Source organism: Diadema antillarum, unplaced genomic scaffold (genome assembly GCF_040938485.1).
Source record: "Diadema antillarum isolate AM-2024a unplaced genomic scaffold, OU_Dant_1.0 seq00000182_RagTag, whole genome shotgun sequence".
NCBI classification, from domain to species: Eukaryota; Metazoa; Echinodermata; class Echinoidea; order Diadematoida; family Diadematidae; genus Diadema; species Diadema antillarum.
Window position 1 is genome coordinate 1,484,208 of NW_027271249.1, and position 61,773 is coordinate 1,545,980.

Genomic DNA, 61,773 nt, shown 5'->3' on the forward strand with positions numbered 1-61,773 from the left:
GCTGGCAATCATTTTCAAATTTTGCTTCACTAGATATCACTAAAATAATCAGAAGTGGAGAGAGCACTGTCGCCACTCAACGACAGTATCGGCGGCGAGCGTTTGACTTTACACAGATACTGCCATAGGCTGAATAAAGACTAGTTGTGATAGTGGAATTTCTCATGAATAAATAATGAAGCATTCAAACCCTGGCCATTGTTCAGGACCATTGTCAGGGTGTTAATCACACACTCCCATACACACCCATTGACCCCTGTGCAAAGTGAAAGTTTTGTACAGAGGGTTGAAAATAGAGCAAAATCTGAAACGTAACTGTGAAATTAATCATGGATTTCATGAAACTGATTTTTGCTTCCATATTTAAACCACCTTCAACAAAATTGTACACTATTCAGCTATCACTCATATCAATGACAGTGTTATCTGATATATAGTTTATGAATTATTAAGAATCAAAAGTGGGAAATGTTTTTTGAAACACCTAGTATAATAAACTGTGTTCAATGATATGTTCATCCCAACTGGATGAAAGACAAGTTAACACATGTACCGCTTTGTATCATGTATTTTTAATGGAAATGAAAAATAAACTATTGAATATTGAGTCACGCTTGTTCACAATGTCAGCAAATACTTTCATTACTCATGTAGGTCTAATTCTACGTCACGCCTTGATCATGCAATGGCACATCAAAGTTTTCAAAGCAAATAATAAGCAGAAATCAATACTAAAGGCCGTGTCACACCATAACGCGGGCTTGTGGCGAGGAGGTAGTTTCCAGCACGTAGAAGATTTTCAGCGGGCGAACAAGAATGTTTGCAATTTTCATTCATGCCTTGTCATACCGTACGGGGGAACTTCTGCGGCTTGACTTGCGGGGAAGCAAATTTACTCCAAGTAGCTCTCCGCAGTTGGTCCACACGTGACAGTATCTAGCGCGTAGTTGCCCGGAGGTGCTCACGCAAGTCCGATTTAACCGCAGCCAAGTTTTGAGCATGACCAAAACTTTTTCCGGGTGAGTCGCGGGAATGCCGTAGAGGTCCACGCAGAACGCCAGTAGGAGACCCTTAGCGGCAGTACTTCCCAGGCAATTCCCACGCAGGTAGAGTCCCGTATGCAGCCAAGATAATGGAATTCTGTGAGATTTCAGCCATTCCATTAGAGGAATTCCTTCACTAAGTTGTCAGCCCCCACGCGACTGGTACAAAGGTCACACAGTATACTCGCAAGTATAACGCGTCCAGCAAGTAAGACACATGCGCTGACTCGCACAAATCCTTTTCCGCCCTCAGGAATGTCCGGTATGCTAGAAAATCCCTACACGTAACAAGCCCGAATAGCTTGCCCGGAAAGGTGTGACAGGGCCTAAACACGGTTGCGGGTAAAAAAATATGCGTGCGCACCTCCGGGCGACTACTTTCGAGATACATGCTAGGTACTGTCATGTGCGGATATCTACGGGGACCTCCGGGTAGTCAAAATTGTTCTTTGCAAGTCGCACGCAAGGCTGGTGTGACACGGCCTTTACGGCCAATGCAGGCCAGTAGTACTTAAACACCCATGCAGTGAAATTCCAAATCATTTTCATGTTGATTGAGCAGTGAACATTTAAAAAGAAAGAATGGTCCTTCATCGAAATCGGATCTTACGACGGAAGATATGGAATTCGAAGTCTCGATCATCTCGGCATTTGTCACAAGCTGTTAATGATGTCCGGAAAACAGGGAGTACTCATAGATTAATACTCTCTTAGTCCTGATATAGGCCTAGAGTTACCGTCATAACCCATTGCTTTCGGCGTATGAACGTTTGCTGCAGATTTCTTTCACTGCGCAATACCTATCCTGTGGAGGCCCAGTGATTTCAACAGCGTGTTTGCCAGACACTGGCTCAATAGAATTGGGACACGCAACAACAGGCACTGTTCAAACTTATTTGTGGCTAATAAAGACCCACTTGTGTATGGAAGTCCATACCACGAGGCCATCCTTCAGTTTTCAAATCGCTAACCCATGGCCGGCTCGAGGTTTAAGCCAGCCATTATACACGCCGATTTTTTTTTTTTTTATCCTCTATAGGCGGAGTGTCCTTTAAACTTTGATACCTTTGTTACGACGCTGTGCTTTACTTTGCTGGTTTCCTATTTTGTTTAAATTGTAAGGATAATAATTTTGTCGTGCTTTCAAAGTTATTGGTCTTGTTGGTAAGCATACTATTACTCTATTCAGTTTTGTATTCTTCGTTGAAGTTTAGAGTTAATTGTCGTTCGATCATAGAGTTTATTACTGAATGCCAACAGGGTAAGTATAGATACTTTGCAGTAATTCGCTGCCGTGAGACATTTGCATGCTGCAGGTGATTACATGTACATTATTTCCATGTAACCACCCATCATTGTAATTTTGCCACACACCGTGACACCTAATAACCTACAATCATTAGTAGCAGTCAGGTCTTCTATCTGAAGAATATTATTTCTTATTATTTGCAAAGACTACAATAGTATGCCATCATGACTTTCTAGGCCTAACTATACGCTTTGTGATATTATAATATAAGATTGATATTGGCTTAGTGAAAAGAAAGTTACGATTCATCAATGTTATACTCATCCTGATCAATTCCAGCGCTATTGTATAATACACTGTACGTTATACATTCTATAAACATCATAAGTCTTAGAGATTGTCAGATTGACCCCCCCCCCCAAAAAAAAAAAAAAATGATCACGTGGGCACGATTGACCAATCTCTGACATCAGACTATACGATCTCACCCTCTTACACTAATGTTCGACACATATCGCAGTCACGCGCACACTTTATTCATCCTGGTGATGTTTGTAATAATTATTATTCCGAAGGTTCGTTAATCCGAAAGTGATACCGTGGTTAGTTAATGCAGACGGTTCGTTGTAAAGACATACAGTCATTCCGTATACATATACATGTTCGTTTATCCGAAAGTGAAATGGGGTTCGTTAATCCGAACTAGGAGTATTGATGATTTATCAATTCAACAGAAACAACATTCCAAATTTCTTGGTGTAGTTATTGATGAAAATTTAAGCTGGAATGCTCTATATACGTTATATTTTAAGTTCAATATCAAGAGGTATCGGAATTATCTCTAAACTGAAGCTTATTTTACCTTTAAGCACTATCTTGTTGTTATACCATGGTATTACCATATATATTTTTATTGTAATATTGTTTGGGCTAATTGCGGTGAAAGCAAAGTTAATCCTATATTATTATTACGAAAAAGAGCATTTGTACAGGATCATCTTATTTACGGATCCGTTGTTTTATAAATTGAAAATACTAAAAGTGGCTGTTCTTAATGCTCTTCAAGTCGCAGTATTTATGTTTTAGTATTTTGATAATCAACTTCCTTCATCTTTTGATATTTTTTTGCATTTAATAACAGTATTCATTCATATCCAACTCGTAATGCCAGAAATTTTCATCTTACGAATCCAAAATTGTTAGTAGCACATAAATCTACACGACATCATGGGCCTGACTTGTGGAATAGTCTTCCTAATAACACATTATCTTCTAGTCAATTTTCAGTCAAGGCAAATATGAAACAACATTTATCGTTGTATAATGCAGGGTGATCGTTGATTCTTTTTGTTACTCCATGACAATTAACCAAGTTTGACAGTCTCCTATTTTTTTCCATTGGATTGTTTTTTATTTTTTGACGCGTTATATCACATTGATTTGAAATGTATTCATAAATTAGTCCTGGATTGATATCAGCAACCTTTTGAAGGGTCTTATGTCTAATAAAACGGTGTGCGGACACAGTTATGATTGCTACGATATATTTTATTCTTTCCACCACAATGTTATATTACATGATTCGTGTCCATACATAATACGCACACATAAGATTAAGTATATCATTTTTCTATATGCAAATCTATCTACACAGATTTTTGTTTCATTCAAATACCATTAACAATGATAAAACAACAAATCTGCACACATGCACTTGCACCATAACTCACCATTGCACTGATTCATTTTGTAGTTACCCCATTTGGTTACACAATTTGATATGTATCAAATTATTTGTAAAGAAATATAAGCCATATGCTTTTCCTGAGGCAGCCATCAAACTCAAGCTTCAGCTTAAGATGCCGATTTCCTGCATGTTGTATGTATTAATTCGATTGAATAATCAATGATTTTCCATTTTTTTTTTTGTGTATATGATTATAATTCACCTATACAATATTTCATTATTGGTATATTATGACTGTATTTCTATTCATCTTGTGTTGCATGTAATATGTTATATCAGTACTGGAAAATTGTTTGTCTGTATGTTGTATATACTTTGTGAAAATTGCAGAAATAAATCAAATCAAATCAAATTTGATTTGATTTTTTCACAAAGTGTATACAATATAACAATTAAAGACCTGATATAAGAACAACCCAAGTCCAATTTTTGGCCAAATTCAGTTTGACATGGGAAATTGTAGCTTATGCATGGTCTCATCTTGCGTATAAAATGATAAACCCTAATTACCCCCGGAAGTGCCTAAAATGAAGGAGTGAAATCTTGTATGAATGTAAGAATGATTTTTTAGTTTCAGTTTCAGTTTCAGTAAGTTTTATTTCTCCACTTGTACATAACAGAACATAAGTATAACTATATCAAACACATTTTTCACAAGTCATGAAAATATAAACAAGATTTAACATTACAACTATGATATCGTGTGAAATAATACATGAATTTCATTATACAAATCTTTAAGTGTACAGGTGGGGGAGACCGTTATCAATAAGCAAATGGCTTGAATGGGACAACGGCCTCTGAACATAGATGCTTGTAGCATTTTTTTTTTTACTAAAGGAACGGAATACACACACATTAGAACAAATAACGTAAATCTTAAAGTATTTCAAATGTCATTTGACCAATAAGGACAACACAAGGTGGAATGTGTAAAGACGAAAAAAAAAAACGAGAATAAGGGACCCGAATAGGAAGAGTAGAGGGAAGAGAAAGCGATGAGATACAGTGTTCAGGAGTTGGGAGCTAACAAAAGCGCAATTTCTAATTCGAGTGGTAAATTGCGAGAAGAACATTTTCATAGGATGATTTAAAACGTTGTAAATAAGAACTGCGTTTAAGGTCATCATTTAATGAGTTCCATACATCTGGACCATGGGATTTTGAGCTATAATGAGTTTATTTTCCAAAATTAATGATATTCTGTTGCATGACGGATATAGGATATGAATAAGATTTAAAATATACATATCTTTAAACAATTCAGGGAGCTGATTGTAAGTATATTTATACATAAACAACTGTTTGTCATGTATGTATAGCAGAAATTCTAAGAGTCTTTAAATCATAAACAAAGTTTCAGTGTGTGCTAAGTAGTGTGAACCGGTAATAAGTCTTTCAGCACGTTTTTGTAATAACAATATCGACTTTATTTTGTTAACACCACAATTTCCCCACACAATATTACAGTAGGTGATATGGGGTAATAGTAGAGCAGATAAGCCGAAAAATTGTGCAAAATTTGACTAAAGCATGAAACTTTCACCAGTGTTAGTACATGTTATAAAATTTATTTTAAGATCGGGAGGTAAGTCTGAATTGACTTCTGATGACCTCCAAAGGTCAATGACCTCAAAATTTGATAAAAATCGATATTTTGCGTCATTGATGAATGTTAAAATGGTAGGTCCTAATGATGTACTAAAAACTCATTTTTTTTTGTTACAGTGGAATTGTCTTTATGTTTCATAGAACCCTGACAGGTTTCTACCCTTGTCCTCTGATGACCTCCAGAGGTCAATGACCTCAAAATATCAGAATATTGACATTTTGTCATTGATTAATGATAGACACGGCAATGATGTACTAAAACCATGTTTGTTTGTTTGTTTTTTGCAGTGGAATTGCCTCAATGTTCCACCGATCCTTGACAGGTTTCTACCTTTGACCTCTACGACCTCCAGAGGTCAATGACCTCAAATTATCAGAATTTTGATATTTGGTGCAATTGGTTGATGATAAACATAATAACGATGTCTTAAAAATTTTGTGTTACAACTGAATCGCTTTCCTATTCCTCAGTTCAAGGGAAATTATTTACATGTCTAGCTGCCTTTGACCTCCGAGGACTGTGACAGGTCAATGACCTCAAAATATCAGAATATTGATATTTGACGTATATTCAATGGTTAACTGTATACCTGGTGTGCAATCACGCATTATGTACTAGTATTAGCATTTACGCTACAATAGAAGTGTCTCCTCATTCCACAGAACATTGGTCATTACCCTGTGTATATCCAACGTTGACATCTAAGGACAATGTGAGGTCAGACTTTTAGAATATCAAAATTTGTGTAGGATTACAAGTATTTGTGTTTGGCTTCTTTGGTTTAATCCTAAAAGTTTAATCATTTACAAATCACGCCTTGACGTTATAATCAAAGCATGTATGCATATTCCACAGAGTACTGGTTCATAGTAAAATGTTTCAGGAATGTGAGCGGTCAATTACTTCAGAAATGAAGCTTACGTGTCTTCACTGATGGCAGTGACCTCAAATACCGTATGTCCTCCCCCCCCCCCCCAAAAAAAAAAAGTACAACGGGACCCTCCGCAATGATATCTTTAAAAATATCAAATCAATCTAAATACAAATTCAGAGTATGAAACTGTACCTCATTGCCCACATCTTACAGGAAACCCCATTCGATTTGCTTCAGTGGTCAAAGAGAAATAAGGAATTTTATAGAAGATGTCAAGAATTTCTTCCCTCCAAGTTCTGTCTATTGTATTCACACACAGGATCATCGAAGTACTAAACTTGGAAGAATCAAACTCATGACATGCTTTAAAACAATCCACATTTTTCTCTGTGACCTCTTAACCAAATCGAATGGGGTTTACTGCAAAATAGAGCTAAAATTTTATATTTTAAGACCCTGGAGTAGCATTTAGACAATTTAATCATATTGTGTGTTATCAATGCGAAAATCTAATTGTATTTCTTTTCTTTTCTTTTTTTTTGGGGGGGGGGGGGGAGGGGGGGACATACTGCATAATATTTATGTTTGGGTTAGTTATGCAGCCTAGCTTGCATGAAATTATGTGCAACATTGCACAGGACAAAATTTGTACGCTTAAACATGGAAAGTGGGGAGAGGAGTACCATATTTTGGGTTGATGCTTAATAGTATGTGAACAGGCATATGGCAAAGTCCCTTGAACTGGATGAAAGGGTGAAAGATACTAACCAGAAAACAACAGGCCCACCTCATCAGGTGTACGTCACAAGTCAAACAACTCAAGAGTCGTACAGCCCATGAGTTACGCAGCTCACCAGTCATACATCCTGTGACCTAAACACTAGATGAACAAGGTCCATGAGCTCTACATCAAATATAATAGGCCTACAAGCTGTGCGGTCCGCGAGCTCGACACGCGAGGAAAACTTGCCACACGGTACGAGATTAATATAATGTATTTCAAATAGCTTAATGTATTCAGTGTATAGGTCTTGTGGACCTCCCCCCCCCCCCCCCCCCCCGGCATGTGTCGGACTCTTATGGACCTGGTTTGCCTAAACTATAGTGTCAAGCTCATGGGCAATGCTACCTAGTTTCGAGCTCGTGGGCATGGTTCCGATGAATGACTCATGGTCCTGAAGCATACAGTGACGTCATGGACCATCTGGAAAACGACATACTGTGAGGCCTAACATGCACTCCACATGAAGTAATCCTGTGTCTTGCTATTGTCATCCACTTAAGTTTAGGTCATTAAGTCAGGCAACTTGGGGCATTTTTTTTAATGACATCTTTAGGTACCTCACTTCCAAATAGGAGTGGAACTACTATTTGCTCTTATTGTCTCCTTTATACTCGATACTCCTTAACAATTGGGCCTGGCCAAGAGTTGTGTCCCCCATATGCCCAAATATTGCTTGTTTCCAATATGGCCGCCATCCGGTTTGCATCCAGTGTGTGAATCAGGGTAGTAAGGCAGCGGGTAATATCATCCGGTTAAAAACTCTCTACCAGCAAGTGATGATTCCGTGTAACCTCCTGCTGAAATAGATGTATACCCTCGATCTCTTTCAAGACAGGGCAGCATGTGCGTCTTCAGAGAAGCACGCGATTGAGCTTGTACATTGCACGGATCGGCACACAGATCTCCACCACGACTAATCTGGACATCCTGAGGTCAGACCAGCGTTTTTCCACGTGCACAGCCACTGTATGCGATCATCAGAGTCTTCCATTGGCAATATCTAAACAATTTGGGTGAAGGCAAGCTTGTCTCTATGGGTGCGTTTATCAACTCCTTTTCTCGACAGAAACAGGTTATCCAAACAGCTCTCAAGGAATTTTACGAGTTGATAAACGCAAAGCTGTTTGAAAGCCCTTTAGGAAAGCCTTTACGAAAGGGTGCGTTTATCAACTCTCCTTTCTCGGCAGAAACAGGTTATCCAAACAGCTTTCAAGGAATTTTTACGAGTTGATAAACGCAAAGCTGTTTGAAAGCCCTTTAGGAAAGCCTTTTCGAAAGCCCCAAATTTCAGAAACCTGTTTGTAAAAGCCTTTTGGAAGTTGATAAACGCAAAGCTGTTTTGAAACGGCTTTGTAGTCTTGTACTTCACTACCTATACTTCTCCTCGGGTCGAATAGCGCAATGCAGCTGGCATGTGCAGTGACAGGCCAGTTAAAAAATCGTGTTCGCGAAGAGAGTTGATAAACGCAACTATTTTGAAAGCCGTTTCTAAAGGGCTTTGGAAAGAGCTATCGAAAGCCGTATAACAGGGGAAAGTTAATATTCGACCCGAGGAGAAGTACAAGTACTGAAGTTTACAGGATTTAGAGTAAAGACCCTATCACTGTTTATTTTATAGCAATCCTAGAAACCTACATCTCTTTTTATTTTTATTTAGGCCTAGTTTGTTTTTGTTTTTTTCAGAAGACTGTCTGAGCAGAACTGTTTGGTCCTCAAAAACTTGTGATGTCGCTGGTTCTAAACTAACTAGTTTTCTACATTTTATCATTGTCATTTTCTAACTAAGTTAGATTCTAACGTTAGTCTATTATCTACTGCAGTGTTAAGACTATAAAGAGCACTCCAAATCCAAGCTCCAGACCATGCATGCAATACTATAGTCATAGATTCCTAGATCTAAACAAAATGTATAGATTCACCAGCCTAACGAAACGTACCACTCTTGCACTCGTATGGAGTTCTCGGTTCTCTCACTGAAAAAGGTCTTTCAAATGCTGGAACAGGAGAATCCCTAGTCGTCCTGTTGGGCACAAACAACTGGCAAGGGAGGCAGGCGACGCTCCAGTTGTAGGCGTTGTGGTGTAGAGCGGGATCTGAACATCTCTCATGAAGCGAGACTTCTCTTTTCTTTTCTTTTCTTTTCTTTTCGCCACTAACAATGTGAAACAAAGTATTGTTTCTCTTCAAAAGATAGCGTGCCAATTAATATGTACTTAGGTTGATGCTCTAAACAAGACATTCCAACCCACCTCCAGCTTAGATATCCGTAGGCATTGTGGTGTAGACATGGTAGAGCGCGACATCGGAATTTTCACGTACACATGTGTACGTGAAAATTCCGATGTTCAAAGCATGCGATGGAAAATGTAAACAGTACGTGCGAATGCTTCTATGTTTCCTGCTAAACTAAGTTGTTATTGGGAAAAGAAAAGTCGCGCTCTACCATGTATTCCCTGGAATTTTGCCAAGAACTTTTCAACACAATACATGTTCAAAAGAAACCATTTGTTTCATACATAATTTGATTAAAGGGGCCTACTTGCGGAATATCACCGTCCACGTACCCTCGAACAGTTTTCGCTATTAAAGATATAAGTATGTTTACAAGACTGCAAACAGTAGAATGATTTGCCTCTTAACAAATAAGACTACAGCTCTTGAAATGTCTTCAAACGTAAATTAAAGTCATTCCTCTTGAACGATTTCTCTCTTATATATACACACATACTGAAGAGTTTGTTCTCAAAAACCGATAAGTCCATATTTGCCAAATGGAGATATTTGCGATTAAAGGTTAAGACAAACAAAGAGAACAATAAGAAAAGTTTTGCTTCTTTTGACCATAACTTCAAAAATGTACCTTCATATGTAGTGACCAATATATCATTTAAAAGGTATTATTTTGTACTTTATGACAGAGACCGTACTTCAAAATCTTCAAACATGGACTTGTCGGTTTTTGCGAACACATTCTTCATATGAAGACAACGTCATTATTGTGTAAGTTCCCAAAAGTTCCTTACGACTTTCTCTGAGCCGGCGACCATATTATTGTACAGATACATAGATACTGGATTTGTCATCACATTTACAGCTTGCCACTCTAACTGATTTCTCGGCTCAAACATGTTTTTTTTTTCATTTTTTTATAAGTAATTTGCTAACAAACTTCCTTTCCCTAAAGCATTTCATTGGCTCAATCTTATATTGGGATGTGGTGTTCACTAGAAATGAATTCTTTATTGGTGGGGCTAAGACCCCCACCTCCCCTTAGCCCCACCGTCGGTACGGGACCAAGCAAAAATTTGCAAGTGTAAAAAGCCCTTTAGAGGGATAAATTCTGGCAGGAGGGCGACCTTCCAGCTCAGAAGTTCATTTATGTTTGGGGATCAGAGGGTAAGAACACGCCATCATGCCATTCCCCGTAATTTGGTGTGGGACTTCGGGGATGAAGAGCCATTGGAACTGACCACTAGCGGGGAAAGTAGCCAATGTCTAACTTATAAATTCCTATGACCATAGACTTTTCTTGGGAGAGGTGGTTTCGACAAAAAATAGCTAAGGAAGATAAAAGGTTTCATAAACTCCAAGAAGGGGAAAATACTGAGCATATTGACGTCACAGGGTGACTAGGAAAACGAATGCAGTGTTCTGTTTTCTTTTACTCTCTATCCTATCATATTCTATTCTATTCTGTTCTATTCTATTCTTTATTTTATGTGCTAGCAGCCATCTGGGCTACTTTGTAAAACAGATATGTTTGTGTTGTACATCCTCTAAAGATCACCAGAGGTCAAAGGTAGAGCCCTGTCTGTGCTCTTTGGAATATGAAGACAATTTCATTGTAAAACAGATATGCATGTTTTGCACATCTTAACCATGTTTATCATTAATAACATCACAGATCAATATTGTGGTATTTTGAGGTCATTGACCTCTAAAGGTCATCAGAGGTCAAAGGTAGAAACCTGTCAATGCCCTGTGGAAACGGAAGATTTGTAGTACAAATGCATTATTTAGTGCAGCGTAACCAAGATCATTCACAAATGCCTCCAAACATCAATATTCTGATATTTAAAGTTCATTGACCTCTGGAGGTCATCAGAGGTTAAATCAGACTTACCTCCCTATCTTAAGATGAATCTTATGGTATGTACTAACACTGGAGAAAGTTTCATGCTTTAGTCAAATTTTGCACAGTTGTCATGATTTTGAGGGCTTAACTGCTCTACTATAATATGAGTGCATTATAAAGAATTTGCAGGGCATGTTTGGTAAGATATTCTCTTACTTTCCAGGGGATCCCGATATTCTTTTGATATTGTTGAATGAACTCGGTGTATATGATCGGACCATGTTTGGTGTGAATCGATAGTTAACCCCACAAATTTTACTCAAGACTTTTGATCCAATAACATTTTCCAATACTATTCACATTATATCCAACACAAAATGAATCTACCAATAGTAGAATATAGGTGAATCATAATCTGTTGATTACAAGAACAACTGGAAAATCATTTATTATTTAATGGAATTAATACATACAAAATGCAGGAAACCGTCATCTTAAGCTGAAGCTTGATGAGTTTGATGGCGGCCTCTTGAAAAGCATATGGCTTATTATTTCTTTACAAATCATTACTTTTTCAATACACATCAAATTGTGAAACCGAATAGGGAAGCTACAAAATGCAGCAGTGCAAAGGTGAGTTAGGGTGCAAGTGCATTATATTATGTGCAGTTTTGTTGTGGTATTATTGTCAATTGGATTAACGAACCTTCAGAATAGCAATCATTTGCCGTTATTACACAACAATGGCTAGGCTTTTTTAAACTGAAGTTTGAATAGCTCTCATGATCATGTACATCGATATCTTCTGAATTGCACATCATTCACATTGTATCCTAAATTGCATCAATTATGTCTTTAATCTTAAGACAGACCTTCAGAGAAAATGACAAATAATGAAGTTTGAACGTGTTCATGTAAATAATTGACAACACTTCATGGACTCACATTTATCTACAGAAGAATGAACAACATTTATCTGAATTTTAAACTCTCATCACTGTGACAGCAAATCGTCACCAAGGCTACCACCTTGCACACACTGTACGTTCGATTTGTAATCCTTTTACCTGATATTGAGAATAATGATATGTTGTTACAATAGCAACGCATTTTCCACTGCTGTTGAAAATTATATCTTCCACAACTTTACCTTGAACTCAACATAGTGCCAAATTTCATAGATATCGCTTGAAAACTGGAACAGTACTTCGATCTGCAATTGATATTAAACCTGACTTTGAGGCTATAATTCTCTGTTACCATGGCAACGCACTCTGCTGCTGTTGCAAACTTATTTTGTACAGCTTTACATTGAGTTGTGTGCACATTAAGCATGTTCCCACACTCCACCCCCGGGTCAGTCAAGAATGGGTCATATTATGTAATGCTGTTTTCTGATTGGTCAGTGGGGAAGGGGTTGTCCTACAGACTGGATTTAGCACGTTTTGGAAACAAACAGAAATTAATTAAGCACGGTTTGGAAACAAAGCCATTCTAATGTCTTAAATGTTTCATGTTTCTAAATTGAAATTCATTGAATTGGAAGTGTCAGATTGTGGGCATGGTGATAAAGCATAGATTACCAAAAAGTGAAAATGATTAAAAATGGATTTAGCAGGTTTTGGAAACGAACTCTTCAATTTTGATACTGAGTAGTAAATTGATCCCACGCAATTCAATGAATCTCGAAAGAGTAGCATCCAGCTTACGTTAATTTAAAGGGGCTGTACTGTGCTGGTTGAGGTGGGGATTCATGGTTTTAACATTCCTAAGTGAGATAATGAAAAACCTCTTATGAAATGTGAAAGAGCATGTAATTTTAAGAAGGATTCAACGTTTATTTGATGAAAATTGGTCTTCAAATGGCTGAGATATCCAAAAAAGTGATAATAATAAAAGACTACATGCCCCAACTTTATTAGGATCTCTTTGTGTCACCTTGTTTTTGGATATCTCGGCCACTGCTTCAAAACCGATTTTTCATCAAATAAACTTTTGATACCCCTTAGAATTGCATGCTCTGTGACATCTCATAGAGTGGTTTCTGAATATCTCGCAAAAAGTTAAAAGCTAAATCCTCACCTCGACCAGAACTGTACACACCCTTTAAACTTACATGGCTACGTTGTTTACAGATCAATTCAGTTGATACTATGAGTATGTAAGCAGATAAAATCACAACACTCACGCAGATCAAAAAACAGGCTGTCGGATCAAAGAGGGCTATCTCATGGTAATTGCGATCTTCTTGTAAGGGCGCCCTCTATGCTTAGATGCACAGATTAAATGCGGCGACTTTAAAATCCTTGCTGGCTCCATATCCACAGCGGTCTGGTCAGGCTAGCGTCATGGCAGAGTAGAGAACCCTCGTAAGTTCTGTTTAGTTCATGTTATGCATTTGATATTTTGTAACCTAAGTGCCACTTATTTTATGCATTTTACTTCTTGTTCCTACCGTAACAAACCGATTGTTGGTGTTATTGGCAAGCTGCTCGCGAGCGAGTGAACGCCTGCGCCTGCTACTTCTAACGTAACCGCAGCAGCGACCCCATACGGACAAATACGTACCGTAAAGGGGTCGCACAGCAAGGCCTATCCTGTCACGGAGGCACCTGATATGGCTTAGCATTTACGTGACCAGAGACCAAAATACAGGGTTTTATACTGAAATTAGTAGCCTTACTCTTAGATAAGATACTTACAATCACAGCAGGCGAAGTCGATTTACAATATGATCTGTTTTGAGAGCCCTGTGAAAGAGTTTATCCGAGGGTTTTAAAGTCCTACCGCATTTCGTATTGTGGTACGACTTACACAGCGCATGCGCGAATATGGATAAAACGTAGCACATACTATAATACGCAATGTATGCGTGTGGAAAATAACCCGGACGGCTCGCTGAGATCTGAAATGAATATTCATGAGATGTAACAAAAAAGAACGCATGCTGGGCGCTGATTTACTATCGGGCCTACCGGCACTTATTAATTTCGTTTTTAAAGCACATTTTGAATGTGTGGTTCATTATTTATTTGCAATAAAGGAAGTGCACACATAATGAACATCTGGAGATATGACGGATTAAGAAAATAACAGGTGATTTTCATGATAGAGGGTATGTTTGTTTCTTTGTTTGTTTCTTTATTTGTTTGTTTTTTAACAGTCTGCAGGGGCAATGTCCCAGATGTCTCATCTATAAATCAAGTTTCCTTTCACACTGTAAAATGTTGTACATTCACAATGGGCTCCACTCACAAGCTCTGCTTCTTGGGGACTCATATTCATTTTTGCTTCATGTTTATTATCTGCTGTGATTTGATTTGAATACACTTCTGTTACATACATGTCTTGTCTATTTTCAATGTTTCAGGATTGTTTGATTATTTATTAAAGAGACCTTTCTTTTTTCAAAGAATTCCACCGTATGGGAATCCTTTCCTGTCTTTTTCTTTCGGGCATGTCACTTGCTGTTTGATTGTGTGTGTGTGTCTGCACGCATGTGTGTTTAATGATTATTTGTGTGTAACAAGTTGGATGAACTGGAAGCTAAATTTCTATGTACTGTATATACAGATCAATAAAGTTGACTCTGAGTAGTCCTTCATTTTCTTCATTCATTCATTCATTCATTCATAGCAATGGGACAAGAAGTGTCTTCCGAAATTTTTATATCAGAATGTCATTATTTCCTTTTTTTTAAAATCTGATTTTATCATTTTTGCAGTGTTCTCCTGGATTTTTTTTTTCATTCTCATGAAATATAGATAAAGTTTTAGACTGGCTTTCATCTTAAAGGTATGATGGATTGGTTAATGAAAAACTAGAAAGTAACCCTTTCAGATCCATCCATATGGTCATGGGGATTGTATTCCACTGCTCCCTATGTCATTTTCAAAACATTTAGTGTCTTTTTTTTTGCACTATTATCGACACTATATCTAATAACACTATACACTCAATTATAGCTTCATATTGATATTGTTATTTATACATACGAGTGTGTGATACACCTTTTATGTATTGGTGATGGTAATGTACAAGCATATTCATACACTTATTCTCTTCCTTCTCATTCGCATTAGGAATAAAATAAGCACTAAATTATTATGTCATGTCCCTAGTACTCATTCTCATGATCGTGATACTATATACCTGGGGAGGGAAGGTGACAATAATGCAAGCCTTTCTATTCGTGTTCAATCAATAATCATTTTTCCTTATCTCATAACCATGCTTGCTTTAATTGATCGATATTTTAATATTATTAATATGTCATCAGAACCTGCCTTGCTTGATAAATTATATAAGATTATGATAGTGATATAATGATTATCATTATCATGATTTGAAATATCTAATCATAACTAGTACCCTGTATGGCTTCAGTTTGCTACTTTCACTGTACTTATTGATGCCATTGCATACTCACTTTATCCAAGATTTGGTGATGGAAACCAAAACAAACGCTCTTGCCAAACCCAGTTGGCAATATCATTAAGGTGTCCTTCTGTTTCACTGTGCTTTCCATTATTTCTACCTGCTCCTCTTTAAACTTAATTCCAGCCTCCTCCTCTAATTCCTTGATAGCATCTTTGAACTCCATGATGATGATACTGATAGCTATGAATGGTCCGAGAACTACGAGCAACATTGTACATATGTACATATATGGCAGATGACGTAAACATGAATATTCATTTGCGCATGCCCAGATCAATTTACTTACGTGATATTTTCAAAATGGCGAGCGGCAGTGTCGATAGTGTCGAGTGGGGTTCCAGCAAAGATGATGGCGATTTCTCTTGTTTTCGGAGGTAATGGTGAGTAATACATAGTCGGCTAAAATATTCAACATTATGGTATTACAACATGTGGCTTTTTGTTGCGAATCCATGTGTCGTTTTGAACGGTGAGTTTGTGACAGAATTGTACGCGTCGCAGTACTTCCTAAAAATCGCATGGGATGCTTCGGGGCGCTGTTACTGTGTTACAGCGCCCCGCGACGGGGTTACTTCTAACGTTACAATCATGTCTTTTGTTGTGTTACTGTGTGTAGCCCAATAATCGATCACATTGCTGTGCTGTGGGTAAACCGGTCGCAATGGCAGTGCATTCAGTGGCAGTGCAGTGGCTCTAACAAGTTAGTGCACTACATGTTAAACTGTGTTAGGCGTAGGCCTAACGCTACAGTAGAAACTAAGTAAGATTAGAAATGTATCTGGGGTTGTAGAGATCAGGCCGAGATCAATCCAAGATGAGGCCCAAAACAGTTAAAAGACTGCAAGAGGATGTTGTAAAGCCTTGCCCATGGTTTTCCATAACCCCGTGGGGCGCAGCGCAGCGCTCCTTCAGTCCTTGTTCGCGTATTAAATTTTGGCTGGTCGCAGTTATCCCAGGTTTTCCATAGACAGAAAAATCCGTCTGTCTGTAGTGGTCTGGAGTGGAGGAGTCTTTTATAATTTATTGAATTTTACGGCTCTCCTCCTTGGACGCAGGAGGGGATTCCGTGAAGCCAGAGGCCCAGATGTAGTCTCAGCGGAACATATCCCCCACGACCCATGGCCATGGCAATAGTAACAGTACAGACCGATCTGTCGGTTTTAAGGTTTTCCAGTGTATCCCTGGTCGGCAGCCTGGTGTCACAGTGAAGCTTGGATCAATTCATTGTTTTGAGCCAGCCTTTTCTCCCCATGCACTGTAAATACTACGGTACCTGATCTGGACTTAAGAATAAGATTTAAGTTTAAGCAAGCGTACTCCTTACATAGTCATAGACAGACCAGTGGTGACCCTTCAAATTGTTCTTCATCATTAATTATAACTGAATACCAGGAGCCAAATTATGGTGCTGTACTCCTGTAGACCACCTTCTACTTTAATAATATGACTTGTTGTTATGCACCAAAAGATGTAGTTGTGGTGTCGTGAAGACTGACTTTGATACATGATACATGCAATGGCAAATGCTGTTTCTTGTTCCTGGTTTCAGCGCAAATCCCTGAAAATTTGCAGTGCATGGAATGAGAAAGCTAACAGAGACATGGAGACAGCAGAAGACGACATCGGCAAGAGACCGGTCCTTCTCCAAGACGCTCCCCTCGCAACAACGCTCCCAGGCAGAGGGTAGGAAGTCTCAAGATGGCGGTCCCAATGTTGACGGCGACTCCTTTGGGCCGTCGGGGAGCGGGGGTAACAGGAAGCGTCTGGGCAAGCACATCTTCCGGCATACCCCGCCAGCTGCGGCGTCCGTGTCTCCCGATGAAGGACGTGGCCAGAAGATGGGAGAGGAAAAAGAAAGGGAGGCACAAAAGAATGAGAAGATTCGCGCCCCTTCTCGCAAACTAAACCACAGAACATCTCCCCAACCACCAATTGAGAAGGAACACACACCGTCTGGTCACATGCAGGTAACTTGTGAGTTTGAACCTGTGAACATGTTCACAGATATTTGAGCTATGTGAGCTTGTTTAGAATTGGTTTCCATAGCAATAAATGGCTATAACATCATACTTCAGTACTCAACATTTACTCGTACAGTGTATGCAATTTATTGCAAGCACCAAATAGAGAATACATTTGTGAGATGTACAGCACATACTTATTTGTAAATGTTGTTAAAATATTCTCACTTTGTGTGTAGCAATATTGTGATTAACAGGCTTCAATAATGCCATATATGGGTCAATCCACGTCAAATCAACCAATTTTCAGACAATTTGTAACCCGACCCCCTTCAATTTTCTTTAAACTCGCACCAAATGTGCCCCCAAGTGTCTGATGGAAGATTCTAAAATATTTTGCCCCAAGGTCAAATGGTTGCTAAGATACGGCCTCCCATAGCAACCAATGCGTGGCCAAACAACAGAATTTAAATAAAATTTGCTATTTTTGATTGACTGCTGCAGCCAAGTTAGATGAGATACATTGCTCATTTTCTGTAAACTTGAAGAACTTTTATATGATCCTAACATGCACAATATATTACGGCGCGGATCTGACATTCAGTTATTGCGCAAGAGGTCACCGAAAATGGTGTTAAGCGTCAACGTTAATGTTTTTGGGTGCATGTTTGGAAGCTGATAACTCCAAAATTCAATTAGCTTAGAACCCAATATTATGCATATTTAGAGATTCTCACCTGCTCTACACACCTACCAATAATCGGCCGAAAAGTATGCTCCGTTTTCTTGAAGGGCGCCCTCAAAGTTCACTTTTTTCAAAAAGTTGCCAAGTTCAAGGTCACAAATCACCACTCGTCCCATCAAGGAGTGACACCAATTTTTGTGTATTGATAGACATTTACCTATATTTTCATGGGTTACCAAAAAACTTTTGTAACCGGAATGTTTAATAGCTTTTTTATGCATTCGAAAATGGTCGTAAACACCCAAAAATCGATGTAAATTGACATATAGGGTTTTCAGCATATTTCAAATTGGGGTAAATCAGAGGAAGTGCCAAGACACAATGGTATCTTCTGTGATGATAGTCTGTAACTAGTACCAAAAGGACATACATCACAAATTGTTTTGTCTTACTGGCAATGACCTTGAAAATGCACCTGAAAATCACAAAAAACAGTCAATTGATCAATTTTCCGTAACCATAATGGTGCTAAAGTGTGTTTACACCAATTTTTAGTTGTGTGCCATTTCAGTACTCATGGCGACTTTAAACTGAAAACTGCTAATCATGTTCCATTTCTATTCTATTTCAAGCTACAAATAATATTTGAAGTCATCTCCAGATATTTTGACCTTGAAATTGTTTTGAACACAGCTGTAAATTCCATAATATTGACATTATTCCCATCACACTAGTGATTTACAACTTTGTACACCATTTCAAACTTGAATTTCTCTTAGACAGAATGCCTGATCATATTTGTATTTACAATACTGGTAGTCTGTAATGAGTATTTAGATGATGTACTAGTTATCAACTGATTGTCTCAAATGACATTGACCTTGAAAATACAGCTGAAAATCATAAAAATCAATAATCGTTCAAAATAATTTGCAATACACATTTTACAGCCTGGTGTATACAGTGACTCTGAATTGTGTATGATTTTTATATTGATGAGTTACAGCTGATAATTGCACATTATTTCTTCCTTTTGTTCCATTTTGAGCCACAAATAATATCAAAAGTCAGTTTTGAGGCATTATGGCTATTCCTAAAATAAGGTCAAGGTCAAATGATGTACATATGACTTTTGATATTACTTGACCTTATTTTAGAATAGCCATAATGCCTCAAAACTGACTTTTGATATTATTTGTGGCTCAAAATGGAACAAAAGGAAGAAATAATGTGCAATTATCAGCTGTAACTCATCATCAATATAAAAATCATACACAATTCAGATTCACTGTATACACCAGGCTCTAAAATGTGTATTGCAAATTATTTTGAATGATTATTGATTTTTATGATTTTCAGCTGTATTTTCAAGGTCAATGTCATTTGAGACAATCAGTTGATAGTACATCATCTAAATACTCATTACAGACTACCAGTATTGTAAATACAAATATGATCAGGCATTCTGTCTAAGAGAAATTCAAGTTTGAAATGGTGTACAAAGTTGTAAATCACTAGTGTGATGGGAATAATGTCAATATTATGGAATTTACAGCCGTGTTCAGAACAATTTCAAGGTCAAAATATCTGGAGATGACTTCAAATATTATTTGTAGCTTGAAATAGAATAGAAATGGAACATGATTAGCAGTTTTCAGTTTAAAGTCACCATGAGTACTGAAATGGCACACAACTAAAAATTGGTGTAAACACACTTTAGCACCATTATGGTTACGGAAAATTGATCAATTGACTGTTTTTTGTGATTTTCAGGTGCATTTTCAAGGTCATTGCCAGTAAGACAAAACAATTTGTGATGTATGTCCTTTTGGTACTAGTTACAGACTATCATCACAGAAGATACCATTGTGTCTTGGCACTTCCTCTGATTTACCCCAATTTGAAATATGCTGAAAACCCTATATGTCAATTTACATTGATTTTTGGGTGTTTACGACCATTTTCGAATGCATAAAAAAGCTATCAAACATTCTGGTTACAAAAGTTTTTTGGTAACCCATGAAAATATAGGTAAATGTCTATCAACACACAAAAATTGGTGTCACTCCTCGATGGGATGAGTGGTGATTTGTGACCTTGAACTTGGCAACTTTTTGAAAAAAGCGAACTTTGAGGGCGCCCTTCAAGAAAAGGGAGCATACTATTTGGCCGATTTTCGGTCGGTGTGTAGAGCAAGTGAGAGTCTCTAAATATGCATAATGTTAGGTTCTAAGCTAATTGAATTTTGAAGTTATCAGCTTCCAAACATGCACCCAAAAACATTAACGGTGATGCTTAACACCATTTTCGGTGACCTCTTGCGCAATAACTGAATGTCAGATCTGCGCCGTAATATATTGTGCATGTTAGGATCATAAAGTTCTTCAAGTTTACAGAAAATGAGCAACGATCTCATCTAACTTGGCTGCAGCAGTCAATCAAAAATAATAAATTTTATTAAAACTCAGTTGTTTGGCCACATTGGTTGCTATGGGAGGCCGTATCTTAGCAACCGTTTGACCTTAGGGCAAAATATTTTAGAATCTTCCGTCAGACACTTGGGGGCACATTTGGTGCGAGTTTAAAGAAAATTGAAGGGGGTCGGGTTAACACCACTGGTTGATTTGACGTGGATTGACCCATATATGTTTTATATTGAATTAGTTCTGCAAATTCTCCCTGCAGCAGAACAGAGAGATGGGCAACCGCTCTTTCCAGTCATCCTTCGGCGGAGATCTGGAGTTTGACGATGATGTGCTGCTGGCAGTCGAGCAGGCCGAGGCAGACTTCAACAAATGTCAGGGAGAGAAGGCGTGTCTCCGAGAGAAAATCCAGCAGTCTGGTGCAGTACCGGCGGGCTCCATGCTACGGCAGAGTGCAAGCAGATCGGTGCAGACCTTCCAGGAAAGTGACAAGGAAAACTTTGAGGACGGTCGCCATTGCGGCAGTGTCCTGTCCCACCGGAAGAGTATGCAACGAGAGAGAAGCAAGAGCACAGCACATCGGAGGGACGTTGTCAGTGGAGACGAGAAAGCAGCAATGAACTCATGGAGCACTGTGCGTCATCAAAATCATATGGCAAACTCGAGGGAAGGTTCATCGCCACATGAACGACGATCAGTGGCCGGAGCACGTGGTTTCTGCGGGCAAGGACGGCCTGTGACGTCAAGGAGTGTCACTGAACAAAGACACATCCAGGGAAACCCCCTTTTAGTACCAGCAGCCAGCACCACATCTCAGGTTCCAGGGAATGGACCGCTGGCAGCAGAATGTAATGGTAAAAATGCAAGTAACATGAGTAGCAATTCCAAAGAGCTCCAAGAACCATTGACAAAGTTTGCAAAGAGACCAACCACCAAGAGTTCCGTGCAGTCACAGTCCAAAAGAGCGACACAGGTCATGGTAAAGAGCATTGCCTTCGAAGAAGTACCAGTATCTCACAAGAGAGAAAGTAGTGGCTATCTAGCTTCCTTCCTTGATGCTGAAACAGCCGAGTCTTTGATAGGGGCAGGTCCCCAAGAATCAAAAGTGACTCATGTTTTTTGTGAAGATTCACAAAGCCAAAGTGAGTCAGTAGTTATAGCGCAGCGGTGTGTGTCTGAAGCCAAACCTGTGACCCAGACAAAGGGAGCCTTTGAAGCCGAGACTCCGAGACATTGCAAGGGAAATTCCAAAGGTTAGTTTGATTTCGGTGTGCATGTGGATGAGTCTTTCTTGCACATTGTTTGTGAAGCAGACCATATAATTTGTGTTGCATTCTGTGTACATAAGGTAGTTTACTTCATACATTGATCACCAATACACAGTTCTACAACATTTTTACTCAGTTTTATTTTCATTCTTGTTACATTTAGGATTTGAATCACGAATTTCAACAAGGGCCACCACTTCCACACTCACCACTCCCAGCCATCCAAAGCGCCACACCCGGCAACGCACACCACTCCAGTCACCCATCTCTCCGCCTCCCCCGACATCCCCCGCAAGGGATCGCCTCCTCCTGTCATCCTGGGGTCTCCCAGACCCGGTCCTCCAGCAGTACCACCGGGCTGGCATCACAAAGATGTTTTCCTGGCAGGCTGACTGTCTAGGGGTGGGGCGGGTGCTGGAGGGAGGTAACCTGGTGTATGCTGCCCCCACAAGTGCAGGTGAGAAACTTAAGAATTTAAGCCAAACTATATTCAACATATTCAGCTATACCGTACTACACAATACCTTATATACTGTGCTCTAGTATTATGTCTATGTCAAGGTTTTACACTTGCCTGTAAATTGTGTTGTTTCTCCACCCAGGCAAGACTCTGGTTGCTGAGCTGCTCGTCTTGAAGAAAGTTCTGGAAACAAAGAAGAAGGCCCTTATCATTCTTCCTTTTGTTTCTGTATCCAGAGAGAAAATGTTCTACTTGCAGGTATGACATTTATGCAGAATTTGATTGATTTTCATATCTCTACTGTCATAGTGCCAGTAGTGTGCATTAATGACCTCTCCTTTTGTTTTCAGATAGGTTTCATTTGTATCAAAGTAATATTTTTTATAAGATATGTAGCATTTTTTTTTTCTGATTCTCTCTTCCATTACATTTATTCTCTCCTCTCGTGTGCATTTAAGAGCACAGAGTAAGAAATAGAAGGATAGAGACTCTCTCCATCTTTCTGTTTCTTACTCTGTGCTCGTACATGCACATCTTACCTCTATCACAGGATGTATGACACACAATTTTTGAGTAAGCATTAACAGTTGTGGTATACAAACATCAGGGGGAAAAAAAACAATTTATAGAAATGAATTTTTGTGAGAGATATTGTTAGCTCCTCTTTGTAGGTTATTGTGCTTCAGGCCATTAATGTGTTTCACCAATTTTCTCTATGCAGTGTACCCATGATTTTGTATGGTTATCTCAGTTGCTCTTTTTTTTCAGTATTTTTTTTTTTGTATGTTCATCAGTATCTTTTGTGCACTTTCAGTCCATGTTTTCAGAAGCTGGGGTGCGAGTGGATGGCTTCATGGGCAGCCACTCCCCGCCTGGTGGTCTGGCCAGCACGGACGTAGCCATCTGCACCATCGAGAAGGCCAACAGCCTGGTCAACCGACTGCTCGAGGAGAAGAAGATTGGGCAGCTTGGTGAGTCAGAGTGGGGTTTTGAGACCTTCATCCATTTCTTAGCTGGTGTGTAAATCCTTTGGAGTCTGAACGACCAGCAATCTCTCCTTAAGTTTGTGTGTATGTGTGTGTGAGTGTGAATGTATGTGTTCATCTGTAGTAGGGGTGTGATTGTGTAAAAATGTTTGCATTTTCTCCAGTGCATATGAATCATTTGTGTATTAGATATTGAACATAAATGAATATAATATCATCAATTTGCCAAAGTGTGCTCCAAACTGTGGAATTTACTGCTACCCTTGTCAGTAGAGGTTGGCATGACAAGGGGCTGAAGATTGCTAATGTCATAGATTTGAATTGTACCGGACGGCCTTTTTCGGTGCATGAAATTTGCTATTTGCATTCACTGCATATGGTGTAGACAAAGAACTTCGCATGCATTTTAATTTCAGGAATCTTGGCTCTCGTGAAATTTGCAAAATCAAAAGGCATGCAAATATTTCTTGTTTTACAGTATTACCTTTTTTCACCTATTGAAATTCGTATTTCTCCCTCGTTGCTCCTTGGAGCATCCCTAATTTTGATGTGTGAATATTTGCAGTCCTGCTACAACTGTATTATGTCTCATACGAACATATCCTCATTGGGGAAAAATTCATCATTGTGTGTCATGGACATTCACCTCTCCACGCAGGCATTGTGGTGGTTGATGAATTGCACATGATCGGCGATTCGCATCGAGGGTACCTCCTTGAACTACTCCTCACAAAACTTCGCTACGTGGTTGCTACTTCTCTCCAATCTGCTGAGCAGGATGGTGATAAGCAGAGGTGAGTTATAGAATCATTTGATTCTGGTGGTATGTTGAAAATGCGGAAATGTTTGCACGGCGCTAATTTTCACATATTTTTGCTACTTGTGGCTGGCTTGAGAATATTGCCATGATTTTCTCTGCACATTTTGAATTTGTTGAATCGTGGGCTTCACCAAAAGTGTCACCCTAGTATGACTATGTGTGTGCGTGCCTGTGCCTGTGCCCTAGTAGTATTTGTTGGAGTACAAGTGTGTCTGGAGCACGCGTAGTTTCTGTGCATGCAGTACTTTCAAACGGATTGGGCAATGCTTCTTTTATTAGATGTGAATGGACGAAAACACATGAGTGTAAAGCAATTATGCAGTGCAAATGCAAGAACCCACAAATACGTTTTTGAGCAGCTCAGGGCGAAAAATTAATTGCATGAAAATATTGACTTTTGCTGTACCACTGGAGGATACATGGGGAAAAAAGCTTAAAAGTTATGCGTGAATGGTGGCATACGGAACTATAAGGCCTCATAAAATACATGTAGTTTATTGATATATGTAGTAGGACCCCGTTTACAGTGCGGGGCTGGGCTGAGCCCGGCCTCAATTGCGGGGCTAAGCCCCGCAATTTTGTCCGTTTACAATGCCGAGCTCGGCCCGGGCTTGTAATTCAAACCTTTCATATTTTGTCGTAGTGGCGCTCTGCTTGTAAACAATTGCAATTTGGTATAGTCAGGTTTCCAGACCCTTTGCCATCTGGAGTCGGCAAAGGAAAAATCCTTTGCCGGACAAAACCACCTTAAACTATACTATTTTTCAACGTTGAGGGCGTTAATATCCTGAATACCGAAATAGTAGGGCAGAGGGTCTGGAAGCCAGACTAAATTTGGTACCGCATTTGGCCCAGTTTGCGTTTACAGTGAGAAAAGGCTGAGCTCGGCCATGGCTGAGACTACCTCCAGGGCTTGGCCAAATGCGCGGCCGATTTTTGCCCCGCATTTGGCCTTTTGCGCGTTTACAGTGAAATGAAGGCTGGGCTCGGCCACGGCTGAGCCCGGCCTTTTCACTCACTGTAAACAGAGTCATGGTTTTGTTTGATGACTCATATATTGTTCTCACATTGTGTTTGTGTTCATGCTTTGAGCGCTGTCATCATTATCATTGTTATTACTATTATCGATGCCGTTAATACTATCATTGTCATCACCATCATCAACATCAGCACCAATATTATTGTCATCATAATTCACAATGTATTCGTCGCTTTTGTCTTTACCTCAGTAACCCGATCCAAGTTGTGGGGATGAGTGCCACACTGCCCAACCTAGACCTGCTGGCCAGGTGGCTTGAGGCTGACCTTTACCGCACTGAATTCCGGCCGGTCCCTCTCTCAGAGCATGTCAAGATTGGCAAGACTCTGCATGACAACGCCATGGCCCGGGTCCGGGAGGTGGAGCCTCGCTTTGAAGTCAAAGGTCAGTGAGAGATGTGACTTGTTGACCACTAGAGGCTGTCTTAACTCGTCAGTTCTTCTACAACTTTATAGAGTTCATCTTTCATTTGACAGTATGACTTACACTTTGATTGACTTACGATGAAAGGACACACAGAAATGAAGGGAAGAGAATGCAGATAGTGTATCTACACATACATACAAATTGTATTGGAATGCCTGTGTGTTTGTTTTGATGTCTGTATCTTGATGTGTGTGTGTGTGTGTGTGTGTATTGCTGGGGGGGGGGGGAGGGGGTATCAATCTAATCAGCCATTTGGCCTCTCCTCTTCAAACAAACAGTCAGAACATTTTGTCAAGTTCAGCTAATTTCATAATGTGTATACCAAGGCATGACTTTGTTTGTGGTAGAGATTATCTCATGCAAGGAATTTGCCTTTTATTGCACAAGAACAGCAGAATCCCTGCTGCAAGCACAGAGCCATTGGAGTTTATGTTGCATAAAGTCTGTAATCTTGAATGGCGACAAGGACACAGTGAATACAGTTTATATTGCATGAATAGTTCATGATCTTGAATGCAGTATAACAGATTGCATACACAGGAACAGAAAAGTCACACCTACGTGTACACGGACGCAGTCAGTGCAGTTAATGTCGCATGAATAGTTCATGATCTTGAATGTAATATACCAGATTGCATGCACAAGTACAGAAGAGTCATGGCTGCAAGGACGCAGCCAGTGCAGTTTATAACACATGAATAGTTAGCGTGACTTTGAATGCACTATACCAGATTATTTGCACAATAACAGAAAACTGAACAATTTGGAATTAAGAATCAGTCAACACTATTTGTAAATAGTTCATGCATGGTTCCTCAACTATTAAACTACATTGAAGATGATGTGAGCAGCCACTGTTACACTGCACAATCAACTCAAATAGAGTTTCAGTTGAAATGGAATATCATGACAGGGTAACAATGAGTCTGGAGTCCATTGATTCTAGGCTAAATTATTAGCGCATGCTTACCATGGGTATTTTGGGGGGTATTTCAAAGTAAAGTAAATTAATGTCAACGTTTACTAATACCTATCTCAGAATTCATGATTGCAACAATTCATGATTGACAACTCATCACAACATAAACAATGAATGTCAAGTGGTGTCATTTCAACCAATCACAGATCACATTGCACTTTGGCATTTTTAATGTCACAGACATGACAATTCAAACCCAATTTGGGGCAGTCTTATAAAGTTCCAAATCCTCCAACTTAGTCCTGAAACTTCTATCTTTTGCACCAAGCATTTTAAGTACACAGAAACAAAGAAAAAGCGCATACAAAGGATTAAACTCCATCACAACTCTGGATGGATGTTTAATTTTTTTCAGCATCACAGACATCTGAGTAAATAGACAAGGCACCTAGCAACAACGACAAATACATTTAAAAAAAAACATATCCTCTGAACATTCGGCATGTATTCAGGCTGTGTATTCATCATGACCCACATCATTAACAGAATCTGGAAAGAAAATGGATAAAGAGCAGGGGTGGGTCCAGGATTTCCGTAAAGGAGGGGGGGGGCGCAGAGTGAGGGAGCGAAGTGACTGAGCCCGAGCGAGAGAAGCGAAGGTGTGGGAGGTGGGTGTCCCCCCTCACACGGTAGGGAAATTTTGTACATTTATGTTGGTCATCGTGCGATTTCATGCATACTTATGACTTCGTCAGCCTCGATTGTGTACAGAGCTCCATTGGGCTGCGCCTTCACTTAGACACAATAATTTGCTGTACATGTAATCTTTCATACACTTCAGAAGGTAATTTGGACAGGTCTTTGAAGTGTAAAGTGCATTCTTTGGAGTTTTTCAAGGTGACTCCTGGGGCCCGTTTCGTAAAACTTGTCATCAGTGACAACTGCCACATTTCTATGACAAATTTGCTCTCAGCCAGATGCAAGGATTTCAGTAGCTTGTCACATCTATAACAACTTGTCACTGATGACAAGTTTTATGAAACGGGCCCCAGATCTCTTCATCTCCGGCATCTACTCGGAAATTCAAAAGAGCTTTGAAATTCCCCTGGTTAAGAGCTACAGATTCTGAGTCATCTCTATGGCCCCGCAGCACCCAGCCCTGTCGACCACACAACTCAATCAACTTGATGATTGATATCAAGAACTGCCGATTTTTCTCAACCGGTAGTCTCTCTCTCTCTCCGCAAGACTGTGATCGATCCTTGTCTCTGGCCTTTTTCATTGTCGTGTAGAACACATTCATGGAGGCTGTTGCGTTTCTGTGGTGTTCAAGTGTACTGTGTTCTGCTAGGTCTGCCTCAGCATCCTTCCAGTTGCAGCAAGGCCGCAATATCAAAACCTTGCCCGGTACACCATGAATAGCTTTTGGTTGATATAGAATGCATGGAAGACAATAAAATCCGTCTTCACTTTCAAAGTATGAAATGAATGGATAAATCTGAAACCAATCATATTTACAGTATCGTAATAGCGGAACCAGACTCTCTTCTTTTGTCCTTGAATTCGGAAGCTGGGAATATGACTTTGCGGATGTGGAATTCTCTTCTCTTTGAGCTTCAATCTTATCTCATCACTGTGCCTTTCTCCGTTCTTTTTGTACATTTGTAGTTTGCGATATCTAGGTTGGTATCTGGTGGAAGAGGAGGTTTTGGTGTTACACGACAAGAGGGTCCTTCAGCAATGCTTTGATTGCTCTCAGAATGGCTTGTTAAAGGTTTTTTTTGTCTCGGTGGTCTCACGCTCTGGGGAATCTTCTGACTTTTTTTTTTCTGAAAAGAACAGAAATATATCACTGTTTCAATTATTCGGTTTAACAGTCTTGTACTAAACAGTCAAATTTATGCAGTATGCAGTAAGAGTTAAAAAAAAAAAAGAAACCGAGATTCAATCTAAAATTATTTCTAACCTAGCATCAGCATAACGTAACGTAAGAATTCTAGGCCAAGTTCTATTTTACAGTGCCCTCCCATTATAGCAAAGGCGTTTATAACAAAATTCTGGTTACAATGAAATAAAGATGTAGGCCACAACATTATCCCCACTATGTCTTTCATTGTTTATTTGTTCAGTTATAACAAAATTCTGATACAACAAAACAAAATTGCTGGTCCCGAGGGCTGCATAATAAAGGGAGTCCACTGTAATTGAAGTGGTGCAATGCTTGCATTTTTTACTTATAAAGTCTGCATTCCTGTTTTCTCCATCTCTTAAAGGTGACGAAGACCACATCGTGACTTTGTGCCTGGAGACCGTTTCCCAGGGCAACGGGGTGCTCATCTTCTGCCCCACCAAGAACTGGTGTGAGAAGCTGTGTGAGACGGTCGCCAGGGAGATATACAGGCTTCACCAGGGGCAACTACCCACGGGCAGCACAGGTATTGACTGATGTTGCAACAAGAGCACCAACTAGCTGCAGTTACTACAGTGCACCAGTTGTAGTTCTCTTTGACTTTTTTTTGACATTTCTTCATTATAAGTTTAATTTCAAATAAGGTAGACTCAATAGCCTATATTCAAGAAGGTGGTGTAAATTTAGTTCATGTTTTATTCAAATTTTTTCGATGTAAATGTGTTTGACAGATCATGAACGCCAGCAGACATCCAGTGATAATCATGAGTTGATGCTGGCATATGTAAGTTGCACCTATTTCATTCTATTTTTTATCCATGGACTAGATTCAGATCATGGTTTTGATTTAAACCATCTTTATGAATATGGGCCATAATAATTTACTTATGATATATTTGTGTTATTAATACATAACGGGACATGTGCACAAGATGTGTATTGTATGAGTTCATTTTAATTGATATCTTCATCAAAAGGTTTTTGGTCAGAAGCTTTTAGATCACCTGTAAATTACACATATAAATTTTACCATGACAAGCAAGGCCTTTTTATGACAACAGCAACAAAAAATGACACGCTTATTATAGACCCTTCCTTTCTCATGCATAATGAACATGTTTATGCCATATACGAGGGGCGACTGAAAAGTTTTGAGCCTAACATAGAAAGGATTAAGATATGAAGGCCAAATTTGGTCCATGAAGTCTTCATTATATCTTACTCCTACCAAGCGAATTTCTTGGTCATAACAATTTTTATCCTTATTTTACAGGTTCTTGAACTTTCTGTATCAGGTGATTCATAAAAAATGGACAAAATGATCACAAAAGGCGTCTTGTTTCACCAGGACAATGCTCCAGCGCATTCATCAGCGGTTGCAATGGCAACCATTCATGACTGTGGATTCCAACTAGTTCCGCACCCACCGTATTCACCAGATTATAGCCCAATCGGACTTCCACCTCTTTCCAAACCTCAAAAAAGATTTGGCTGGACAACGCTTCACCACTGATGAGGAGGTCATTGATGCTGTTGACTCCTACCTGGAGGACCAACCAAAGAACTTCTACTGCAGTGGCATAGAGGCACTACGTCACCGCTGGAGGAAGTGTGTGGACTCACAAGGGGATTATGTAGAAAAATAGAGCAATAAAGTACTTCTGCCTCTTACAATCTCTTGAAGGCTCAAAACTTTTCAGTCGCCCCTCGTATGTGACACGTGAAGAGATAATGATGCTGGAATTCTTCCATAATTCTTCTTCAATTTCGAACAGGATTCACCAAGGCCTCTCAAATGCTGCCGGTCAGGCTTGACCAGCGCGCCCTGCGGGATGTTTGGGAGCAGCTGAGAAGGACACCGGTCAGCATCAACCCTGTCCTCCGCAAGACCGTTCCTTATGGCGTGGCATACCACCATGCGGGTAGGTGCCCATCTTTCAAGTCTTGTCATTTCAAAATTGATGTTCTCCTAATCAATATGCATGTACCAAAGTATGGTAGCCCTTTTCATGTTCAACCAATTTGGCTTACCTCTGCTTTGTAGTGGCACCAGAGCCTTGTGTTTTATAGGACAAGTTCACCCATATATACCAGTATGTGTGGATTTAGTGAATGAAGGAATAACCAGTCAAGGGAATGTGTACTTCTTATAGAAAGTGAACTTTTGTTGAATTCGTCTTCATTCATTATCTTCTTTATATCATACTACCTTATGTACCCCAAAAAATTACAACAGGACTCTCCGCAATGATAATTGTGACACCGCTCAGCCACTGCATGTTGAGCATGGGTGCATATGCTCAGATTAGAGGAAAAATTACAACAGTTCTCAGTTCTGTCTCTTCCCCCTTCCCCCTCTCATTCTCCCAGGTCTGACTTTTGATGAAAGGGACATCATAGAGGGCGCCTTCCGTCAAGGCTTCCTGAAAATCCTGGTGGCCACTTCCACTCTGTCCTCGGGGGTGAACCTACCCGCCCGGAGGGTGATCATCAGATCCCTGATGTTTAATCGGAAGGTTATCGACCCGCTGACCTACAAACAGATGATAGGGAGGGCAGGAAGGAAAGGAGTGGACACAGAAGGTGAGCCCTGACCTCCACTCAAGACTGAAATTTATTTTATTTTCTGCATCTCGATCATGCATTGACATGATAAAGTTCCTTTTTTACGTATTTGCTCTACAGGTTGGATATTCGATACAAGAAGCGTAACTTAGTAGCATGTCAGTGTTGATTTTATGCAGCTGTTTTAATTGTTACTTCAATTAGGATGGGAGATATGCTTAAACACATTCATCGTGTGAGATCTGAATGTTTTTATGTGTACTTATGAATATTCTTCATTTGAATGATATGTTTACTGAAATCAATTCCCCCTCACTCATGAATGTATAATGTGGACTGCAATCACATGTTTGAAGTTTTTGAGTTGTCATGGTTACCTACCGTCTTCCTCATTACCATAAGTATACTTCAAATATTTGACCTCCTATTTTGAAACTCTTTCCTCATGCAGTACCTTACATGATTTGTGAGCGTCATTCACTGTGTTCATCGGCTACTGGTCATTTATTCTTGACATACCTGCTCATGTGTTGATTCTCAAAGAAGAAACATTAATGAACCGAATTATAAGCACAAATCACATATACGCATGTTATGCCTTACTTTCAGCAAAGTATTCAGTCAAGTGAATAGAGCTTTGGAAATTTGGATGTGGTCAGAGAATGATAAGAAGCTCAAGCTTGATTTACCTATCAGTGAAAGGTCTTGCATGAAAGCCAAATTCCAATCAAGATGGCGTTCGCATCTTAAAACTGTCTCTTGCATGAAATTCCCAGGGGAAAGCATCCTAGTGTGCAAGCCCAGTGAGAGAGAGAAGGCGTCGAAGCTCATCAGATCCCAGCTTCCCGCAGTGCAGAGCTGCCTGGTGAAGAGGTCGGGGGACGACCTCAGCAACAGTCTGAAGAGGGCCATCCTTGAGGTAAACTAAGCATCGGTAACTGAAGCGCAGATACGCATAATAATGATATATCTTGTATGATTCTCAACACTTTGATATTTGTTACTCAGTTTTACCTGAGGTTGCTGGTCGCAAGTGATGGTAATGGTTTGTAGTAGCATCAACTTTGATATAATGAGCAGAAGAATCAGTCCTGATGAGAAAGTTTTCCTTGAGGATTACATACATCAGGGAAATTGCGGAAACGATAAAAATGACAACAACAAAGTATCCTTAGGGCTTGTAAAGGAAGCTGCTGTAATAGTTTGACTACAACATCTGTTGTGCAGTACTGTCCTTTTGCATAGTACACAAGACAGCAGTTCCAAGTTGATTGTCATTGAATGAAATTTTAAACTAATTCTATCTGTCAGGAGATGAGTAAGAACCAAATATCATACCAGACTTTAACCCTAAAAGGGGGGGAGGGGGTGAATCAACCCCCCTCTACATTTTTCGTGACTACTCCGCCACGCGAAAAATTTTTTACCGCGCCGTTCGCTGACTTTTTACTTTCGAGTCTCATGCATCTTTTGACATCATTTTCGTGAAAATCGCCTGTACCGTTACGACGCTGCATGACCTTTTATACATGCCTGTCAGACCGAAAACAGCTCAAAAACGTGATTTTGTGTATAAAGTCTATGCAAATGGAGTTTTCTCTTCTTATTCATATAGATATGATTATTTTCACTTCCATAGGCTGAAATCAATTAATTTTAGCATAATTATGCTTGAAATAGGTTCTGTCATGAATTTTGCGAAAAAAAATTATAAAACAAAAGGTCGAAAAACACAGAAATACATAAGAAATTCATAAAACAATAAATTACATAAGAAATATCAAGGGGGGGTTGAATCAACCCCCCACCCCCGGCCACAGAACACCAAAAAAAAAAAAAAACGGCCGGGTGAGGGTTAAATAAGATGCTAGAAATATCATCATGAAAGAGAGAACAAGTACATGAGAATAACATTCTACACACTGTAAATATTCAAGTGTGGCCAATGATTGAAATGGTTAAGATTGGACACTGCAACGGATTGTTTTTTGTGGAGCGAGATATATAAAGTTGTACTTTATGAAACAAGATTTTTACTGCCCTCTCCATACGATGAAGATCACAGTTTGTTTGTTTTTTAATCAAAATCCTGTATTGATTGTCTAAATTACATCATTTTGGTCACTCATAACGCAGGTCATAGCCAGTGGTGTCGCATCATCTCCATCCGAAGTCAAGGCTTATGCTTCAAGCACACTCCTTGCAGCCAGTCTCGCAGAGGGTCAAGCAACCAATGACCCAGAGTCGGACCTGGACACGGAATCGGCAGTTCTTCATTGCGTCAAGTTTCTGGAAGAGAATGAATTCATCAGACTGCAGAATGTTGAGTCTGGAGGTATGCAATCCATCATGATATCTCCCAATGAAAGATATGCTTGATCATTATTAAAATGAAGAATGAAAGGTAATGGTTGTGATTGGTTTTTGTTTAAACTCTATACCGGGTATACCATATATCTCTTGGGGGGTTTTATATTTTGCGAATTTTGTGAGTTGGGAGCAATTTGTGAATTTCTTCATTAATGAAGTGACTAGCAGAATCTTGGTTTTGAAGTATGTTTTGTTTTTTCATGGGCGCATTTGTGAATTTCTGCGTTAATGAAGTGACTAGCAGAATCGTGGTTTTGAAGTTTGTTTTGTGTTTTCATGGGCGTATCCAAGTAACTTGATGAAAAATAGTAGGAAAAAATCATAATGCAAGATATGGAACGTATTTGGATATTTGTTTTACCACATAAGTGATGTTGAGGGTGTCGTGAATCAACACAAGTCAGTATGCATTTGAACAGCATGTATTCTTTAATGCCCATGTAGGCAAATAGGAGAATTTTTTTTTTTTTTTGATTAAATGCCACTTACACACAACCAACCCTATATGAATTCAATCTTCTGTCACTATGTCCTTCCTGCCTTCAAGCAGGACAGACCAAGGAGAGATACTGCCCCACCCAGCTGGGGAGGGCAACCCTCGCCTCCGCCCTCTCACCAGACGAGGCCCTTCGTGTTTTTGCTGAGCTCCAGACGGCCCGCAAGAACTTTGTCCTGGAGAACGAGTTGCACATCCTCTACCAGGTAGCTGAGATTATATTCACAATATTTCTGTCCTCAAAGGGATTTTTCTCTTCCATTGTGTTTTTTGTTAGCTTATTTCCTTGGAAACCTACAATTCCTTCAAGCTTTAGCTTTTCATTGGTTTCTTTTATGTTTCTCTGCTCTTTTCCATCTACAATATCAGCATATCTTTCCTAGCCTGACAAAACCTTGTCTCAAATTTTTGTGGCAATTGTTTGTTTGTTTTTTTGATAAATTGTCAGATAATAAGTCAACTGATGTCCTGTCCCAATCGTAACTTTCTTACCCCCAATCCCATTTATGATTGTGCTTTGGTTTCCAAGTTGTTGTTGTTGTTGGGTTGGGTTTTCTTTTTTGTTGTTCTCCTGAACATCTGACATTGTTGAAATACAAGGTTTTGTCACCTAACAGCGATATGACCATTAAAAAGTGACTTAATACTGCATGTTGTGCATTTTGCGTTACAACAATGTGTTCATGTTTTTGAGATATATGACAATAAACTATGCTGAAGCTGGAGAGTACAAAACCTGTCAACACAAATGCAATATTTCAATACACCCAAACCAGGTGACTCCCATCTACGACCAGGGCTTCCAGCCAGACTGGTACCAGTTCGTCTGCAGCTGGGAGAGCATGTCGTCCGACAAGCGGCGGGTAGCCGAGCTGGTGGGGGTGGAGGAATCCTTCCTGATGAGGGCCAGTCAGGGGCTGGTCACCTCCGCCTCGCGATCAGCCAAGGTCCAGAAGAGCATCGCCATCCACCGCCGGTTCTACACCACCCTGATCCTCGCCGAACTGGTGAACGAGGTCCCGCTGCCTGTGGTCGCCAACCGGTACAACTGCGCCACCGGGCAGCTGCAGTCTCTACAGCAGTCAGCTAGTACTTTTGCTGGTGAGTCAATGTTGATATATGGCATGGTGGGAAAACTGAATTATCGGTACTGTAAAAGACACATCTGTGACTTACAATACTGCTCTTTCATTCTTTATGCAAAGTTTAATAAGGGTCAATCTTTGAAATGCTGTGTTCAGCTGCTCTCGTAATTTTCTGTAAAAAAATGCTTCATTGACATGTAGTTACTCAACACACTTTACTCTCATGCCCCTCTGGTAATCATTATCAATATCTTGCAGAAGCACATCACTGTTCATTACATTTTGTGTAGAAGACAGAGCTACTGCTCTCAAAGAGTAATATATTTGTAACTTATGCTCTTCGTAATCTGTTCACCCATCTTCTTTTTTTTTTTATTCCTTGTCTCCTTCTTCTTTTTCTGTTTCTCCTTCTATTTTGAAGGCATGGTGACTGTTTTTTGCAATCGCCTGGGCTGGTGGAACCTGGAGCTCCTCCTGGCCCAGTTCCAGAGCCGCCTCAACTTTGGGGTGCAGCGCGAGCTGTGCGACCTGGTGCGCATCTCGCTCCTCAATGCCCAGCGGGCTAGGCTGCTGTACGACGGGGGCTACCAGACAGTGGCCTCCCTGGCCGCCTCCCACCCAGCTGATGTTGAGATGCTGCTGAGGAATTCAGTGCCATTCAGGAGGTGAGCAAAACTTGCCTAGCCTAGGTAGTTCTGTGTGTGTGTGTGTCGGTCTTAACTGCATCACACTTGTAGAATCTGTTGCAACAGTCATGAAAATCATATGGTCTTACTCACACAAACGTCTAAAGCATTTCCACTCCTACCATTATTATTAACCAGAATTACGAGGTTCACATTTTGTATATTTGGGTGTTGCAGAAACTTACATGCACCCCATACTTTTCTCTTATACCACTGGGAATTATAGATCTGTAATCAGCTGTTAGTGTGAGATGAAGAAGTTTATGCTGCTGAGCTTAAAAATCCTGTGTTTTGCTGTTCTCTTTCAGTGGCAGACAAGCCCAGGGCGAGGCCGCCTTCGAGGCCTTGGAGAGGCAGCAAACAAGGTGCATATGGGCCACAGGGAGAAAGGGGTTAACCGAGGCAGAAGCTGCTGAGCTGATCATCTCGGAGGCCAGACACATCGTCCAGGCTGAGCTGGGCATCGAGCGCTTGGCTTGGCAAGGGGGCGAGGGAACCAGCGGTCAGCAGGTGGAGAGGAGTGCCAGTGTGGCAGGTGGGAAGGAGACAGTCCATGAAGATGCGGAAAGCAAGGACTGTGGGAGAAACATGAAATCAAAGCAGAGAATGGGTAATACTGCCAAAGAACCATCAAGGGAGACTGGCCTTGAGTGTCACAAAGTGACTGTGGAATCTGTTTTGACAGCTAGGGAGAGTGCAAAGGAGTCCAGTGGAGGTGTCAGCAGAGATGCAGCAAGTAGTGTAGCGTCTCCTCCTACTGGACGAATGCAGCCCAAAGCAAATGTTGAAAATCCAAAAAGAGCTGTCCTCCCAAGTAAAGGCAACACTGACCGGAGTGTGAGGGAGAGCCAGAAAAGAGACACTCGAAGCAAACACCTTGCAATTGGTGGGGAAAGTAATGGAAGGTGTCAAGATGAGAAAAATGAAAGAGAAAATAAGGAATCAGAGATGAAAGACATTTACTCTGAAGAAAAAGTTATGAAGGGTGAATTGTCACCTGTAAGTGAGGTTGTGGATATGACGCTGAAATGTCGGGGGATTCTTAATCAAGTGGGAAAGAATCAAGTATTGGTTGCTGCAACAGTTCACCCCTACCCAAGTGCTCATTCATCACACCCCACTGGACAGCCAGCAAAACCAGAAGGGAAGAATGCACTTTCGACAAAGAAGCCAGATGCTGCAGCAAAGCAAACTGACAGTAAGATGATTTGCAATAGTCCACCTCAATCAGGAACTGTAGCTGGCACAGCCGATACAGATATTGTGCCTGCAGGAGCAGGAGCAAGTGGGCACACCATTGTCACCGATGAGAGGAAGCGCACTCACCCGAGTGAGGAAATAACACCGCCATCAGGGCCAGATGGACCTAGGGAAGGAAATGGCAGCGACGGGAAAAAGGACACCTCGCCAGACCTCTTCTCTTGCCCCATTGAAGATGAAGAGCTTGTAGAAGCCGTGCATGCCATTACGGGAAAAAAGAATTCAGGGACATCCCCACAACAAGAACATGCTCCCAATCGAGGCATGGATGCCCCCAGCGATGGTGAAAAGTCATCGCCCAGCGAAGCAAGAGAAGACGACAGGAGTCCTTGCTTTCCCTCGATGGATTCCCAGCTTGAAGAGTTCATGGCTGCCTACTGCACCCAGAATGAGACCATTGCTCAGTCAGCAAGCCCCGACCTCACAGGAAGCAGGAAACGGATTATGCCACCAACTGCAGGTCAAACTATCTGCAGCGATAGGGGTAGAGACTCTACAAATGCAAGCATAAAGAGAGATGGTAATGAATATCATTCTCAGAATGCTTGTGCCAAGGAAATCTCGGATAGAAGTCAGGCCCAGTGTGATGTACCTGTTGCTGAATCATCAAGTGACCCTGATAACCAAGAAGTTGAGAGCACTCAGGATGTATTGCTTGCAGCAGCCATGTGCGAGTCCTTTGACTCTTTCTCGAACAGTATCTTATGTTCTCCCATCAATGCAAAGAGGAATCACCCAAGACCGCCAGGAACTACAGAAGAGATATTGAGGACCCAGGTGCAAGCTGGTCACCATGCTGCTGTGGGCGTAAGTTTGAATCAAGGATCAAGGAATGCACGGTGTAATCCAAAGAGAAATGCAGCTGCTGCTGTAAATGCAAACTCTGATTTGTCCCCTCCCATTCTGGATGATGCAGTCCAGGTGTGTGAAGGAGCAGAGAACAAAGAGAAGCATCATCCGGTGAACTGCACAGAAGGGACATCTTTGAGACACCTGCAAGGTGGAGAGTCCAGATGCCACCGAAAGTCACCATCGGATGCTCAAATTAGAAGTAGTCTATCCAAGAGAGCAAAGTCAGCTGGTCGTGCTAAACGTGGCGAATCAGTACCAGCAACCCCTACGACTTGTCGAGGAGGAAGTGAAAGGAAAAATGAAAGTAGTCTCTTGAGTCCGGGGACTGTCGCCATGCTTGATTTCCTGGCCGGGGATGATGATATAGACATGTTTACTCAGCTGAAGGAAAGCCCTCAAGGAGATGCAGAGTCGTGCAACATCCAAGTTCCTGCTGGCAGGGACTTGAACATAACCGTTGTAGCTAATCATCACTCTGCTAAGAAGTTAGAGAAGAGAAAGAAATTGCCATGTAGCGATGGCTCCTCTGGATTAGCAAGAGCAGCAGCTCATTCAAATGGTGTGGTATCACAAGGCATCGTGGAAGATGGAAACAGTTCTAAAGAGATGAAGTTGTCTGGTCACACTGAGAAGCAAGGAGGGAAAGAAGAGGCTTATAGTCACGTGAAAGAGACCAGGAAGGGGTCCACTGTGAGCCGAACTTCACAGACAAGCAAGAGGAAAGGGCGAGGTGATGACATATCTTGCCCTCCTAAGCGGCAAAAAACTCCTCCAAGAGACACACTAACCTGTGATAAGGGAGACCATAATTTGATAAATTCCCGTCAGCCTAGAGATAAAAGTGATTCACCGTCAGAAAGGAAGACCAGCGATTCGGGAGACTTTATACCTCCAACGCCACCAAAGCCAACCCAAGGCACACCAAAGCTGCTCAGAGCCACAGGAACCACTCGAAGGAAGAGTCCACGGATCGGGAGCAAAGCATCTTCTCAGCACCCAAAGAAGCTAAAAGCATCCCCAAGCAAGCCAGCTTCAGCTACAGAGTATACATCTCTAAGAATATCACCAATGAGAAGGCAGGGTTTGCAGGAGTCAGCAGCAGCCAAAGATACAAAACAGCTGAGGACAAATTACCCTATTCCCACAACCACTGCAGCTCCAGGTAAGGTGATGCCTAATACCCATCAATCAACAGGACAAGCAGATGATGCGGTAAAGGGCGGAGCTGTCCAGACAGCACCCATCCCTGCAGTGACGCCTTCAATGCCCTGCTTGGAGAGCCAGATGTTGCATCAGGAGTGTGACGACCTCTTTTCTCAGGGCACCCTCGACGGCGGGAATGACCTCAACGTGGCTATGGACGAGTTTGATCTCAACCTCAAACTCAGCGTTGATAGCGACGTGGAGATGCCTTTTTCTCCGAGAGCAGCATCAGGGCCATCACTTCCACTGCTCCTTGATTCATCATCACATCCACCTCCAACAGCATCCTCTTTTACCTACCCTCAGTCATTCAGCAACACCCCATCCATCCCGTCCTCTGATGGAGCCTTCACGATCATAGATGTCTGCGCCAACGTAGACCTCTTCCACACATTCGTGGCAGAATGGAAGCGAAAGAAGAGGTACTCGGTCTCGGTGTCATGCGAGAGGTACGAGCCACCAGCGCAACAGGGCGGTATTGGAAGCAACTTTAAAAAGCCAGGTGAGTCTTTCTTTTAAGCATCTAGATCTGATGATCAGTGTATTTTGTAGTTTGATCACTGTTGTAGGGGTAGAGGCATCTCACATTTTGCAGATGCGCACTGAGCAGTTTGCACCATGCTTAAAGTATCTTGTCCTTGAGTTATTTGATCTTTGAGCAGCTGCGGGTGTACATTGTCATGCATTTCCAACAATGCAGAAGCATAATGTTAGCCTTGTGAAGGAAATCTTCAGAATTCATGTGCTTGTCAGTTTCTACAAAAATATAACTCTTTTTCTTTTCAATTTGACTTGTTACATTCACGCAAATAGAAATCAATTTGCCATCAACCATTTAAGATGCAATGCCCTGCAGGAAAGCTATAAGCAATCAACCAGCCATGTGCACTGAAGATCCTGCACAGTGTACGGATGATGACATTTCAGTTCTGTTCAATATTTTTGTCAATTTCACATCCTTTGAAACAAACCAACAACAGCACCAAAAAAAAAAGAAACTAAAAGAAGTTTCCACCTCAGATGTGGTGCCTTGAGGAGACATATTTTATCAGCCCTATGACCCTCTGTGATTTTCTTTCTCCAGGTGCAAGCACCAAGTTTGTAGCTGCTCTTCCCGATGGCTTCCCCGTAGAAGATTTAGGCTTGCTGGTGACTGGGATTGCTGTGTGCTGGGGAGGGAAGGATGCCTACTTTGTATCGTTCCAGGAGCGGATACCAGAAGGTCAGAATCATCCAGGCATATGGTGTGCCACAACCCCTCCTCCTCCCTATTAACATTCCTGGTCTTATTGACCTCTACAGCTCCCATAGAGCTTCAGCTGGATACACTGAAGGATAGTTGCTTTATTTAGTTACATAATGTGCTGATGCCTGAAAGTACATGTGTCTTCTTAATGTAGAATCTGCATAATGTGCATACACTTGTACATCATAGCTGCTGTAGAAAGATATAGGAATGGAAACACATGGTCATTAGATACATAGATATGGATGAGGGGATAAATGACAGGCATATGGATGGATTCAAGAAAGGACACACCCATTTATGCAGTTTTAAATACATAGATGCATATTTGCAGATTGAAATGCCAACAAATATAATAATACTAGCTAGACAGAAGGCAGAAAGACATGGAGATGACTGATTAAGTTCTGATAAGATATTTCTGTAAGTCTCGTTTGTGTGACCAGTTTTTGTTTTTTTTTTTCTTTTCAAGTTACAATTTGAATTATGCAAAGTGATACAAACATATGTCAGTTGCGCGGGGAAAATAATTAGCTGAACCAAGTCTTAAAAGGCCAGGTAGAATGGGGATTCCATGGAATGGGAATGCTGGCCCAGCTTAAGCCCGCCGCACACTACACGATTTTACCCCGATTCACCGGTCTTAAGACCTTAAGACTATAAGTGTGACGTCACAGTCTTGCCAGTTTCCAGTCGTACGACTGGGTCTTAGCGCCAGTCGTAGATATTTGACATGTTGAATTTCTACGACTGGTCGTAGGCTTTCAGCCATTCACAATGCAGTAAAATGCAAGCGCACGCAGTGCGCACTGCGCGCGCTTTACAGTCGGGTCGTATAGTGTGCGGTGTCCGGTCGTACGACTGGTCTTAAGACCCAGCTTGGCTTAAGACTTTAAGACCAGTCTGATCGTGTAGTGTGCGGTGGCCTTTAGATGTATTTGACTATCCCTATAATTGTCTACAGCCTTATCACTGATTTCTATGTAAGTACACTCGCAGCCAAAGTATCTCGACTGGAGTCGATTGTTAGCCATTAGCGTATGCTTTGATTCACATATTCCATGACCGATGCTATTCATGGTTTTCGAGTGTACCCCGGTGGGCAGCAAACGAAATCAGGCCACACATGACTCCCCATGCTATGGGGTTTTAATATTACATTGCCGACACCACATTTCTCCCAATACTGAATCCAAATTTCCTTGCCAGACTCTAAAAACTTCTCCATGTCATTAACTTAGCATTTTCGTGACTATCTCACAGCCGACCCCGACGACAGCCTGGCCCAGCCCACCATCGCCCCTGGCCTCCCCCTCAGGGAGAGACTGGGCCAGGTCAGACACGTGATGGAGATTGGGAAGCTGGGGAGGGGAGCCAGGGCCCAGCGCCAATGCAAAGTAGTGTTTGGGGCAAAACTCCAGGTGGGTGCAGCACACAGAGATGGGAACAGTAACTTTTTTATGCCTCTGCCACGAAGTGCCGGAGGCATTATGTTTTCGGGTTGTCCGTCCGTCCGTCCGTCCTTCCGTCCGTCCGTAATGAATTTTGTGGACAAGGTAACTATCAAAACCTGTTGAGGTATCCTAATGAAACTTGGCATGTATGTGTATTAGGGGGTGAAGTTGTGCCTATCAACTTTGGGTGCACATGCTCAAGGTCAAAGGTCAAAAGGTCAAGGTCAAATACATAAAATTTCACTATTTCCACCATATCTATTGAATGCCTGAAGATATTTTCTTTAAATGTAGTGCATAGATGTATTACCCAATTAAGATTCTCTGGTGAAAGTTTGGGTCATGAGGTCAATGGTCAAAGGTCAAAAGGTCATGGTCAAATACATAAAATGTCACTATTTCCACCATATCTATTGAATGCCTGAAGATATTTTCTTGAAACTTAGTGTATACATGTATTACCCAATTAAGATTCTCTGGTGAAAGTTTGGGTCATGAGGTCAAAGGTCAAAAGGTCATGGTCAAATACATAAAATTTCACTATTTCCACCATATCTATTGAATGCCTGAAGATATTTTCTTGAAACTTAGTGTATACATGTATTACCCAATTAAGATTCTCTGGTGAAAGTTTGGGTCATGAGGTCAAAGGTCAAAAGGTCAAGTAAAAATATTAAAACTTTTTTTTTTTTCTCCGTACATGTACCGTGGAAAATTGTTCAAGGTATCTTCATGGAACATATGTACTGACTGGAAGTGATTATCTAGAGAATGTAGGGTTCATGGGGTCAAAGGTCAGGGGTCAAAGGTCAAGTGCAACACTTCAAAATTTTACTATTTCCCTCATTTTTTTTTTTTTTTTACACTTGGTGTATGCATGTGTAACCTAATAGAAATTCTCTGGAAAGTTTTTTTTTTTTCTTCTTTTTTTGCCTCAAAGGTCAAAAGGTCAGAGATCAAGTGAAAGTGCAGAACTAACTTTTTCCTCCATATCTCGGAAGTGGCTCAAGTAATCTTGAAACTTAGTACATATTATGCATGTTCTACCTGAAAGTGATTATCTTATGAATTTTAGGGTCAAGGGCCAGACGAAAATGGTAACAATTTACTATTCAATTCAGAAATTGCACTTTTTCTCCACACCTGTACCTTGAAAATTACTCAATGCCTAAATGTATGAATGGGTCAAAGTCAAGTTAAAGTCCTTAAATCCCTAGATACATGCTCTCCTATTCATCCAATTAAACCTAGGTCAAGGAAGGTGAACATTCAACACATTTGTGACAAACTTGTCATTTCAATATTTTGCCAGTTTTGTGAAAATGTAATCACACATTGTCCACATGTACTATCTAGACCTCTTGGGAAAATCATGCATTATGGCGGAGGCATACCAGTCGCCAAAGCGACATTTCTAGTTAAAGTATTGTGTGCTGTTTTTGTTTTTGTTTTTGTTTTGGGTTTTGTTTTTTTTTTTGGGGGGGGGGGTTGCCTGAAATACTGCAAGTTTCATGGAAAACACTGTTATTCCACCATAAATACTCCTCTTCTGCCCTCAGTAAACTGCAATGCCTTTTACAAAGTTGGCATTCCTGAGCCCGTATATATGTCAATTTGTAATAAATCTGTCTTGATTAGGTGTGAACTTCAGGATCTTAGTGTAAGAGGTATCAAGCAATATGAACAACTGTGTAATAAGAGACAAGAATTTTTTTACGATTGCATAAACTTTATGTCCTTTGTTCTGCATAGGGATGCATGATAGTTTGTAAAATGTTGTCTTAGTGTAAGAGGTATCAAGCAATATGAACATCTGTGTAATAAGAGACAAGGAGAACTTTTTTCAATTGCTTGAACCTAATGTCATTTGTGCTGTAGGAGGATACATGATAGTTTACTGAAATACCATCTCCGAGAAAAAAAAATGTATAGACATAGCTTGTCTTCTTGTACCTACTAGGTATATGTACAGGTGTGGATGGGAAATTTGGAATGTGGATTTATAGGTAGTTGAATTATCAAGTGGTTTATCTGAATAGATGAGTAGATAGAAATATATGGAAAGATATTTATATATAGATAGGAAGATTGAAAGATTGAAAGATAAATAGTTACTAGTAGATAGAAAGATAGATTAAGAAAAACCAATAGAAAGATAGGGGATAGATAGAGTAGATAAGAAGGTAGATTATAAGTGGATATATAAAAGATAGGTAAATAGAAAGATAGATAGAAAGGAAGGAAGATGCACACTTAGAGAGATGAATGAGGTAAGAAGGTAGAAATACACTTGGTTTATATATCAATCTCAAATTTCAAAGCAATGAAAGAAACATTTCCTGTTTGTTTTCCTTTGCCATCACAGTACAAGCTCCTCTCTCGCTCCTGTGGCTGTCTCCTTGGTGGCTCCCTAGAAGACCCCAAGGTGGCCCAGTGGCTGATAGACCCAGGCAGCAAGGAGCCCAACCTCCAGTCTCAAGTGACGCAGTACACGCCCCTGGAGACCCATCTCATGGAAGGTATGAAGAATACCATAAAACGAGGAATATCCACATGCATTTTAATTTCGCGAATTTCGCGAGAGCCAAGAAGCGCGAAACTACAATGCACATGAAAGTTCTTGTTTACACTATGCGCATTGAATGTTAGAGGCAACTCGCGAAAATTTTATGCCGCCAAAAAGGACGTCGGCTCCAATTCACGAAAATGTCATGCTACAAAAATATTGCGTTTTACAGTATTTCTCATCATTGCAGTCACAGAGTTCATATTCAGTTATCCCATGGACACTTTACATGTATGCCATGCACAGACATTTTCATGGTCAAAAATTTGAATTTTTCATCCCATATTCAAGATCCACTGCTTACTGGTACGACTATGTTTCACATTTCTGCAAGATTTTCCTTCTAACTGTGATTTCTCATCTTCGCATTGATAGTTGCTCCACTTTGCCAGGCAGTAAATCTTCATATACTATTTCAGACTGTATGGCTCATTGATTCTTGTGAAGAAATACAATGTACATTCACAAAGCCTTGCAGTACGAACCCATTCCTAACTAGATGTGTCTAAATTTGAGGGAAGATAGAAAAGGTTCAGTTTGAATTGACAGATTACTCCGACAGTATGTGTTTATGATAGGTCGGTCTACCATGATGCCCAGAGAAAATCACATGTAATGAATCTATAAAAGGTACGTGGGAAAATAATCGTACAAGTGCTATAATGATTGATTTCAGGATATAAGATGATACTCACATGGCTGCTGTTTCTCAGGACTGCTGTTGTGAAGCTCCCTAACTACTTTAATACATCAAAATATTGGCTATATCTCTACCATGCATATGCTTGCCTCTGATACAGTTGTATATTGATAAAATCATATAAAGTTCTTGCATCCACCTCAAAACTTCCATCTCTTGTTGCCAAAGCGGCGTGGCAGGTTGATCTCAAAATTGAATCCAAATCAAAATATGAGATAAATGCTATCGCATTTTCTATCATCATTACCAATGTGATTCATATGAGAACAGCAGGGAGGCATGAGCCAAAAGAAGAGAGCTACAAAAGTCAAAAGAAGAGCCATAAGAAGAGAGCTGCAAAAGTCCAGCTACAAAAGTCCAAATTTCAAAAGTGTTGGTTTATCATCCCATTCATGACCCGCAGACCTTGGGGGTGGGGTGGGGCTCCGGGGACCGGGAGCCAGCCCCGAGATGCAGGGCTCCGGGAGGCTGAGGGCGACCACTGAAGCTGTCCTGGGCCTCTGTCTCATGGATGCGATGAAGACACAACTGGAAGAGCTGTCACTGTGGAAGACCTTTGAAGAGGTATGGTCATACATGCATGAAACAGGTTGCCATGTCCAAATGATGATTCCCCCATTTCGCTGGCTCCGGGCAAGTGCCATGGACTTTTGAGCCAGTATTTTATTTTATCATGTTGACCCCTTTCATCTTTGGTCTCTTCATGCAGTTCCTTTGTGTTGTTTATATTTTCAGTTACCACAAGTGAAGATTTATCTCATGCTAACACTGAAGCACTTACTCTCAGTGATGTTAGTCAGCATATGAAGTATTTTCATTGTCAAACATTAAAAACAGGGCATACTTTCACATCTTTCAACATGCAATAAGCATTTTCCTCTTTTTTTTTCTCTTTTTTTTCTTTTTTTTTCTTTTTTTTTTTTGGTTCCCGGAGGATGTTATAGTAGAGCGGTTAAGCCCTCAAAATCACGAGAATTGTGCAAAATTTGACTAAAGCATGAAACTTTCACCAGTGTTAGTACATACCATAAGATTTATTTTAAGATCGGGAGGTAAGTCTGACTTGACCTCTGATGACCTCCAGAGGTCAATGAACTTTAGATACCAGAATATTGATGTTTGGAGACATTTGTGAATGATACATGTGGTTATGATGCACTAAACATGTATTTATACTACAGAGAAATCATTTTCAGATTCAACAGAGCACTGACAGGTTTTTACCTTTGACCTCTGATGACCTCCAGAGGTCAATGAACTTTAAATATCAGAATATCGATGTTTTGAGACATTTGTGAATGATATATGTGGTTATGATGCACTTAACATGCATCTGTACTTAATGGAAACCATTTTCTGATTCCACAAAGCATTGACAGGTTTTTACCTTTGACCTCTGATGACCTTTAGAGGTCAATGACCTCAAAATTTCATAATATTGATCTGTGATGTCATTGGTAATGGTAAACATTGTTTAGATGTACAAAACAAGCATATCTGTTTTACAATAAAATTGTCTTCATATTCTAAAGAGCAGACAGGTTTCTACCTTTGACCTCTAATGACCTTGAGAGGTCAATGACCTCAGAATATCATTATATTGAACTATGACATCATTGGTGGGTGATAAACATGGTAAAAATGTACAAAACAAGCATATCTGTTTTACAATGACATTGTCTTCATATTCCAAGGCACACAGACGAGTTTCTGCCTTTGACCTCTGATGATCTCGAGAGGTCAATGACCTCAAAATATCAGAATAGTTTGGCATCATTAATGGTAAACATGATGATGTTCTAGAATGCACTCCTAGGCGATACTGATTTACGAGCCATTACCTTTCACCTATGAAAATCACACAAGGTCAAAGACCTCTAATGAAATGTGAGGATAATGATATTGATATTACGATAGTTAATAGTAAATTGTTTATAATGTAGGGCTTACAAACCATGCATTTCTGTTACCAAAAAAGTGGCTACTCATTACGCTGAACTTTCAGGTAATTATCTAAGCCGGGTATGTGCACAGATCAAGGGGTGTCGATCTGTTTTCATGTGGGGATGGGGGACTTAGAAAATGTGTGTAAGCATAAGTCCATGGTGCAAAGAAGTGGAGCAGAGGGAGAGGTGGAGGGTTGGATTTTTGCGGTTTTAGACCTGAAATCAGTGATTTAGTGCAGCTCTTGTTTAACGTGTGCGTCATCTATACATGGAAGTTGATGGGGTGTGGGCGCATCTCGCCCAACCCACCCCCCCCCCCCTCCGTTTTTGAATTCTTAATCTGATGCATACGTTTTGGGGAACATTTGCAAAATTATGGATTGCCAAAGTGTACCAAGTCTATATGGATGGGAACCCAGTAAGGGCAGCGTTGGTGAGGGTAGGGTGTTCCACTTCCATTCGAGAGAGCTCTGGTATTTTGAGAAATGAGATTCAACGATCTGGCACACATGCCCTTTTGAAGGAATATCTCGAAATTTGTATCAGAAAGGTGTAGTAAGTCAGCCATTTATGGAGGGAGACCAATCGAAGGAAGGATGTGGGTGGAGGTATCCCCCTCCCACATTATGGAGCTTTTGCATTCTTTTGTTTGCAATTCAATGATCTCTCGCCACTCTTGGTTGAACTATACTATTTTGGAAAAAAAAAATGTTCATCCCCAAATGTGTAGCCATAATCAATGCATGGAGGGGAAGTTGATATAGCGAGAGGAGGGTATGAAAGGGGCTGTCCCCCAACCCGTCCCATGCGAGGGAGCCTTTGTATTAAGACATTTAAAAAATAATAATCTTGTATAGGGCCTACACATTTATGATGGAATATTTGGGAAATTATCAGTAAAAGGAGTGTACTGAATCTAAGAGTAGAAACTGAGGAGGGAAGGGTTAATTGAAAGAGGATACCCTACCCCCTCCAATAAGAGGGATTTTCTTCAATTTGTTGGAACTGAAATTAAAGATCTAGTACATACTTTTTGATGATATAGAAACAAAAATGGTAAATCTCAAAAGCACTAAGTGTATAACGAAGGGGACCTAGCGGAAGACGGTGTAGGGGAGGGGGTATGAAAAGGAAATTTTGCCTTTTAATTTGGTGCATACTATAGGTGAAATGTTATTAAGATAATTTATTTTCTGTCAAAAAAGTGAGAAAAAAAATCCGCATCTCAGGAAATACTTGGAGGCAAAGTTTTATGTCCCCACCACTTCCCCTCCCATATTTTCTCGGGAGGCGGGGCAAATGCCTCTTGCCCTCTAAGATGAACACTCGTGCCTATATAAGAAAGCCTTTTCATCTTTACAATTCAAATTAAAATATCTCTTTTTTTCATAGAACTAGGGATATTATCAATCAACAAAGTACGTTATATCTGTGGAAGGAACCAAGCAGAGGGAAGGAGTATATTGGAAGGAGATATCCCCTATCATAGAAGGGAGATTTTGCATTTCAGAATTAAATTTCAACCATCTGATGCACACTTAAAGTGAAAAAGTTGGGCAGTTTTCTGTCTAAAAAAAGCCCAAAAAATCAACAAAACAAAACAAAACAAATTCCACATCTCACAATTTATTGGGGTGGGGGTCAACTATCCCTGCCACCACCCCACTCTTCCAAACTGATGCCCCGGTATGTGCATGTGTTTTATTCCACTTGTTGAAAAGAAGAGAGAATTGTAAGAAACAATATTGTTCAGCGATCGCTATCCCTGTTTATCAATAAGGTGATTTCCGTCACCTGTATACCTTAAGATGATGTAGGCCTGGTATTTGCTTTGCACATTATTACATCTATTTTTTTTTTAGTATTCTCGTTTATATTTTGATGTGAATGTTGTTTACTTTTCCATGATTATATTTGTACACGTAGAAAAAAAAATAATCAAAGACTGAAAATGAAACTGATACATTACTTAATGATTGACATGATGCACATATTGTGTATTTCTTTAGCAATAAAAGTGAGCAACTCAAAATGCGTGTACTCATTTCACATGAACATTAGCTATTATCCTCTGACCTCTGGAAGATATTGAAAGATATGCATCGAAATTTAAGAATATTGATGTCTGGTCTCACTGGTTTGTAATGGCCAGCTCTTTATGAAATAATATACCGAAAAAAATGCATTCTGTGTGTGTGTGTGCGTGTCCAAAATTGTATGCAGAGTATTCCACACACTGTTCAATTTTGACTTCCATCTAGGACAATGAGAGGTTATTATTTTATTCTCAACTACATTGTAATATCAAAATATATTGAAAAAACACGGTGGTGGCTGGGTCTAACACATTACCATTCTTTTGTGTTGGAGATCCATGCCGGATAGCCAAAACAAACATAAAAAAGATATCTCAGACCTAATTTTTATAACAAAGCATCATATCCTCATAGACCTAACCAACCCTCTATGCCCAGACAATGTACACCACCCTAAGGACTTACTCGGAGCTTTAGAATATCCTTTACCAACAGAGACATCTCAACCTTTGCAGTGCCGGCTAAGATCTACCATGGAACTGATTGGTACTGGCTCTACATCATTGACAGCAGATCTCTTTTCCTCTTCTCTTTCTTCTACTTCTTCTTCTTCTTCTTCTTCTTCACTATACTGTGTAATCTTGTAATATTTTGCCGTGGAGCCTTTTCTTTATTGGTTAAAAAAGGTCTCCAAAGAGCTATAAGCAGCAAGTGACCTTTCATTGTCCTGAAAGGTCAAAGTTGGATATAATGCACAGGGTAATGACCAATATTCCATGGATTGACATGATTGTTCTATTATAGCATAATGCTAATAGCATAAAGGGATAGTACAGTTTTGGTTGAGATGAGAATTAGGCTTTTAAATTTTTGCAAGATACCAAGAAAACACGTATAATATAGTACAGAGCCTACTGTTTTAAGAGGAATTCAAAGTTTATTTGATGAAAATCGGGTTTGGAATAACTGAAACATCCAAAAACAAGGTAAAACAAAGCGATCGTTACAAAGTATGGGTCCCACACTTGACTAGAATCGTTCTTTTTTGGATATCTTGGCCATTTCAAAACCAATTTTTATCAAATAAACATTGAATTCCTCATAAAATTGCATGCTCTTTCATATTTCATATGAGATTTCTCATTATCTCACCTAAAAATGTTAGAAACCTGAAATTAGGTCTCAACCAGAACTGTACGATCCTTATAATGCATGATTGTGTACATCGGGTATAAGTTGACCATTGACTATACAGAAAATATCAATATTCTCATATTTTGAGGTCATTGACCTGTCACCTTCCTCAGAGTTCAAAGGTAGAGATACATGAGTAATTTCTCTTGCTCTGTGGAATAGCAAAACAATTCAATTGTAATACAAATGAATATGACATCTTAAAGGGATCGTACAGTTTTGGTTGAGACCTAATTTCAGGTTTCTAACATTTTTTTTTTTGTGTGAGATAATGAGAAACCTCTTATGAAGTATGAAAGAGCATGTAATTCTATGAGGAAGTCAACGTTTATTCGATGAAAATTGGTTTTGAAATGGCTGAGATATCCAAAAAAGAGCGATTCTAATAAAATGTGGGACCCACACTTTATTACGATCGCTTTGTTTTACTTTGTTTTTGGATGTTTCATTCATTCCACACCCGATTTTCATCAAATAAACTTTGAATTCCTCTTAAAATGGTATGCTTCGTACTATATCAAGTGTTTTCCTGGTATCTCGCAAAAAGTTAAAAGCCCAATTCTCTCTCCACCAATACTGTACTATCCCTTTAATCATATTTATCATCAACCAATTGCACCAAATATCAATGTTCTGATATTTTGAGGTCATTGACCTCATCATAGGTCATCTTAGGTCATCAGAGGTCAAAGGTAGAAACCTGGCTTGAAAGGCTCTGTGGAACATTGAGGCAATTCCACTTACAAAAATTAGTTTTAATATAATTATCGTGTTTCAGTTACAAGTGACTCATTAAAATATCAATTTTCTGACATTTTGAGGTCATTGACCTCTGGAGGTAATCAGAGGTCAAAGGTAGAAACCTGTCAGGGCTCTTTGGAACATGAGAACAATTCCGCTGTAACAAAAATTAATTTTAGTACACCATTACCGTGTTAACCATTAACCAATGACGCAAAATATCAATTTTCTTTCATTTTTAGGTCATTGACCTCTGGAGGTCATCAGAGGTCAAAGGTAGAAACCTGTCTAGGCTCTGATGAACATGAAAACAATTTCACTGTGACAAAAATTAAGTTTTAGTACATCATTACTGTGTTTATCATTTACCAATGACACAAAATATCAATTTTCTTTCATTTTGAGGTCATTTTTAGGTCATTGACCTCGAGGTCATCAGAGGTCAATTCAGACTTACCTCCCGATCTTAAAATTAATCTTATAGCATGTACTAACAATGGTGAAAGTTTCATGCTTTAGTCAAATTTTGCACAATTCTTCGGCTTATCTGCTCTACTATTATAGTAGGTGTTGTAATTCTATGTACCAGTATACTCAAATTTGGCTTGTCTGTCTCTTTGACTCGACTGCTTTTATATCCTCCAACTTTGCCATTGTTAAAGTATTATGCTAACTGTTGTAATCTGTCCCTGCAATGCCAAAAAGGTAGATATACCTTGGACTGTGACCCCGGCACTAGTGAAGCTGAACGGGATTGTGGTGGACAGGGCAATTCTTTTGTCGTGAAATTATCCAATAAAAGGTAGCAGTTTATCTATCAGTTATCTATGTCTGTATTAATGCCAAAAAGGTTGAGATGCCGTCGATCGTGACCCTGGCCCGAGTGGAGCTGAACGGGATCGGGATGGACGGGGCAGAGTGCGAAACCCAGAAGGCCATCATGCAGGCCAAGCTGGGTAGCCTGGAGGAGCAAGCCTACCAGCTGGCTGGTCACTGCTTCTCCCTCACCTCACCTGAAGACATCGCTCAGGTAATGCCCACTTCTCTCCCTGCTCAGGAGACTGCATGGTTGAATACTGAAAAGCAAGATTTTTGCAGCATGAAATTTTTGCAGATAGGAGACAACAACCTTTTTCGTGGCATGAAATTTTTTTACAAATTGGAGGCAATGGCCTTTTTCACGGCATGAAATTTTTGAAAATTGGAGAGAACAGCCTTTTGCGTGGCATGAAATTTATGCAAATTGTGGACAACTGCTTTTTATGCGCACAGCATGAAATTTTTGTGAATTGTCACTGGCATTCAACACATGTAGTGTAGTCAAAAACATTCTAACTTCGCAAATCTTGGCTGTTGTGAATTTTTTTAGATTAAAGCACACGCAAACGTTCCTTGTTTTGCAGTAAACAGTCCAATTACAGTGATGATATGAGCATTTTTAATGCATGAGTATCTATCATGAATAGATGCTTATGGCAAAGAGATAGGCAGAAAGGAAATATCTACGAAGAGAGATAAGAGAAAAGGGAATCAAGGAAATATTTACAAAACTTCTTGTCCAAATAGCCATTTTTTTAATGAAATCTTTAAGTTACTAAGAAAAGGCAGGTTACGATATCTTGTGGGAGTTTACTTCATAGGAATGCACCAACATCTAAGGCAATTTAAAGATGTGTAGGCCCATGCTTACTAGCAGTGCAATTCAGTTCTAACTATACATCTGTCTTTGTTTGTGATATTAGTCGTGTAGCAGTGATTGACAGATGTTGTCAGTAACAGAATCTTGGTTTGGAAGATTTTCTTTGGTGTATCCCAGTCATGTGAAAAAAAAAAGAACAGAAAAATTATAAAGTGATATATTGCACATATTTCAATATTCATTTTCCCTTGTGTAACTAGTAAGTGATGGTCAGGGTATAGGAAGCCAACACAAATCAGTATGCGTTTGCATTACAAAGGTCCTTTAATCAATGAATTGTCACTGTACGGTTCCAGCTAAGATGTAGATTTCACATAATTCAGCGTTCCTTTCACCGAGAGAGCAAAGTGGCTTGCTACAGGTGCTGAGACATGTTACTATGTTTTAATCTTGTCCCCTCCAGGTTCTGTACACTGAATTGAAATTGCCACCGAACGGGGATGCAACGGCTGCCTCTGCACCTGGCCCGCCCCGCCGGACGTTGGGGGCGAGAGGGCGCCCCCGCTTGGCCAAGCATTTCAGCACGTCCAAGGAGGCGCTGGAGAAGCTCCGGCCACTGCACCAGCTGCCCGACGTCATTCTGGAGTTCCGCCGCATCTCGGCGGCGGTGGCCAAGGTCGTCTTCCCGCTGCAGAAGGAGAAGGTTCCCCATGAGGGACTGAAGATGGATCGAGTCTACACCGTCTACCAGACACACACTGCAACAGGTGAGGAAATTAAAAATGAACTTACTCATCTCCTTTTACAGCTGTATGAATTTTACAGATTTATAGAAAGAAACTGTCTCATCTCCTTTTACAGTTCTATAGATTTGACATTTTTATGAAAATATACTTTCTCATCTTTTACAGTTTTGTAAATTTTCCAGTTATATAACAATATACTTTCACATCTCCTTTTACAGTTTTACAAATCTTACAGTCTTGTTAAAATATACTCTCTCATCTCTTTTTACAGTGATATGAATTTTACAGTTTTAGAAAGAGATACTTTTTCATCTCCTTTTACAGTAGTATAAATTTGACAATTCTATAAAAATGTACCTTCTCATCTTTTACAGTTTTATAAAAATATACTTTCTCATCTCCCTTTACAGTTTTATAAATTTACAGTTTAAAAAATATATACTTTCCCATCTCTTTAAATAGCTTTATAAATTTTACAGTGTTATAAAAATATACTTTCTCATCTCCTTTTACAGCTGTATGAATTTGGAGATTAGAGATTTAGCATTAGATGTCGATGGACATCTTTTCAGTTACAAACAGCAATGTAGAAATGATCAGAAAAAGACAGACAAAGTTCAACCACTGAAGAGATGTGTGATACATGAAGACAAGTTGCCGTTAAAATGACAATGACTGTATCATTGGGCATATGCAGTTTTGAATAGTGAAACTAAAAAAAGATAACAATTAGAACCTTCAAGAAAGATATTTATCAGTTGTCTCCCTCTGTACAAATGTTGATCTATGTACTAACATTCATGTCGGGAAAAGAAACCAGCGGGATTCAAACCTGTCATCTACTGCTTTCCTGGCAGTGACACTAGAATGTTCATTCATCTTTGTGCTAAGTGTTGATCGATTATAATGATGATCTATCATGTAGGACGTGTCGCGACCTTTGAACCCAACATCCAAGCCATCCCGAAGGAGTTTGACATCCACATGCCGTCGGTGATCGAAGAGAGCCCACCAGGAGGTGGGGCCCTTCCAAACAGACAGTACGCCAGCGCCGCAGCATGCACGCGTAGGAGCAAGCACGGACGGACGAAGGGCGGAGCATACACCACGGTCACCGGAGCAGGGAGTTTGCCATCCAAACCTCCGGGTCCAAAGTTTGCTGTCAGCATCAGACAAGTTTTCTGCCCATTTCCAGGTAGGGATTATTGTGCACATTGCACAGCCCCATGTACTGAAAATAATGCTGGCTCAGAAAGGCTCTTGTAGGTTCCCATTTTCACCCTCAAGGTAGTCTGTTACAAACACTTTTGCAGTACATCTATTCTCAAAAATCATGCTTCTTTGCCTCTTTATTGATTACCTTCATCCAACTGACGTATACGAAAGGAATATTTTGATATCTTACACAATGAGTATTGGTGATATACCATGCTGTAATACACGATGCAACAGTTAGAGATCTGCGCAAGATCATAATAATCTGAATATTTTTGGAATAGTTCTGATTAACGACAAAACTTACAAGCACTGTTTCCGTGTGGGATGTTCTCCAATGTGACACAAAGGAGATCATTTATGTTACACTAAGTGTGTTGTAGATTGAAGGACAATTTAATGCGTCTGTCCACTGACTGTATGAAAGATGTTACCATTCCCCTGACTCTTTTTGAGCCACATCATGAATGTCCTCTCCCTATCTCAATGTTGTTTAGGTGGTTTAATGCTGGCAGCAGACTACTCTCAGCTGGAGCTGAGGTTGCTGGCCCATCTGGCCGACGACCAGGCCCTGATCGCCATCCTCAACGGCGGCGGGGATGTCTTCAAGCAGATAGCTGCCAAGTGGAGGAAGGCAGACATCGGCGACGTCACACCAGAGCAGAGACAGCAGGCCAAGCAGGTTAGTGGTCATCACTGGTCAACCACAGTCCCAGTCTGCCCCCACCCCCCGGCTGAAGTAGCACCCTCTTGTAAAGCACCCTATTTTATTCATCATGGTTTCTATATCCTTTTCTGCATGCTCTCCTGTACATGTACTTTCTCATTTTCTCCTGTCAAAAATTTTTTAAAGAAATAAGAATAGTTCAAGGTTGAATATCCATTTTGAAAACATAACAAAATTTTGCATGGTTGAAGAATGATGTCTCCCACCATCATGTATTGAATCTTACGGTAATACACCTGTGAGTTTTTATAAAAGAAATTAAAAACTAACCCCATGTCACTCGAGAATATGCTCCCTTTTGTATAGAGAATGATGGTTGGAATTTGTATAGGTTTGGACAAATTCATTTGAAATCTATAGTATTCATTCCACTTCCATCATCAAGAAGTTTCCAGTTTTACTATTCTGAGGAAAGGTCTGAATTACCTACATTTTACCTCTACAATATACCAGCATATAAAAGGAATCTGATTTTGGGGGTTACAAAAGGGACACATGAACTGTAAAGAATTAGGATGATCCTTAGACACAAAAAGTTGTGTAATGAACGGTATCATCCAACACATTGACATTGAATCATACCTCCCCTTTAAAAGACTGGAGTACAGAGACAGCAGCAAAAGAGGTACCGGGTAATTTTAAGAAAGACAAGTCCATCTTCATACCAATTTGCCACCATGATGTACAATTAGTATATGCCATAAACAGAGAATGCACCATTATCAGTTTATCCATATTTCATACATCCCTATCGTTTTGTAATGCAACGCTGCACACTGGAACTGGTCTGATGATCCCTGACCAGTAAAATACACTGTCTGACCAGTAACTTTTTCAGGAATGGGCCAGTAAACAATGGAAAAACTGGGTACCTACTGGTCTAACAGACAGGTTGGACCGGTAGAAAAAATGGGTTAGTGTGTAGACCTGTGTAATGCCAGCTGTATTATACTTCGGCAATGAAATGACTCTGTTCTGTGTTATGGTCCACAGATTTGCTACGGGATGGTGTACGGCATCGGAGCCAAAGCTCTAGGGGAGCAGCTGGGGGTGTGTGAGGAGGACGCAGCGGCTTTTATGGAGTCCTTCAAGGGACAGTACAGAGGTCAGACAGTAGCGCCCTCTTGAAACAGAAGTGAAATAAGCATGAATATGATGCCTAACACCATCGTCCTAAACTGTGATACAACGTTTAGGTGTAGCAATTTACTGACTTAACTGTTGGCATGCACAAATGTCACTAGTCAAGGATTCTAAGGCATTATTAGGCAATTTGATACATCATGTTGGGGTTTTTTTTGTTACGTTTGTTCTATTACAACATTACAATAAGGGGGATACATAATGGTTACAAATTTGTGTTTGTTTGTTTTTCTATTTGTTTTTGCCTATGATTTTAGACTATGAGCAGGGTTCCCACAGTCATGGAAAATCCTGGAAAATCCTGGAAAAATTTGTGGTCATGGAAAGTCAGGGAAAAGTCAGGGAATTTGGAAAATTTGTGAAAAAGTCCTGGAAAAGTCATGGAATTGCATTTACCTCTTGGCTATGGCAGCTTTCCAGTTTGTTGTGTCTTGCAACTGTCATACTCTGTGATCATACTCTGCTATTATGATTGGTGTTCATGATTTCTATTTTTCCCAGTTTTGTGACATCCCAAATTCTACATAACTCCCAGGACATATACTAATGATAATAGATGTACATGTCATGAGTAAGATAGTGGGTGGACGGATGACTGTGAGGGGAGGTGGAGGCCATCATAACGTGTCTGATTTTGGAAACCGTGCCAGAAAGGAAGTCATGGAAAGCAGCAAGTTAGTCATGGAAAAGTCATGGAATTCAGTTTTAAAATTTCTGTGGGAACCCTGTATGAGGAGAAAAAATATCTTATGTAGAATGTATAGTTGAACTGAATTGTTGAACAGAATGTGCTACACACCTCATATATGAGCCTTCCATATCACTATGCATTACATCTCTACAACTGTAGCCATGATATTCTCTATATTGCTCAATTAATGCCTCAATTAATGGTAATCATTTTTTTGTTTCTCCTCCTGATCACCCAAAGGTATGAAGAATTACCTGCTGAATGTAGTCAAGCAGTGCAAGGAGAAAGGTTACGTCCAGACGCTAACCGGCCGGAGGCGATACCTCCCGTCCATCCACCACACCAACCCCGGTGCCCGGAGCCAGGCCGAGAGGCAGGCGGTCAACACCACCGTCCAGGGCTCCGCCGCTGACCTGGTGAAGACCGCCATGGTCAAGATTGACCGCAGGCTGGCCGCTGAGTTTCCAGACACGCAGAGGAGTCACAGGCATCGCTCAGATGAACAGCTGGGTGAGTTCAGCAAAAATCTAACTTTCTTATGAGACTACAAAAGCCTTTTATAATAAATAGTTTTAAAAAAGGGGGAAAAAAAGAAGAAAAGAGTCTAAGCCTTCACTGTACTTCTGCTAATGATGCCAACCCCAGATAGTTTGCCCCAGGCGACTAGTAGAAGTCAGCAAAATGACATCAGTGGGTACATTGTGCAGCTGCATTCTTCTGCAGTTGCGATCAAGACAATAGTAGAAATGACCTCTGTTGCTCAGTAGCAATCATTCTCTCATTTAAGAAAAACTATCACTGTGTACAGAAGGGTCTGAATGTTAAATCTGTTCTAAAAGAAACTGTTTTGGCTCAGTAAATAGACAACAGACTGTCACCCTGGGCCCCATTTCATAAAGATGTTAGGATGCCAACTTTTGCTGGAATAGCAACTTCCCATAGCAACAGCCAATCAGGAAGCTGGACTTTTCTTGATGCGGCAAGAATTGCTATCATAGCATTTTTTTAAATGAAATGATGCCCTGTAGGTTTCTGCTTCAGGTGCCCAGACAGCACTGGTGTTTTTAAGACTCTCTATCCTCATCACTAGTCCTACGGAGCAGACTTCAAGGCCATGAGTCCCACTGTTGCTTAAAAGCACTCATTGCTTCCTCAGCAGCCACGTAATATAAATCATTAATTCTGTACAATTCAAGAAAAGATGTCACTTCCATTTAACTGGCAACACTGCAGCACTCTCATGTTGTTTCTTGCTAGGGAGCCACCGACGTCTAATTCAATCTTTGTCTCTCTTCCCGAAGGGCTCGCCCCTAATCGCCGCAAGAGCCGGCGACTGCAGCAGACTGCCGCCACCACCGCCACGCCCTCTGGGGCCTTCCTGGTGCTGCAGCTACACGATGAGCTCATCTACGAGGTGCGGAGGGAGGACGTCCATCAGGTGGCACAGCTGGTGAAGGCAGAAATGGAAGGCGCCCTCACGCTGTCTGTCAGGCTGCCTGTCAAAGTCAAAGTGGGACCGACATGGGGAACACTGGAAGACATGAACCTATGATGAATTGTGCCTTGATGAAGTTGTGCCTTGGTTTCTACCCCCCCCCCCCTTTTTGTATCATTATCGATGCGTTCCATAATTTCACATATAACACACGTGCAGATATGTATACTTTGCATCGGTATTGAAGATAATGTTCTTGCAAGTGTAGCTGAAAGAGAATGGTGGAGATTTTGAATTTCTGGAAATGCATGCATACCTTTCTTTTTTTTTTCAAACTAAAAAAAAATTTGCAAAGCCTTTTGGGGACCAAGGACAAATTCTGTGAACTCGCACGCTGCATATTAGTACATCGAATGAAAGATTGACTCTTGTTTGCTCAGTCAATAGGCAAACATTAACTGATGATTGAAAATAGCAAGCATATGCTTCTAGAACTTTCTGCCATCATTTTGGTCTTAAAGTTACGAAGGGAAGATTGTGCTAGAATGAATTGTATCACATGAATTGAGGATGTAGCACCCCCATCAATCATATCTATGTTTACAACTCCACAATGAATGAATTGTTAAGGAAATTCATATGAACTATTGTAATTTGTAGAGGTTACCGTATCCAGCTTTAAATTGAGAGAGAAATGTGCTGTAACCCAGTGCAATATCACTCGGAAAAAAAAAAAAAATCCATGTAAATGCTGTGTCTTGGCGAAGGGTCCATTCTTGCTTTCCTTTCTAGAATACCTATTCAAGACAATAAGGGCTGGTACAGTATACCTAGTGTATATTGGACTGTATTGTATCTTATTTGTTGAATGTATTTGTAAATAGGAAATTTCATTTTGTGAATATTTTATGAAAGTTGCATTTGCACATCATGAATAGGTTAAAATCAACTTGTCCTGTAACAATGCATTTTATGATGCTTCAGCACTTTTGTAATGTAAGGTGAAAGTATGAAATTACAATCTGTGTTTCTTGGGAAAAAAATATGAATCAAAGGCTATATGTATTATTCTCTCCTATTTGCATTTTGAAATATGACCATATTTTACTATTCAATGTGCTTTTACTCAGGGGAAATTTCTAAATTGTGTATATTCAAAGTGTATATTCTAATGTCCATGAATTTCTATCTGTATTTCCATTGCTATGAACAATACTGTCATAAGAAAAAATTACTGTTCTTATTGTATCATATTACGCTGAAATACACTAATTTGAAAATGTGACGTATTGGGTTGTATGTTGTTATCCTGGCAAGTCTCTGTTCAGCTGACTTGTGTTTCAAATGGAGAATCCAAAGATGACACCTTTTTTTCAAAAATAACTGCAGGCAGTTTCAAAATACATCGTACAGTAAAATTGATATTCTTGAATGAATAAGTCCTCGCACTCGGGTGAGATGAGTTTCGCGTGCTTTAAATTCTGCAGAATCAAGACAGCAACTACAGGACCATATGGCGAGCAAAAATATTTGCATGCTTTATTTTTGTGCTAGTTTTTGGTTGCACAAAATGTGCGTAACTTTTTACACCACGAAAATTTCCACTTGTAATACAAGCTACAATAGATCAATTAGAAAATGGTGGATAGTAAGAAACAAGGAATATCACAGCCCAATGGACAAGGATGGTTATGACTGAAACAGAAGTATATGAATAGCCATTTAAACATGAAATTGGTAAACACTTTTAGTAAAGACAAAATAAAACAAGTGTAGGAAGCTGCGATATCAACCTGTACAGTATTTATTCTGGTCAACGATGTCAATAAATAAGACACAAAATATGATGGAATGAAAGTTCAAATGTGCCAAATGTCTTTTTAAGTGTATGAGTGTGTGACAAACTAGAGAAAAGAAACATTGACTTCTGTACAAAATGGTATATTTACAATGTGACTACCAAAGGTGCATTTAAATCTGGACAACATTCAAGATTTACCCTGCACTGGGCTGATCTATACAGACATTTTCTATAATGCATTGCCAAGCATTTCCAATTTCTTACATGATTGCTCCCAGTATTATTTCATCAAACTTAGTTACTTGAAAATACATCATGTATGTGATACAAGTTAGCAGGAGTGCCAGGCCCTTCAACCCCCCCCCCCCAAAAAAAAAAAAATAATAATAAAATAAAATAAAATAAAAAATAAGGGGGAACATTACATAACTTCTTAACCCATTCCGTACTGAATTCTAAAATGCCCATAGACTTAATACGCAGGCCACCATGTTCCCGTATGCGACGGGTTAACAAAGCTAAAACACTGTTTAAACAGGAAAACTGGAAAGTATAAGTAAACGCATTCATCAGCGTGATACCCACAGAACACTGCTGTATGAAAAGCTTGCATGCAAAGTCAAGTACACCTGTATCATATTTGTCACTTATGTTAAACTTCCACTGCTTGCCTTTTTTTTACATGTATTTCCTTAAAATGGTCAGCGAGAATCAACCGGGCATTAGCAGTAGAATTCGTCGCTGGGGCGACAAGACCTCGTATCTGTAATTTTTGTGAAAATGACATTTTGAGATCAGTGGTCAGATAATCACTTAAGTGATGTCCTGTCCAAATCCTAGCTGTCTGACCCCAAAAATGAAGCCACCACAGCATGTCATAGGAAAGGCTATCCTATTTGATATACTGCTTTAGTTGCCACGTTTTTCTGTTCTCCTGAACATTTGACATTTTGTAGATGTGAGGTTTTGTCGCCCCAGTGATGAGATACATACATTGTATTTGAACTGCGCAGTCCACATAGATTCGACTTGGGCAAGGTTGACTGTACTTATGGCATAATAAATATCACCATGTACCATCATTGTCATGGCAATCTCGATAAATAAATGTGGACATTTCCCAATTAATTGCAACCAGAATGATGTCACAGGACATTAAAACGATATCCAAGAATACGTACATCTCTTTTGCAGTTCTGATTGAAAGAAGCTGGAAAAACGCTCTCATGCCAGCATTCTGGGCCCTGTTTTATGAA

General features: G+C 40.1%; 1 protein-coding gene across 1 annotated transcript; it reads left to right on the forward strand.

Annotated features, from left to right (window-relative positions):
* The first annotated feature begins 17,404 nt into the window (after positions 1-17,404).
* LOC139728522 (DNA polymerase theta-like) lies at positions 17,405-58,833 on the forward strand. Its single transcript, XM_071639459.1, has 27 exons — positions 17,405-17,791; positions 21,135-22,146; positions 22,325-22,618; positions 22,764-22,879; positions 23,436-23,592; positions 24,266-24,401; positions 25,657-25,850; positions 29,085-29,246; positions 30,496-30,642; positions 31,091-31,303; positions 32,062-32,204; positions 33,422-33,620; positions 34,206-34,357; positions 34,928-35,252; positions 35,658-35,901; positions 36,231-39,739; positions 40,322-40,459; positions 41,747-41,904; positions 44,303-44,456; positions 45,607-45,767; positions 51,971-52,150; positions 53,223-53,526; positions 54,431-54,700; positions 55,218-55,402; positions 56,441-56,552; positions 57,522-57,791; positions 58,583-58,833. The coding sequence occupies exons 1-27, from the start codon at positions 17,405-17,407 to the stop codon at positions 58,831-58,833; spliced, it is 9,573 nt and encodes a 3,190-aa protein (XP_071495560.1).
* The last annotated feature ends 2,940 nt before the right edge of the window (positions 58,834-61,773 follow it).

Coding starts and splice junctions, on each gene's coding strand:
- LOC139728522 (XM_071639459.1), top strand. CDS start 17,405: ATGAGAAAGCTAACAGAGACATGGAGACAGCAGAAGACGACATCGGCA. Junction 23,593..24,265: donor GAAGAAGATTGGGCAGCTTG/GTGAGTCAGAGT, acceptor CTCTCCACGCAG/GCATTGTGGTGGTTGATGAA. Junction 24,402..25,656: donor CAGGATGGTGATAAGCAGAG/GTGAGTTATAGA, acceptor TCTTTACCTCAG/TAACCCGATCCAAGTTGTGG.